The 72,089-nt window shown below is 38.0% G+C and overlaps 1 protein-coding gene and 1 long non-coding RNA gene across 2 annotated transcripts; both read left to right on the forward strand.

Moving 5' to 3' along the window:
- Positions 1-2,484: 2,484 nt before the first annotated feature.
- LOC116585167 lies at positions 2,485-29,784 on the forward strand. The gene is made up of 3 exons (XR_004283487.1): positions 2,485-2,520; positions 25,218-25,282; positions 29,625-29,784. It is a non-coding gene; the product is annotated as an uncharacterized LOC116585167 (long non-coding RNA).
- A 31,654-nt stretch (positions 29,785-61,438) lies between these two features.
- Positions 61,439-69,659, forward strand: MUC7 (mucin 7, secreted). The gene is made up of 3 exons (XM_032334496.1): positions 61,439-61,552; positions 62,910-62,978; positions 67,854-69,659. The coding sequence occupies exons 2-3, from the start codon at positions 62,925-62,927 to the stop codon at positions 68,562-68,564; spliced, it is 765 nt and encodes a 254-aa protein (XP_032190387.1). The 5' UTR covers positions 61,439-61,552; positions 62,910-62,924; the 3' UTR covers positions 68,565-69,659.
- The last annotated feature ends 2,430 nt before the right edge of the window (positions 69,660-72,089 follow it).

Below are 72,089 nucleotides of genomic sequence, written 5' to 3' on the forward strand. Positions count from 1 at the left end.
GCGAGATCCTGCTTTGACAGACCTCCTGAGCCTGGTGTTGTTCCTCTGCGCGTTCCGGGTTCGCGACACTCGCCATCCTGCTCAGCCCCTAGTGGGGGTCTCCGGCCGGCCCGGCGACGCGCCCCACACCAGAGATGGAAGCTGCAGCCAATGGACCCTGCTGACCGTGGACTAAAGCGAAGACTAAAAAAACTGAGTTTATTGTTGCTCCTATTGTTACCTGTTCATGTAAAGTATAGGTGAGAAACTAGATGAATGGAATTAGGAAAAATGGAAAAGGTATACAAAGTGGTGAATGGCTAACTCATCAGCCGACTGCGCACTACTGTTACTTTTTGGCCCCTGCATTATAAATGCCCTAATGTCATTTGTACCAAAGAAAATTAGAGTGATAAAAATGTTAGTCTTACATGCTCAATATAACCCCTTACAACAGGAAAACATACAACTGGCTGAAAAGTCAAGGATTTGACTAATTTCCAAGGAAAGGGGAGAAATGTGAGGGCCTGTACGAGAGCCTGGTTAGCCAGAGGAACTTACTTGCAAACCCTGGATATAGGGGCAGGCCAGGCCCGATGGAGACATCCAACCAGTGGGGTGCACATATATTTACTGTGGTGTGTTGCAATCTCATTGACCACCTGTGTGTGGCCAGCTCAACCACCTCTATAACGGTTAGTCTGTGAGGCTGGGGATGGGGGGGAGGAGGAGGAGGAATAGCCGTTGGGGTAGTAGTAGTGGTAGTCACTGGGTGACAGTCGTTGGGAGCAGCATCGTCAGGGTTGTCGTCCTTGTCATCACTGCCTCTTCGTCGTTGGGAGCAGCCTCATCCTGGGAGCGGCCTCGTCATGAGCAGCATCATGGGAGGCAGAGTATGTGTTGTTGGGGTTGTTGTCCTCATCGTCGTCGCCTCTTCGTTGTCGGGATCGGCCTCGTCCGGGGAGCGGCCTCCTTGGGGTCGTCATCGTCGCCTTTTCTTAAGAGACAGCCCCCACCTTCAGTTTGATTTTTGATGCTTGGTGAGAAATAAAGCTTTGCTTGACTTTCGCTTTGCATCAGTCTCGTTCCTTTGATCACGGACCCTAACAGACTGAAAGCATCAGGCCAATCAAAACTTCATGAAGTCACAGCCAAAAATAAAAGATCCAATCAAATAAAATCACAAGTTTCACAGCAAGCTAACCAGAGAAGCTTTTTAAATAATGCCCAAATAAAACACCCAGCCATCCAAAATCTAAGAACTCAGTGTTCAAAAGAATTGCAAGCAATTCAAACCACATTCAACTTAAACTGGTAGAAGAAGTAGACCAAACCAAATCAAGCCATTAAGCATTAGGTCAACATAAAACCTGTGGCCAAATTTCATTCAAAAATCCTAAAAAGTAGGGGCACCTGGAGGGCTCAGTTGGTTGAGTGTCAGACTCTTTTTTTAAACATTTTTTAATTTATTTTTAATTTCTTTTCCGTGTTCCAGAATTCATTGTTTGTGCACCACACCCAGTGCTCCATGCAATACGTGCCCTCCATAACCCACCACCAAGCTCACCCAACCTCCCACCTCCCACCCCTCCAAAACTCTCAGATTGTTTTTCAGAGTCCACAGTCTCTCATGGCTTGTCTCCCCCTTCAATTTCCCCCTCTTGATCTCAGCTTGGGGATCCATCTCAGAATCATGAGTTCAGGCCCTGCACTAGGCTGCTAGCTGGGTGTGGAGCCCACTTAAAAATCCTTATTTTAAAAGAATCATAAAGTAAAAACATAGTCACATAAAAACTGCCAAGAAATGAACTAGTCAAAGAAAACAGGTCAATCTGACCAAACACAAACAACCGAGATGCTCAAAACTGAAGCCAAATACATGGACCCAACAAAAAAACCAAGCCACCAAAACGTAATCACAGACCTCTCCCACCATGCTCTCGGCATTCCTATTCTGGGCAGCCAAAACCTCAGCCAAAGGTGCCTTCACTCTGACATCCTACTGGACAAAAAAAGAAGAAAGAAAGAAAAGAAAATTCTGTCCACTGTATATTTGTCCACAGAAACCTATGCAATGACCTGGTACACAAAAATATCATCAAAGCTGACCCAGTAAAAAATCCAAACCTCACCTAGACCTTGCTCACATCACTATTTCCATGCATAAGTGCCCCATCCACTTACTCACTTCAACCTAGGAAATTACCATTAAATCCAACAACTTTTAAACATGCTTTTCACCACTATGAAATCTGTGACAAATCCTCTGTTATCAAAACAGTGGTACTTCCTACCCAAGTCGTCCACTATCACTAAACCTAAGGGCCATCCCCACTTAAACGACCACCACTACACTCCTACCAACACTTACCAACAAGAACATGAGTGCTGCCATCAACTTCACTGCCATCATCAATCCACTGGCTGATGCCACCCAATCTGTCACCGTATCCACAAACGCCATTATGACCACAAAATGTGTCATCACCACCAAAACCTGGTGGATTGCAATCAGCACACCTGCTGCTTCTACCTTGGAAGGTATCACGTTTGAAGCTTCAATATTTAATGCTTTATCTAAATATGAACCTATTGGCCATATAGTGGATGGTACCACTTTATCAGCTGTCCTCACAACACATATGAAGACCGCTACCATTAGCATATATGAAACCAAATTTTATGCCACTACCACATTTATTACCACATCATTTGCCACTACATTAGGTGAAACTTCCAGTTCTTCAACTTCAGCTGCCTTTATTTCAGCAACATCTGAATCTGAAGGCACACCTGTTTCTACTATCACTACTGTAACTACCACCACACGTGATACAGCACTTCTTACCAGCATACACGCTGCCATATCCAACTTACTTACTGCAACAGTTGTTACTACTAACAATTTTTTTCACTTGGAAAAACTGAAGTCACTAATTCCACCTCTGCCACACTATAGTCACTGCCATTGACACACCACCACCTGGGACCACTATCAAATCTTCCAAAGCAGCTGAAACTCCCACCCTAACTGACTCAACCTCTCTAGATACTTTCACATCTGATACCATCAAACAGCTAACACCACGTCTGATGGCAAACTTACTTCAATGACTATACTTGATTCTATATCAATGGTCATTTTTTAACTTCTTATAATCACCATGATTTCCATCCCTATGTCTGATTCCTCTATAATAATCTTTGCTTCTATGACATCAGCTCACACGACTTTGCTTTTATACTTAATATGTAAATATAAATATATTTATATATATATCTGTATATTTATAAATATACTTAATATGTAAATATAAAATAATGATTTTGGATATATATATACACATTAAATATGTACAGATGTTACAGATGTATATATAGGTATATATAAATATTCATATAAATATTGAGTATATCTGCCCATATCATATACATATTCATATGTGTTGTGCATGTACCATTTTATAACTGAACAAGAGGGAAAAAAGCATGATATCTCTGAACTCAGCTTTCATATTCTTAGACTCACTATTAGCTGTCAAAGAAGGTCAGGTGGAAGCAGAGGAGGGGAGGACCTAGTGACTATTTACATGACTAGGTGATTAAAAACCAAAGATGGATGAAGATCTCAGCAAACACCTACATAAACAACTCAGAGGGTCATAAGTCTTCCCCAGTCTTCATCAGAAAAGAGGCACAACGTCTGAGAAAAGTACAAGAGAAAAAGTGTTAGTTGTGTTAAGTTTGTGCCACCATTCCTGTGGAATTGAATTATTTCAATAATAATAATATTACAAAACTGAGTATTTGTGTCCCCCCCCACAAAATCCATTTGTTGAAATCCTACCCCCAAAATGATGGTATCAGGAAGTAAGGCCTTTGGAGAGGTGATCAGGCCATGGGATTCATGAAAGAGAGTCCTAAGAGTTCCTTCACCCAACCTACCTTGTGAGGACACAGCGAGAAAACAGCCATCTATGAACCAGGAAGCAGGCCCTTGCCAGTAACCAAATCGCCAGTGCCTTGATCTTGGACTCCCCAACCTCCAGAACTGTAAGAAATAAACTTCTTTTGTTTATAAGTCACTCTGGCTATGGATTTTGTTACAGTAACCCAAACAGACTAAGAGAAACAAACAATAATAACTTTGTTGCTTATAAACTAGGAATATAAAATGAAATTTATGCTCAATGCACAAATGAAACCTCTAAAATTTAATACTTAGATTCTTCCTGAAAAAAATACTTAAAGATTTTCTCCATCCAAAAGAAAAATAAATAGAAAGATACAGGATACCAGAAACATGAGTGAACAAGAGAGTTAAATATAAGTTAATTCTAAATGATTAATAATTATTGATGTATAAGAATAACTCCTAACAATCCAGGAATAAAACCTCAATTTCCATCAAAACAGAATTTTCCATTAAAGGAAAGATCAAGTGAGAATCCAAAAAGGAAATCTTGTGTATCCATATGGAAAATATACTTGATGATAAACTCTATTATTTAATAGAAAATGTAAGCTTAAACATGCTTATTAAAAATGTAAGGTTAGTCAGCTAAAACTATAAATATAGCTTGTAATTTTACAAGTTCATGGAGGAAAAAGAATAAACCAAGAGACTATAACCAATACAACCAAATTAATGAGTTTTTAAAAATTAAGGTATATAAAAAACATAAAGTTTAAGTGTAAGTCATGTATAACTAATCACAACAAATATAAATGTATTCCATTTCCCTACTTAAAATAGATAATTTTATAGTTTTCAAAAATATTAATAAAAAGTTTATCCATGTATGTGTTCTTTCCAAGATTCACAATCCTAAACAAAGTAACACTGAAAGGATGAAAATTAGGGAATAGAAAATTCTTATGTGAGGCTGTTAGAGTGACTAAAAGAATTCTGAGAACAGAGAAAGACAAATACTATATATCACTAATTGTGGAAAGAAGAAAACTGAAGAGGGATGCCTGGGTGGCTCAGCTGGTGAAGCAACTGCCTTTGCCTCGGGTCATGACCCCAGGGCCCTGGGATTGAGTCCCGCATTGGGCTCCTTGCTTGGTGGGGGAGCCTGCTACTCTCTGACAAATAAATAAATAAAATCTTAAAAGAAAAAAAGAAAAGAAAAAAAACTGAACACAGAAACAACAGAATAATGATTACCATAGGCTGGGGGAAATGTGGATATGTTGGTCAGAGTACAAACTTCCAGTTAAAAGATAAATAACTTCTGGGGATCTAATGCATAGCACTGTAATTACAGTTAACAATAATGTATTATATACTAAAAATTGCTAAAAGAGTAGATCTTAAATGTTCTCACCAGGAAAAAGTAATTATGAAATGTGATGGAAGTGATAACCAACACTACAGTAGTACTCATACTGATACATAAATGTATCAAATCAACACATGGCGCACCTTAAATATATAATGTGGTTATATTATATCTCAATAAAGCTGGAAATAAAGTGTGTTTCCTTCACATAAAAAGAAAATTTTTTGAGAAAAGAGAACTCAAAGTTAAATTCATTCAATAAAACATAAAGGGTTATTTTATAATGATAAAACTCACATCTATCTAAAAATATATTAGCATGAACTTCTAAATACCTAACATAAATATAAAAAATTATACAAATAAAGAAATTAACCAATCCAGAGCTATGGAGAGTATTTAAGACAACTTAGAAATTATCAGATCAAGTAGACAAAAAGAGGAAAGGAAACAGGTTGAATACACTTGCAAAAAGTTTTAAATTATGGATTTGTACTTTGCAGACTACACTGAAAAAGCCTGAAAATCCCACTGAGCTATTTACTGCAAGATACAAATTATTTTTCTAACCCCCTGAGATCAACATTCTTACAGACACTGCAACTCTGACGATAACAACATTATGTATCATTAACTGTCCGAAAGTCCTGTTTAGAAAGATGAGTGCCCCAGTTACCCCACATAAAATATCTATCCAACTTCAAAAGCCAATTATAATTATAGTACATGCTCTCTCATTTACTTCATTTGTGTTTTGATTAACTGAGAAATATAACATATTTGAAACACTGAAAATAATAACTCCTTTGCTAACTATATATACTGCTATAAGCTGGGGTTGCAGGTACCAGAATATAATGCCTTCAAAACGTGGAGATTAATGCCTAGGTTTCTGAACCCAGCAGGGCCCCCTTAAAAAAATATATCATACACAGACCCTGTGCCTAAGTTTAAAAATCTATAGAAAGAGACAAAACACAGCAGGGAAACAAAAGAGAGGGAGAGAATATGACATCATGCAATCTTTAAGAGGCATATAAATAAGAAAGACCAATAAAAGGATATAATGACCATGACTGTCCTCAGGGGGACATGTGATTCAAGAGGCTTGATCTCAGAGGATGAAGTCACATATCTGGAAGACTGACACTAAAGGGTAAATTATCTCTAACAGTAAAACTATAAACGTAATTCAATTAGCATTTTATTTCAAGTTTAGCTTTAGATTCCGAAATTAAAATTAGCTATGATGAAAGAATGTAATCATTTCCTAAGCCTGAAATTATACATGTCTAAACCGCAACTCTTGATCTCCTCCTCCATCATATACACTCTCTCCCCTCCCGCTCTCTCTCGCGCTCCTTCATCTCCCTCCCTATCTCCTCTAAATTAAAAGTAATTTCATCCTTCTGATATATCAGATCAAAAGTCATGACTCCTCTCAAATGCTTTATCCAACCTATCAGCAAACTCTGTTGGATCTACCCTCAAATACCTCTAGAATTTAACCTCTCTTGCACTCCTGCATCCACCCTGTCCAAGTCAACAGCAGCTCTGCCCTGGTAATACGAATTACTGGTCTTCTTGCCTCCATCCTTGCCTCTCTCCTATGGTCCTCTCCTGTATTACAGCCACAGTCATCTTTTTTTTTTTTTTTAAGATTTTATTTTATTTTATTTGACAGAGATTACAAGTAGGCAGAGAGGCAGGCAGAGAAAGAGAGGAGGAAGCAGGCTCCCTGCTGAGCAAAGAGCCCGATGTGGGGCTCGATCCCAGGACCCTGGGATCATGACCTGAGCCGAAGGCAGAGGCTTTAACCCACTGAGCCACCCAGGCGCCCCCACAGTTACCTTTTTAAAGCTGGAGTCAAATCATATCTATGTTCCACTCAAAATTTTTAATGGCTCCTGTCTTACCCAGTAGAATGTAAGGCTCTACAGGATCTGGGCCCTGTTCCCTCTATGTCATCATCTCTTTTAATGACATAGAGGGAACAGGGCCCAGATCCTGTAGAGCCTTACATTCTACCATAAGTAAAAAGCCTTACTGGCCCTCTTGCTGCTCCTCAACTATGCCAGGCACATTTCTATCTCAGGGCTGCTTCATCTGCAGTTCTCTCTGCCAGAAATATTCTTCCAGAAACCACAGAATTCATTAACTCACCTTCACATTTTGATTACCTGGCATTTTCCTCAATGGGACAGTTAGAAGGTGGAGGAGGGAAAGTAAAGTGCCCTCCAGATTGAGAAGGCATTTTGGGATAGAAAAACAAAGCAAGCTCTCCATATTGCTCACACAAAGGTTTATTTAAGGTAACTTACTGTCAGGAAGGATCAGGTGGGTGACAATATAAGTGCTCTACGAAGTCCAAACCTTAATCGACAGCTTTTGTAGAGTGAGGAGCACTGCAGTGAGGTCAAAAGGTAGTTATCTAAAATGGTCCTATCTGTGCACCAGAGGAAAGATGAGAATACATCTTCCTGAATTCCGGCCAGGGTGTGCGGCAACCTACAAGGGGTCTGGAACATGTAGCCCTGAAGGAAGTCACTACATAGACATGAACAAGATGGAAAACCAAAGATGGAGTCTGTATTGTCAGCACTCTTACAGAGGATGGTCATCTGCTTAAATTACAATGTCCCCTCCACCAGCACTTGTGACCCCCCTCAAAGAAAATGCACTATACAAGGTAATACTACCCAACTGTGTTTTTTCTACACAAGTTATCACCTTTAATATATTACGTAAATTTAATGTCTGACACACAGAACCTTAAAGGAAATCTCTGTGAAGCAAGTTTTTCTTTTTAGTTAATTAAATTCAATTAGCCAACATATAGTACATTATTAGTTTAAGATGTAGAGTTCAATAATTCATCAGTTGCATATAACACCCAGTGCTCACCACATGGCCTCCTTAATTTCCATCACCCAAGAACCTCATTCCTCCACCCACCTTCCCTCCAGCAACCCTTTTGTTTCCTATAGTTAAAAATCTCTCATGGTTTGTCTTCCTCTCTGATTTCTTCCCATTCCATTTTCCCTCCCTTCCCCTATGATCCTCTGTGCTGTATCTTATATTCTACATATGAGTGAAACCATATGATAATTGTCTTTCTCTGACTGACTTACTTCACTCAGCATATGTAAATGGTAAGTATTCATCCCTTCTAACGCCTGAGTAATATGCCATTGCATACATATACTACATCTTCTTTATCCATTCATCTGTCAATGGCCATCTCGGCTCTTTCCACAGGTTAGCTATTATGGACATTGCTGCTATAAACCCTGGGGTGCAGGGGGATTGATCCAAGATGGCGGAGAAGTAGAAGTAGGAGACCTTAATTTCATCTGGTCCCAGGAAATCAGCTAGATATCTATCAAATCATTCTAAACACCTGCCAACTCAACCAGAGATCTAAGACCTCTACAGAGAGAAAAGCAACCACTTTCTGCGGGTAGGAGAAGCAGAGAAGTGAATCCGAGATGATTATGGGAAGATAAACCACAGGAGTAAGGAGCCTCTGTAAGCCAGCTACCGGCAAGTGATACAGCAGTGGAGCACAAAATCAGAACTTTTATTAGTCTGCTCCAGTGACAGATATCCTTTAGGTGGCGAAGGAGGGGCCAAAACCTACCTGGGACAGTGTGGTCTCAGAATCCTCAGGGTCACAGGAATATTGTGGGGTGTCTGAGTACCACAGAGCTCATAAGAATCAGACCAGGGAAGTGGGCTGCAAAGAGTGAGCCCAGGAGTGGACTCTCAGCTTGGGTTTGCCATAAACCATGATCAGCAGCACAGTGGGCTACTACTCTCCAAGCAGGGGCCCAGTGAGCAGCAGAACCAGTAAGATTCTCCTTCCTCTCCCAGGAGGAGCAGCAAAGGAGCACGCCTCAGGAGCCCACAGACTTTGGAGACTCAAAACAGGCCTTGTGTCTGAGATAGAAATGCTCAGTCACAGGCCAGGTGAGCATAGAGTGCTGATGGAGACAAGGGAGAGAGGGGTGATTTGCTGCTTTTCCCTGAGGGTACACTGAGGAGTGGAGTCCCAAGCTTTCAGTCCAAGGCTGGACACTGGGAGACCACCATAGGGGGCTAGATCCCAGGACCCCAAGATCATGACCTAAGCCAAAGGTAGCTACTTAACTGACTGAGTCACTCAGGTACATCTAAGTTTTTCTTTCTCTACAATTTTGAGATGTAGTCTCTTCTGACAAACTGACCAAAATACACTCAGGAAACTGTTCTGTTCAACTGTTTATATCCCTTCCTTTCTTTCCTTATTTTTTTCTCTTTTGTTTTTTCCATGCCTTAAATTTCTATTTTTACAGCTGCATTGTATCCTTTCATTGTATTTACTTTTATTTCTGTACATATTGAAGTTTTTTTTATTACAATTTTGGGATCTAGTTTTCTAAAAAACAGATAAAAATACACTCAGAATCCACAGTATTGCTCTATTCTGCTCATCTAATTATATATATATATATATTTTTTTTTCCAGTTTAAGGTGTCTTCTTATTTTTTAATGTATATTTCTCTGGGATCATTGCTGCCAATTAGTATTTTGTTCTCTCACTCATCTATTCTTCTCTGGACAGAATAACAAGATGGAAAAACTCACCTCAAGAAAGAGAACAAGAATCAGTGCTCTGACTCCCAGAAACCTAATCAGTATGGACAAAAGAAAGATGTCAGAGAGAGTTCAGAATAATAATTATAAAGATACTAGCTGGGCTTGAAGAAACCATAGAAGACACTAGAGAATCCCCTTCTGGAGAAATAAAAGAACTAAAATCTAACCAAGTCAAAATCAAAATGGCTATTAATGAGATGCAATAAAAAATGGTGGCTCTTGGGGAACCTTGTTGGCTGAGATGGTTAAGCATCTGCCTTTGGTTTGGGTCATGATCCCGTACATCCTGGGACTGAGCCCTGCATCTGGTTCCCTGCTCAGTGAGGAGACTGCTTCGCCCTCTCCCTTTCCCTCTCCTGTCCCTCCTGCTTGTGTTCTCTTGCTCTGTCAAATAAATAAAATCTTAAAAAAAAAAAAAAAAAGGAGGCTCTAACTGCTAGGATGAACAACGCAGAAGAGAGAATTAATGATATAGAGAACCAAATGATGGAGAATAAAGAAGGTGAGAAAAAGAGAGAGAAGCAACTACTGGATCATGAGGGGAGAATTCAAGAGATAAGTGATATCATAAGGCAAAACAATATTTGAGTAATTGGGATCCCAGAAAAAGAGGAAAGAGAGATAGGGACACAAGATATATTGCAGCAAATTATACTGGAGAACCTCCCTAATCTGGGGAAGGGAAACAGGCATCAAAATCCAGAAGGTACAGAGAACACCCCCTCAAAATCAATAAAAATAGGACAACACCCTGAAATATAATACGGAAATTTACAAATCTCAGAGACAAAGAGAAAATCATGAAAGCAGCTCAGGATAAGAGGTCTGTAACCTACAAGGACAGAAATATTAGATTGGCAGAAGACTTACCCACAGAGAGCTGGCAGGCCAGAAAAAAACTGGCACAAAATATTTAGGGTGCTAAATGAGAAAAGTATACAGCCAATGTCATTCAAAATAGAAGGAGTGATTTAAAAAAAAAAAAAAAAAAAAAAAAAACTTCCGAACAGAAACTAAAAGAATTTGTGATCACTAAACCAGGCCTACAATAAATAAAGGGATCCTCTAAGCAAAGACAGAGCCCAAAAGTAACACAGACCAGAAAGGAACAGCAAAAATATACGGTAACAGCCACTTTACCGGTAATACAATGTTAGTAATTTCTATCTTTCAATAGTTACTCTGAATGTAAATGGGCTAAATGTCCCAATCAAAAGACATAGAGTATCAGAATGGATAAAAAATGGGTAGAAAAACAAGACCCATTTATATGTTGTCTCTAAGAGACTCATTTTAGACCCAAAGATACCTCCAGATTTAAAGTGAAGGGGTGGGAAACCATTTATCATGCTCATGGAAATCAAAAGAAAGCTAAGGTGGCAATCCTTTACCAGGCAAATTAAATTTTAAACCAAAGACTATAATAAGAGATGAGGAAGGATACTATATCATAATTGAATGGTCTCTCCAACAAGAAGATCTAACAGTTGTAAATATTTATGCCCCTAACATGGGAGCAGCAAATTATATAAGCCAATTAATAACAAAATTAAAGAAATACACTGATAATAGTACAATAATAGTATGGGACTTTAACACCCCTCTCACTGCAACGGACAGATTATATAAGCAAAAGATCTACAAGCAAATAAGGACTTTGAATGGCATATTGGACTAGAAGGACTTCATATATATATTCTGAATGTTCTATCCTAAAGCAACAGATATACACACATTCTTCTCAAGTGCACACGGAACTTTCTCCAAAATAGATCTCATCCTGGGTCACAAATCAGGTCTCAATCAGTACCAAAAGACCAGTACCAAAAGATCTTTCTCTGCATATTTTCAGACCACAGCGCTTTGAAACTGGAACTCAATCACAAGAGGAAATTTGGAAAGAACTCAAATACATGGAGGTTAAAAAGAATCCTACTAAAGAATGAATGGGTCAACCAGGAAATTAAAGAAGAATTTAAGAGCATCTGGGTGATTCATTCAGTCAAGTGTCTGCCTTTGGCTCAGGTTACAATCCTGGGGTCCTGGGATTGAGCCTGTATCAGGCTCCCTGCTTAGTGGGGAGTCTGCTTCTCCCTCAGCCTCTCCCCCCACCTTGGCTCATGCTCACTCTCTCGCTCGCTCACTCTCTCAAATAAATGAAATCTAAAAATTAAAAAAAAATTTTAAAAGGAAGAATTTTAAGAATTCATGGAAACAAATGAAAATGAAAACACAACTATTCAAAATCTTTGGGATGCAGCAAAGGCAGTCCTAAAAGAGAAGTATATAGTGATACAAACCTTTCTCAGGAAACAAGAAAGGTCTCAAAATATACCAGCTAACCTCACACCTAAAGGAGCTGAAAAAAGAACAGCAAATAAAGCCTAAACCAACCAGAGAAGTGAAATGATAAAGATGAGAGCAGAAATCAATGAAATAGAAAACAAAAAGAATAGTAGAACAGATCAACAAAACTAGGAGTTGATTCTTTAAAAGAATTAATAAGATTAATACCCCTGGCTGGACTAATCAAAAATTAAAGAGAAAGAACCCAAATAAATAAAGTCATGAATGAAAGAGAAGAGATCACAACCAACACCAAAGAATACAAACAATTACAAGAACATATTATGAGCAACTATATACCAATAAATTAGGCAATCTGGAAGAAATGGATACATTCCTACAGACCTATAAACTACCAAAACTGAACCGAAAAGAAATAGAAAACCAGAACAGACCCAAGGAAATTGAAGCACTAATTTAAAATCTCCCAACAAACAAGAGCCAGGCCAGATGGCTTCTGATGGGATGCTACCAAATATTTAAAGAAATAATACCTACTCTTCTGAAGCTGTTTCAAAAAACAGAAATGGAAGGAAAACTTCGAAACTCTTTCTGTGAGGCCAGCATTACCTTGATACCAAAACCAGACAAAGACTTCAACAAAGAAGAGAATCAGACCACCTCAATACCAGCCAGAATGGCTAAAATTAGTAAGTAGGGAATGACAGATGTAGGTGAGGATGCAGAGAAAGGGGAACCCTGCTACACTGTTGGTAGAAATGCAGGCTGGTGCAGCCACTCTGGAAAGCAGTATGGAGATTCCTCAAAAGTTGAAAACAGAGCTACCATATGACCCAGAAATTGCACTACTGGATATTTACCCCAAAGATACAAATGTAATGATCCAAAGGGGCACCAGCACCCCAGTGTTCATGGAAGCAATGTCCACAATAGCCAAACTATGGAAAAAGACCAAATGTTGATCAACAGATGAACAGAAAAAGATGTGGTATATATATACAATGGAATTCTAGCAAACCATCCAAATGATGAAATCTTGCCATTTGCAGTTACATGGCTGGAACTACACGGAATTATGCAAAGCGAATTAAGTCAATCAGAGAAAGAATTACCACATGATCTCACTGATATGTAGAATTTAAGAAACAAGACAGAGGATCATATGGGAAGAGAGGGAAAAATAAAACAAGATGAAACCAGAGAGGAAGATAAACCTCAAAAGACTCTTAATCATAAGAAACAAACTGAGGGCTGCTGGAGGGGAGAGAGGTGAAAGGATGAGGTAACTGGGTGATGAACATTAAGGAAATGAGCACTGGGGCACTGGGTATTAAATAAGATTGGTGAATCACAGACCTTTACTTTTGAAACCAAATACACATCATATGTTTAAAACAAACAAACAAAAAAACCCCACATATTCATTACTACAGGTTTTGAAAATAAAAAGTCCTAAAAATTTTTAGAAAAAATAAACATTGGGGTGCACATGCCCCTTCAGATCACTACATTTGTATCTTTGAGGTAAATATTTAGTATTGCAGTTTCTGGGTTGTAGGGTAACTAAATTCTTGAGGAATCTCCATACTGTTTTCCAGAGTGGCTACAGCAGCTTCCATTCTCATCAACAGTGTAAGAGGGTTCCTCTCTCTCCATGTCCTCACCATTTGTTGTCTCCTGACTTGTTAATTTTAGGCATTCTGACTGATGTGAGGTGGTATCTCATTATGGTTTTGATTTGTATTTCCTTGATGCCCAGTGATGTTCAGCATTTTTTCATATGTCTGTGGTGAATTTTTTTTGTGGGATTTTTTGGTAAAGATTTTATTTATTTATTTGACAGAGATCACAAGTAGGCAGAGAGACAGGCAGAGAGAGAGGAGGAAGCTGAGCAAAAAGCCAGATCCCAGGGGCTCAATCCCAGGACCCTGGGATCAGGACCTGAGCCAAAGGCAGAGGCTTTAACCCACAGAGCCACCCAGGTGCCCAGGATTTTTTTTATCTTATTTGACTGATATAACCCAATGCTTAGAGTAGTGTCTGAAACACAGTGGACATTTCATAAATATGAGGGAATATTTTTCCATTACTTAAGTCTACAAAGTTTTGGTCTCATAAAATAAATTTTAATTCAGCAAATAGAGAAGACATTGATAGCTCTCCATCAAACAGTAACTATTTCCTCTTCTCCTTGGGCACACATAGACATCTCCCATTGTCCCCTGATATTAGCTGGTCATGTAATTGAGTCCCACAACATGGAATGTGAGCAGAAGTGAGGTAGTCATTTCCAGGCAAAAGCTCATAGAGGTCAGTCTACTGTTTCCTCCACCATTTCTCTTTAATTGCCTTCATAAAGATGTTGATGGGTCTTTAGCAGATGGTGGGACTACAAAATGAAAGGAATCAAGAGTTCCTGAATCACCACATGAAATAAATCTGCCCACTGATCCAGAACAGCAATATTAAATAATTCTCCCTTGTGAGCCATTATTTATACTGAATTCTATTTACAAAGTAATACCACTCCAACTAATATGTAGAACTTCTACACTGTACAATAAAGTTCTATCCAAAGTGCTACAGAACTACAGAGGATATAATGATTAGAAAGATACCAAATCTGCCACAAAACTAAGTAGTAAACAAATGTAAATTACTAAAACCAAACTGGGAGGAGGAAGCAAGACGGCAGAGGAGTAGGAGACTGAAATATCATTAGGTCCCAGGAGTTCAGCTAGATAGTTATCAAACCAATCCAAACACTTACAAATTCAACAGGAGACAGAAGATAAGAAAAGCAGAAATTCTATGAACAGAAAATCAACCACTTTCTGGAAGGAAAGACATGCAGAGAAGTGAATCCAAAGTGACAGGAAGATAGACCACTGAGGGAGGGGCCAGCTCCTGGCAAGCAGTGAAACCACAGAGCACAAAAACACAACTTTTAGAAGTCTGCTCCACAAGGGGCATTGCTCCAGGGGCTAAGAGAAGGTGGAGGCCTTGCGGGGACAGTGTGGTCTCATGACCCATAGGGTCACAGAAAGATCAGGGATGCCTGAGTGCAGGAGACTTGCCAGTATCGGAATGGGGAAGCCAGCTACAGAGATGGAGCTGAGCACTGGGGCACTGGGTATTAAATAAGATTGGATCAACCGTGATCCAAGGCACAGTCACGCCACTGCTCTTCAAGCAGGGACCCCACAAGTGGCAGATCCGGAGAGACCGTTTCCTTCCTCCTCCAGGAGGAGAGGCAGGGGAGCACTTGACAGGAATCTGCTGGGTTTAGAAACTTCAAACAGTGCTGTGTACCAGAGATAGAAACACTCAGTCACAGGCTAGGTGAGCTCGGAGTGCAGCTGGAGACCAGGGAAAGGGAGGGATTGACTGCTTTCATCTGAAGGAGCACTGAGGAGACTGGGAAGCCTCTATTTCATTCCATTCCTCTAAAGCTCTACAGAAAGCGTTCAGGGAACAAAAGGTACCAAGAGTGAACCCTAGCAGATTACTTAGCCTGGCCCCTGGCAAGGATGCTGCAATTCTGCCTAGGGCAAAGACATTTGAGAATCACTGCAACAGGTCCCTCCCCCACAAGATTAGCAATAACATCCAACCAAGACCAAGTTCCAGCAAGAACTGCAGAACTCCAGAGCTATAGGAAAGCAACACATAAAATTCATGGCTTTTTTTCCATGAATCTTTAATCTTGCAATGCTAAATTTTTTAAATTTTGTTTTGTTCTTATTCTATTTTTTTAACTTTTCCTCTTTTAACATTTTTTACCTATTTTACTTATAAATATCTTTTTTAAAAAAAATCTTTAAAAATTTTCATTGTTTATACCATATTTTATCCCTTAGTTGCATTTAACATTATTTTTTGTATACATATAGGTTTTTCTACTTAAAATTTTGGGATACAACTTCTTCTAATAGATCAAAATATACCCTAAATCTAGCACAGGGCTTCCAGGACAAACAAAAATTAAAAGAATTTACAAACACCAAACCAGTCCTACAGGAAATATTGAAAGGGGTTTCTAGGGGTGCCTGGGTGGTTCAGTCGTTAAGTGTCTGCCTTCAGCTCAGGTCATGATCCCAGAGTCGTGGGATCAAGCTCCGCATCTGCATCAGGCTCCCTGCTCAGTGGGGAGCCTGATTCTCCCTCTCCCACTGCTGCTCTCCCTGCTTGTGCTCTCTCTTTCTCTGTCAAATGAATAAATAAAATCTTAAAAAAAAAAAAGAGGGGGGGGGCGTCGCTAAGCAAAGAGAGAGGAGCCTAAAAGTAATAGACCAGAAAGAAACAGAGACAATATACAGTAACAGTCACCTTATAGGCACTAAATTCCTATCTTTCAATAGATACCCTGAATGTAAATGGACTAAATGACCCAATCAAAAGATACAGGCTATCAGAATGGATAAAAAAACAACACCCATCAATATTCTGTCTAAAAAAAACTCATTTTAGACCCAAAGACACCTCCAGATTTAAAGTGAGGGGGTGGAAAACAATTTACCATGCTAATGGACATCAAAAGAAAGCTGGGATGGCAATCCTTATATCAGACAAATTAGACTATAAGCCAAAGACCACTATAAGAGATAAGGAAGGACACTGTATCATACTCAAAGGGTCTGTTCAACAATAAGATCTAACAATTTTAAATATCTATGGCCCTAACATGGGAGCAGCCAACTATATAAACCAATTAATAACTAAATCAAAGAAACATATTAATAATAATACAATAATAGTAGGGACTTTAACACCCCCCCTCACTGAAGTGGACAGATCATCTAATCAAAGCAAAAGATCAACAAGGAAATAAAGGCCTAAAAGACACAGTGGACCAGATGGACATCACAGATATATTCAGAACATTCCATTCCAAAGCAAAAGAAAACACATTCTTCTCTGGCGCACGTGGAACTTTCTCCAGAATAAATCACATACTGGGTCACAAATCAGGTCTCAACCAGTACCAAAAGACTGGGATCATTCCCTACATATTTTTAGACCATGATGCTCTAATACTAGAACTCAATCACAAGAGGAAAGTTGGAAAGAACTCAAATACATGGAGGCTAAAGAGCATCCTACTAAAGGATGAATTGGCGAACCAGGAAATTTAAGAAGAATTGAAAAAATTTTTAGAAACAAATGATAGTGAAAACACAATTGTCCATAATCTTTCAGACACAGTAAAGGTGGTCCTGAGAGGAAAGTATATAGCAAAAAAAGCCTTTCTCAAGAAACAAGAAAGGTCTCAAGTACACAACCTACCCTGCACCTAAAGGATCTGGATAAAGAACAGCAAAGAAAGCCTAAACCCAGCAGGAGAAGAGAAATCATTAAGATCAGAGCAGAAATCAATGAAATAGAAACCAAAAGAACAGTACAACAAATCAACAAAACTAGGAGCTGGTTCTTTGAAAGAATTAATAAGATTGATAAACCCCTGGCCAGACTTACCAAAAAGAAAAGAGAAAGGACCCAAATTAATAATATCAGGAATGAAAGAGAAGAGATCACAACCAACAGCAGAGAAATACAAATAATTATAAGAACATATTATGAGCAACTACAGACCAGAAAATCTGACAATCTGGAAGAAATGGATGCATTCTTAGAGATGTATAAACTACCAAAACTGAACCAGGAAGAAACAGAAAACCTGAATAGACCCACAACCAGGAAGGAGATTGAAGACGTCATCAAAAATCTCCCAATAAACAAGAGCCCAGAGCCAGATGGCTTCCCAGGGGAAATGTACCAAACATTTAAAGAAGAATTAATACCTATTGTCCTGAAATGGTTTCAAAAAATAGAAATGGAAAGAAAACTTCCAAACTCATTTTATGAGGCCAGCACTACCTTGACCCCAAAACCAGACAAGGACCCCATTAAAAAGGAGAATTACAGACCAATATCCTTGATGGATATGGATACAAAAATTCTCACCAAAATACTAGCTAATAGGATCCAACAGTACATTAAAAGGATTATCCATCACAACCAAGTGGGATTTATTCCTGGGCTACAATGTTGGTTCAACATCCACAAACCAATCAATGTAATACAATACATTAATAAAAGAAAGAACAAGAACCATTATGATACTCACAATAGATGCTGAAAACAAACCTGACAAAGTACGACATCCTTTCCTGATCAAAACTCTTCAAAGTGTAGGGATGGAAGATACATACCACAATATCATCAAAGTCATCTATGAAAAACCCACAGCGAATATAATTCTCAATGGAAAAAAGCTGAGAGCTTTTCCCCTAAGGTCAGGAACATGGCAGGGATGTCCACTATCACCACTGCTATTCAACATAGTACTAAAGTCCTAGCTTCAACAATCAGACAACAAAAAGAAAAAGAAGGCATCTGAATGATAAAGAAATCCAACTCTCACTCTTTGCAGATGGTATGATAATTTATGTGGAAAACCCAAAAGACTCTACTCCAATACTGTTGGAACTCATACAGGAATTCAGCCAAGTGTTAGGATATAAAATCAATGCACAGAAATCAGTTGCATTTCTATACACCAACAACAAGACAGAAGAAAGAGAAATTAAGGAGTCAGTCCATTTACAACTGCATCCTAAAATACCTAGGAATAAACCTAACCAAAGAGGCAAAGAATAGGCACTCAGAAAACTATAAAGTACTCATGAAAGAAACTGAGGAAGACACTGAGAAATGAAAAAACATTTCACCCTCATGGACTAGAAGAACAAATATTGCTACCTAAAGCAATCTACACATTTAATGCAATCCCTACCAAAATACCATCAATTTTTTCAAAGAAATGGAACAAATAATCCTAAAATTTATATGGAACCAGAAAAAAACCCAAATAGCCAGAGGAATATTGGAAAAGAAAGCCAAAGTTGGTGGCATCACAATTTCAGACTTCAAGATCTATTACAAAGCTGTCACCATCAAGACGGTATCGTATTGGCACAAAAACAGACACATAGATCAATGGAACAGAATAGAGAGCCCAGAAATAGGCCCTAAAACTCTATGGTCAATTAATCTTCAACAAAGCAGGAAAGAAAGTCCAATGGAAAAAAGACACTCTCTTCAACAAATGGTATTGGGAAAATTGGACAGCCACATGCAGAAAAATGAAACTGGATCATTTCCTTACACCACACACAAAAATAGACTCAAAATGGATGAAAGACCTCAATGTAAGACAGGAATAAATCAAAATCCTAGAGGAGAACACAGGCAACAATCTCTTCGATCTCAGCTGCAGCAACTTCTTCCTAGAAACATCACCAATGGCAAGGAAAGCAAGGGCAAAAATGAACCACTGGGACTTCATCAAGATCGAAAGCTTTTGCACAGCAAAGGAAACAGTCAACAAAACCAAAAGACAACTGACAGAATGGGAGAAGATATCTGCAAATAACACATCAGATAAAGGCTAGTATTCAAAATCTATGAAGAACTTACCAAACTCAAAACCCAAAGAACAAATAACCCAATCAAGAAATGGGCAGAAGGGCATCTGGGTAGCTCAGTTGGTTAAGCAACTGCCTTCAGCTCTGGTCACGATCCCAGAGTCCCAGGCTCGAGTCCCACATCAGGCTCCCAGCTCCACTGGGAGCCTACTTCTCCCTCTGACCTTCTCCTTGCTCATGCTCACTCTCACTGTCTTTCTCTCAAATAAATAAATAAAATATTAAAAAAAAAAAAAAGAAAGAAAGAAAGAAAGAAAGTAAGAAATGGGCAGAAGACAGGAACAAACATTTCTGTAAAGAAGACATCCAGATGGCCAACAGACACATGAAAAAACACTCCACACCACTCAACATCAGGGAAATACAAATCAAAACCACAATGAGATATCACCTCACACCAGTCAAAATGGCTAAAATTAACAAGTCAGGAAATGACAGATGTTGGTGAGGATGTGGAGAAGGGAAACCCTCCTACACTGTTGGTGGGAATGCAAGCTGGTGCAGTCACACTGGGAAACAGCACAGAGGTTCCTCAAAAAGTTGAAAATAGAGCGATCCTATGGCCCAGCAATCGCACTACTGGGTATTTACTCTAAGCATAGTGGCTTAGTGAAATAAGTTAATCATTTGAAAGACAATTATCATATGATCTCTTTTATATGAGGAATTTGAGAGGCAGGGTAGAGAGTTCCTGGGGGTAAGGAAGGAAAAAATGAAATAGCATGGGTTTGGGAGGGAGACACACCATAGGAGACTCTTAATCTTACAAAACAAAATGAGAGTTGCTTGCGGGGGGGGGGGGGGGGGGGCATAGGGATAGGGTGGTTGGGTTATGGATACTGGGGAGGGTATGTGCTATGGTGAGTGCTGCAAAATGTGTAAGCCTGATGATTCACAGACCTGTGCCCCTGGGGCAAATAATACCTATATGTTAATAAAAATAATTTAAAAAAATAAAGTAAAATAAATAAAAATTTAAAATAAAGGAAAACTCATGAGTGTCATCAGTGGGCAGGCATATTTTTAAATAAAGGAGAGAATATTGTAAGAAGACAGATGAAGTTTAATTTTAAAAAGGGATTCTAGGAAAGTACTTAGATTACATACAAATGTCTAAAAGAGATAATATGCAAGATCCCTTCAACTATAAACTTTAAATCACAAGAGAGAAAACAAACTGAAAGAAATGCTATCAAATAGTATGCTAAGAGAAAATGTGACATATACCAAAGGTTAATGACCTATGAAAATGTCAGTAAGAGTTTACTGCATGAATAAGTTTTGTCACTCCACAAACTTTTGAGGATATAATGAAGCCAGATTTTCTGGTGTTAAATAATATCCTGGAGCAATTGGGCAATTCTGTAAGAAACTCTGGTTACACCACCAATGTCTCCATTTGAACGGAAGATAGGTTGAAGACACCTTCAAATATATACAAGTATTTGCACAGAAAATAAAAGCCTGATGCAAAACATAACTTGCATATTCCAGCCAATCCAACTCATTTAGTCACAATATAGATCTTCAGGAAGAAAAGATATACAAGAACAACTGCCAAGTTGCATCAGGAGAAACTGTCCTTTGTTTGAGCAAAATATCTCATTCCAGACATGACTTTCTCTCTGATATCCAAAATGAGAAAAGCCATAACAGCCACTAGAGTCTTCTCCCGGCCCCTCCCTGTCTCATTTTTCTGTTTTTCCTGGTCTTGCAAATGCCTAAGCACAGGAACTGACAAGACTCTCGGACAGCTCTGAGAGGAAAGATTCCACTTGGGTGGGCCCTTCAAAACCACAGAAAGTGGGCTTTGTATATAGATCCAGTTTCAAACTCTTAAACATATTATTTCCAACAGCTAATAAATACAGCAATATTGCTAAGGATTATTTACACATACACTCACATTAGTGAAGAGAAAAGCATCAAAGAAGTCATGGTGATATTATCTATTAAGAAATTCTATCTTCATTTGCATTAGTTTCCTAGGGCTGCCCTAAAAAAGTATTACACTCTCTGTGGCTTCAAATACAAAAATGTATTGCCTCAATTCTGGAGGTTAGAATTCCAAAATTAAGGTGTCAGGAGAGTCCTGCCTACTGCCTCTGAAACCTGCTCTTCTAGTTTCTGGTAGCTCCAAATATTCTTTAGCTTGTGGCAGCATAATTCAATGTCTACCTGGCCTCACATGGCATTCTCCCTGTGTCTTCACATGGACATCTTTCTATAAAGACACTAGTCATAATGGATTATAGGGGACTCATCCTACTCCAGTATGATCTCATCTTAACTGATTGTATCTGCAATGACCCAATTTCCAAAGAAAATCTCACTCTGAAATACTAAGTGATAGGACTGAATATATACTATGGGGGGCACAATTCAACATTTATTATTATTAGCATGTATCTCTTGTCATCTTTTCCCAAATATCTAATTCCAAATAACATTTAATGTGGATTACATATATTTACTACTTGTCCTAATGTAAGAGTTTGTATTTTAACTAATAACCTTAGATTAACACATGTTGACATTAGTAAAACAAGGCAAATCTGTACTCTAACAAATTTCATTAGCATAACATCAGAGTTCATAGACTTCAGAGCACAAGGATTCCCCAAATCAAAGCTATGGACCCATTTTTGGTAACTAGGACACTCTCATGAAAACAGAAGAGAAAATATCTCAAGATATCCTTCACTGACACTTTGACTACAAACCATGGACTACCAGATGCAAGAAAAAAACGTGAGAGAAGAGAGATACATAAGGAACTATGAAAGGGGACTAAATTGTGGGGGTACTAAACAATAATCAAAGCATGAAAAGATAAGAGAGCAAGAAAAGGTCTACACTGCTGGTAATCTCATCAAGGATGGTTCATAAAAACAATTTGAGAAGTCTCATTTTGATGGATATGTAGTCAAATATTATGTGAGAAGCAGGAGAAAAAAGAAAAGGGACAGAGCCCCAAAAGTAAAGTAAATGATAGGCGTAAAATCTATGAATAATTCCTATTTTAATTGTACATCTAATATTCCAAGTATTCCTCTACATATTTTTGAAATATAGGAGAGCAGAATGTGACCCAATGAATCCTGCCTGAAGTTATATTTTCCATTTCTAAAATAAATAGCATCATCTGTAGGATATAATAAAATCAGATTCAGCAAACAGATATTAAGTGCCTGATTTGAACAATATTCCATGCTACAAGCTATGGCCAATACAAAGGAGAGCAGAACATCAAACACGTCCCTACCCAAGCCAGACAGATGTATATATCATAGAATAAAAGCCATACCAAGGTAGCTGCAAAATAAAACAATGTCCTGGTATTTAAAGAACAAATAAAATAAGCTCCTATCATTAATATTTTATACCACTGTTATGCCTTCAATCCTTTTTATGTTCTTTTCCAGTCTGCATATTGTATCTTGGATAAAATGAGCATAAAAAGGCTTTTTTTTTTTTTTAAACTAAAACCATTAGGTCTTCTTAAGAATCATGGAAACCCGGGTTTTTTGCAAACCCCTCAGGCACATAGATCACCAAACCCACCCAAAAACCTAATTTGCACACTTGGAAAACCCTGACAGGGTGAACCACAGCACAACTGTTCATTAGGAAGGAAGAAAAAATACAACTGTCAAACACAGTAAATGACAACCATCTATTCTTTTAAGCAAAACCCTTCAATCCAGTTGTGACCTTCTCTTCCAGCAAAGTATTTCCTATCATTAAAAAGAATGGGATAGGGACGCCTGGGTGGCTCAGTGGGTTAAGCAGCTGCCTTCGGCTCAGGTCATGATCCCAGCGTCCTGGGATCAAGTCCCACATCGGGCTCCTTGCTCGGCAGGGAGCCTGCTTCTCCCTCTGCCTCTGCCTGCCTCTCTGTCTGCCTGTGCTCGCTCTCGCTCCCTCTCTCTCTGACAAATAAATAAATAAAATCTTTAAAAAAAAAAAAAAAGAATGGGATAGGAAAAACAACAGGTTATAAAAACCACATTGCCTCAATGGTTCTTATTTGATTCCTCAGTCTTCACTTATTCCTGGATCATGAAGATGTTCAGTCACTGACAAGAATCCATTACAAGTATTTTGACCACATCAGAAATTAAGGATACTGTAAGAGTAAGTACTAGTAATTTTGAATAGAGGCTTCCAAAAGACTTAGACTCAGTTCTTTTAACTTTGGATTTTTCAAGTTAATAAAAAATTTTCAGACACTCTGATAGGATGAATTTCTGATATGCTTTTAACGAAGTAATTAGTAATTAGTGATGCTGTTTTTATATATTTGGTATATGTGGTAGTATATGATAAAGAATTCATTTAGTCCTATTTAGAAGAGCCTCCTCTAATGGGTATTTCTAGAACTTTCTTCCAAACTTTTTGATGTTAAATAACATTCACTCACTTGACCATAGGTTTAAATTAATTGAATGTTTGTCTTAACATAATGGCTGAATACTGTCTTTCATATTATTTCTACTCAGAAATTTAACTATTATCTATTACAGAAAGAGTAAATTTTTTAAAATATTAACTTTGTAATTCTCTTACTCCATTATTCTTGTTTCACAGTTTAATTAATTTCCCAGAGAAGCACATAGAACTAACAAAAAATAAGACTATATTAGAGAAGAGATGTTCTTCCCACAAAAAAGTTTTCTCTTCTTTCTTGTGGAGCTTTTGGAGAAAAATATATTATTTTTAGATTGTCTGCAATAATGTAACAGATGCTTTGGAGTCAGAAAATCATGTTTTCAAATCCTAGCTTTGTCACTTACTGGCAAACAAGTTGCTTGAACTTTTTCTTAGTATCTCTATCTATAAATGAATATAATTTTGCCTACTTCCTAGAGTTGTTTTGAGAATTAAGTAACCAATGCAAATAAAACATGAGCCCATTTCTTAGAACAGCTCAGTAAATGGTGGACCTGTTTTCAAGACTGGAGACTGTGTTCTCAGGACATTCTACACTACTGGATCAAAATTCATCATCAGCTCTTAAACCCTTTAACTCTCACATCCCACTTCATAAAGTGAATTCTTAATACAATGAAATATCTGCTTTGAACATGCTAACTCTAATAGTATAAGAATTGACAGTAGTAGAGGTAGCGGTAACTCAGTAATACAAAATTAACCAAATCCAAATCCATATTTAATGCTGAAATGCAGTTTGATACACAACTTGAATAATGATGATATTCTGAAAATTCAAGATGGTTCCATATTTCTATTTTCTCTTCTGCATACTTAATCATTTTTTTAAATTTCAAATTCTAAAACAGCCTATTTTCCAGGGATGCAAATGTAGTATTCAATGTAACATGAATTAAAACTAAAATATTACGCCTTGGCATTAATATTTTGCCTCCTTAAAAGATTTCAAATGATTTCTTCATAACTCTTAAAAATTTCCTCTACAAGAAATAGTTGTGTTGATAATAATTTGTCAGGTATATAGTTGCAGTCTAGACAACTAAGAATGAATAATTCTTCTTTCAGGGAGCAGATAGGAAGGATGAAAGGGCTTGACTCTGGGCCTCTTGGCACTCACAACCTGCTTCTCAGTAAGTACCACTGAGTCCAGTCTGCTTTTATATATGATTTAAAGACATTAATATGCACTTTAAAGCTATTAATATGTGATCTGAATTTTTACATGTACTAAGCAGCTATATTTTTCCATTTGGAGGGTGAAATAAACCACGGTAAAAATCATTCATTCAATAATAAACAATTATTGAGCCTCTACCAAGTACTACATACTGTTCTAGACACTGGGAGATAGTAATAAGCAAAATAAACAATAAATAAATACATGATATGCTAGTGGTGATAAATGTTGAGAAAAAATTATTAGTATCAGTCGAAGTTTTTTATTAGATAGCCAGGGAACATCTCTGAAAAGATGACTGAAAACACGACTTTAAAGGATACAGCTGAGGGAACAAGTGAAAGTGTGCCTGGTGTTTTCAAAGAACAGGGAAGCCCATATGACTGGAGTTGAGTAAATGAGAGGAAATGTAGTGTGAGATGATTATTCAAAAAATAATGAAAGCTAGGTCACACAATACCTTAGAGATCATAGTAAAAAGTCTAACTTTTACTCAGTGAAATCAACAGACACTGGAGAATGTTAAGTGAAGTTGTGATATGATTTGGTTTATCTTTTAAACATACTGGATGTTGTGTTGAGAAGAACCTATCTTTTGTATTGATCTGACTTGTTTTAAGTACACTAGTTATTACGTTAAGAATTAACTGTAGGAAGATCTGACCAGAAGTGGGAAGACTAATTAGGCAGTTACTGCAGTGAAAGATGCTGATGGCTAAGAGCACAGTGGTAGCAGTAGAGATGATTAGAAGTCAACAAATCCTGGATATATTTTGAAGTAGAGCCATTGGATGGGAGACATGAGAGAAAAGCCAAGTTTGACTCCAAAGTCTTAAGCTAAACAACCAGAAAGTGGACGTTGTCATCAACTTAGATGGAGAAAGCTCCGCCCAGAAACTTCCAGAAGTTTTGGAGGTCAGAAGTTCAGTTTTGATGTAATAATTACGACACTGTTATGAAACAATTCAAGTAGAGGAGCCGCTGGGTGGTGCATGCAGTTGAGTGTCTGACTCTTGGTTTCTGCTCAGGTCATGATTTCAGGGTTGTAGGATCAAGGTCTGAGTCAGGCTCTGAGCTCATCAAGGTGTCTGCTGCAGTTTCTCTTTCCCTCTCATTCTATCCCTCCTCATGTTCACTTATGCATGCGCCTGAGTGAAAACACCAAGCACAGTTTCACTTGTTCTCTCAGCTGTATCCTTTAAAGTCGTGTCTTCAGTCACTCTCTCTCAAATAAATCTATTTTTAAAATAAATAAATAATAAATATTTCGAATAGAGATTTCAAGGAAACAGCTGGATAGATGATTCTGAGTTCAAGGGAAAAACCAGGAGGATGTTATAAATTTGCGTGGTATGAGGCGCGCCTGGGTGGCTCAGTGGGTTGAAGCCTCTGCCTTCGGCTCAGGTCATAATTCCAGGGTCCTGGAATGGAGCCCCACCCACGTCAGGCTTCCGGCTCAACGGGGAGCCCGCTTCCCCTTCTCTCTCTGCCTGCCTCTCTGCCAACTTGCGATCTCTTTCTGTAATATATAAATAAAATTAAATTAAAAAAAAAAAACACTTACAAAAACTATTCCAAAAATGAGTGACCAACTGTTTCAAATGTAATAACAGATCAAGTAAAATTAAGACTATGCATTGATCCTGGATTTAGCTACCTAGAAGTTACTAGTTATCTTGAAAACAATGACTTCTGTAAAGAGTAAGGATAAAAGATTGAAGGGAGTTTAAGAGAGAAGAGAAGTACATTTGGAGTAAGAATAATTAACTCGTTCCAGATGTTTTTCTGCAAAGGAATGTGTTATAGCTGGTGGGGAAAGTAAGTCAAAAAATATGTTTTTACTATAGGGGCGACTAGGTGGCTCAATCGTTTAAGCGTGTGCCTTCGGCTCAGGTCATGATCCGGGGTCCTGGGATTAAGCCCCACATCAGGCTCCCTGCTCTGCGGAAGGCCTGCTTCTCCCTCTCCCATTCCCCCTGCTTGTATTCCCTCTCTCACTGTTTCTCTCTCTCTCTCTCTCTCTCTCTCTAATAAATAAAATATTTTTTAAAAAAAAGATATATTAATTAGAGAGGGAGAGAGAGAGAGAGAGAGTGTGTGTGTGTGTGTGTGTGTGTTTACTACAGAGAACAAACTGATGATTATCAAAAGGGAGGTGGGTAGGGGGATGGGTGAAACAGGTAATGGGGATTAAACAGTACACTTGTCATGATAAGCACTAGGTGATGTATGGAAGTGTTGGAAGCACTATACTGTACACATGAAACTAATATAACATAGTATTTTAATATATTATAGGAATTAAGTTTTGTAAAAAAACCACAGGGGCACCTGGGTGGCTCAGTTGATCAAGCATCTGCCTTTGGCTCAGGTCCTGATCCCAGGGACGTGGGATGTATCCCAGTAGGCACTGGGTTCCCTGCTCAGTGGGGAGTCTGCTTCTCCCTCTCAATCTGCACCTCCCCCTCCTACTCGTGGTCTCACTCTCTCTCAAATAAATAAAATCTTTAAAAAATAAGTAAACAAAATTAAAATTTTTAAAAACATAATAAATAAATATTATTTTCCAAAAATAAAAGAAATATGTCTTATGCTGACAGAAACATTTTTGGAGGAGCAAAATACTGATGCAGAATAATACCAAGAGCAACATCTTTGAGAAGGATATAGGGAGTAGGATCTAGAGCACAAGTGGATTGGCTTTACATAGAGCGGATTTACCTATCGGGTGACAAATGGGAAGATGAGAGCAGATGGGTGCAAATGCTGGTAGGAGGGTAGATACTGCGGGAGTTAGAGAAGTCTTCCTCTGATTGTTCAGTTTTCTCAGGGAAGGAGGAAGCAAGGTTACCTATCCAGTAAGAGTAAGAATGGAAGATGTTTGGTAGATTCTTAGCAAAAAACAGGGTAAGAATTAACTCTACAGAAAGTAGAGGAGCGAGGGCATTAGGGATTTGTCATTATCCAGCAGAATAGAATGCTCACCTAGGGAATGCGTGTATATGGGAAAGAGGGGAGGTCCAAGATCATGTACACAAAGGTCCACCATGCACACAGGGAATGTTCAATTAGATTTAACTAGATTTAGCACCACTTTCTTTGTCCAATATAATCATAAGGCACAGAATTTTAGGATGAAACTCTTCTGTTAGCAAAGCATTGATTTCTGTTGTTAGTGGAAACAACAAAAGGAAAATTCACCATTGTTAAGGGAATCTGTCCTTTCTTTTATCATTTTCAGGCTACTTTTATTATTATCTCTTTGGTTTTTGATACAGTTTGGTTTCTTCTACAGTCTCACTATAATGTACAGGGAGAGATTTCATTTTGTGTATTTATTTGGTATCAGGCTTCTTAAATCTATGAGCTGGTATCTTCTGGCAGTTCTAGAAAATTCCCAGCTATTATCTCTTAAAATATTAACTCTATCATATTCCAAGAAAGTTATGTTAGCCTAGTCCTTGTCACTCCATCTTCCATTTTAATACTTTTTATATTGTCCATTTATTTGCTCTCTGGGTTGCATTCTGGATAACTTCATAGTCTCATTTCCTCCTGAGTTGTACCTAATCTGTAGTTAAATATGGATTCTTTTTAAAGATTTTATCTATTTATTTGACAGACGGAGATCACAACTAGGCAGAGAAGCAGGCAGAAAGAGAGGAGGAAGCAGGCTCCCTGCTGAGCAGAGAGCCCAATGTGGGGCTCCAGGCTCCCTGCTGAGGACCCAGGACCCTGGGATCATGACCTGAGCCTGAGGCTGAGGCTTTACCACTGAGCCACCCAGGCGCCCCAAATATGGATATATTTAAATGAGTTCTTTCGTTTAATTACTGGGCTTTTTTTTTTCCTTTCTAGAAGAAAATTTGCTTCTTTTAAAATTTACCTTGTTGTTTTCATGGTATTTTGCTCCCTTTATTTTGTTCAAGATATATCTTTAAATTTTTGTCTGATAATTCCATTATCTGAAGTCCCTTAAAGGTGTAATTCTTCTGTTATTATTTCAGCTGGTTATCATTGTTGTGCCTTGTTTCCATGTAATATCAGTTATTTTTGACTAAGAGCTTCTCATTTTTTGAAGCCTGGAATTTAAGATGAATTCCTCCAGAAAGGAAATCTACATTTTTTTGGAAAGCTACTACACAACAGAAGCTCTTTTTAGAAATATAAATATATACTATTTTACAAATACAAAAGGCATATTTCTACTTATATATTCTCCAGTAAGAGTATACTGAGCACCTAAAATATACAAGTCCCTTAACTTTAATGGCTCTGAATATAATTTGCCTTAGTCCCTCTAGGAACTGGAAGCACTGCAGTCTAATGGAAGACTCAAGAGTTTCACATTCTACTTCACAGCATCAGTCAGGGGTACAAGATGTGGTAGGTTCTGTGACTCCATGCTAGTAGCCACCATGTGATTTTTGGCGCACCCTCCTAATAAACCGAAGTTTTAATCCCAATACAGCAGTTATCTAAGAGAAAGAAGTTTTCCCTATCATCGAATAATAACTGAATTTTAGCAATGCATAAAGAAAACTTTGTCATTCAAAATTTTGAATCCATGAAATTTTAAACAAGGATTATTTATGCTAAATGCTTTCCTTCCCCCCCCCCCCATAGACAAGTACAACACAAGAGAGACAAAACAGGCTGAAAAATAGACAAGTGCATCCATCTGCACAAACATCATTTTCACCCCAGCAAGTCCTTTACTTGAGGAAAAGTGACAGGATTCCCACTCAGCTAAATCCATCTGCACAACAGAGATCTGGAGGCTCCCAAGCCCATTTAAATCCCACTGGTCCAAAGAGATCTCCAAAGATAAAATCTAGACAAAGCTCTGCTGTACAACAAAATAACCAAAAACCCTCATATAATCCAAATTTTCCAGTTAAACCAAGATCTAGAACTACGAAATCTGATGCAGGTAAACCTGCTCAAAAGTTAATTAAAAATAATATACCTCTCATGGATACTTACATTCAAAAGTAGATCAACCCAAATTTCCTTCATCCCAAAGAAATGTTAAGCCCAAAACTAAGCTAAACCTTTTAAGTAACCCAAGAATACCTAAACAACCAAAATTTCAGTCAAAACTATCTGAACAAAATCAAAATAAACACACAAAAGAACGGCATGTTACAAAGAGAAATTACCTAAATGGAATTAAAAACCATCAATTTAGCCAACGAAAAGCTAGTCAGAAATCTACACATCAAAAAAGCCACCAACTCCAAAATAACATGGATATTACAGCTCACAATAGATCTACCAATACCAAATCTTATCTACTCGAAACTCCTAAAGTATTACCAAGACAATCTAAATCTCCTTCCAGTGTAAATAACCAACAGAACTCAGATTTGATGAAGTTATCTGCAGCTTCAACTGGTAAAAAATATAGCCAACGTCAAACAAGGCAACACACATTAGGTCCACAGAAAACATCTGGTAAATCAAAATTTCCAAAAAATAAAGCCATGAAGCAACATGCCAGTACTCAAATAAGAACTACTTTACAAAAGCACACTAGCCAGAGACAATATAATTTCAAGAATTCCCAAACAAAACACACCCCATTATCAAAACCTAAGCCCAAACCTGATAGACAAAACAAACCTAAAGAGACAAAACAACAAACCAGTAAGCTGAGACCTAAGAAACCTAGGCCTAGAAACCATCAACTTGGTCAGTCAAAACCCTAATCAAGTATCTCTTTCACAAAAAAGGAGCCACCAACCACAAAATAATACAAAATTAACAGCTAACAAAAAATCTAGCAAATTTAAATCTCATACTGGCAAATCACCTAAAAAATTACCAAAGAAATCAAAATCTCCCATGAGGACTATTATTCAGCAGAACACAAGCCAAACCAAAGTATCTTCATTTTTACATGATCATCAACAAGCAAAGCCACAGATATCAGGCCAGCAAAAAATATCCAGTCAACCAAATCATCAGAAGAATACAGTTATTAAACATCATCAAGTAAGAAATTCTACAAAAAAGCAAAATGACCAGAGGAAAGGCCATTTTAATACTACCGAAATAAGAAAGACCAGACATTCTAAGCCAAAAACAAAAGCAAATGGACAAAAAAGGCTAGTGATAACCACACCTGGACCTCATTCTTATGGTCAACCGAATTCTCATCAAAAATCTCCTGTACCACAAAGTAGCCAACAAATGCAACAAAGCCCCAGGAATTCAACAGCTCACCAAAAATTTAAAAGAACCAAATCTGACCAAAATAAAAAAAACTGCTAAAAAATTAGCAAAGAGATTCCAATCTCATTCTATTACCAATGTCCAACAAAACTCAAAACAGTCTAAATCATCTACATCTTCAACTGGTAAGAGAACTGGTCAATGCCAACCTAAACTACAAAAAATAGCTGATCAATCAAAACTTCATAAAAATGTAACTATCAAGCTCCAATCCAGTCAAACAAAAACTCCAGTACAAAAGCAAACCAACCAGAGAAAACATCATTTCATTATTTCTGAAATCAAACAAACTCCAATCTCAAAACCTAAGGCTAGAGCAAACAGAAACAACAGAAGTAAGAAGGTAAAGCAGAAAACTGGTCAACATAAACCTGACCTAACTGGACCCCAACATCACCAACCTGGTCAACCCAAACCTGGTAAAAGAAATTACATACAAAATGTCAACTCTCTCCCAAACCACATGAATTCAACAGCTCTCCCAAAAGTTAGTAAAACCCAATCTCTGCAAAGAAAAAGTTAAAAAATTTCCAAGAAAACCTAAACCTCACTTTATAACCAAAGTTCAGCAAAATCCAAAAAGATCTAATTCACCTGCAGTTTTAGTTGGTAAAGGAGATAGCCAGCACCAAACTAAACCACAAGCACTAGGTTCACAGAAAATATATATTCTATCAAAGCCTCATAATAATACAAACAAGGAACAACAAATTAGTCCAAAAAAGACTCCTATACAAAAGAAAATTAACCAAAGGAAATGTCATCTAAGTGCTGCTAAACAATCTAGAAAGCTGAAACCTGTTGAAAAAAGACCAAAAAGAACCAAAAAGGTAAAAAAGCAACCTGGCCAACAGAGACCTGTGTATAGACACTGTCCATCTGGCCAATCAAGACCTCTTCAAAAATCTCCTGTGCTACAAAATAGCTACGAACAACTCTCAAATCATAGGAACTCATCAGCTCTTAAAAAGCCTAGAATTAGCAAATATCAGCCAGGCAAAACTACTAAAAAGTTATCAAAGAAACCTAAACTTTCCTGTAGGAACAAATTTCAACAAAAGCCAAAAGTACCCTAAAACTACCTTCAATTCTGAATGGCCCAAGAAAAGGTCATAGTCAAACCAAACTACAACCATTAAGTCCCAAGAAAACATCCAGCCAAAAAAACTTCATAAAAATCCAATCATAAAGCAACAAATAAGCCAAGTAAAAACTAGCCCAAATATTCCCAAACATCATCAGACTGGGCCCTCGAGGCATCATTTGAGTAAACCAATAAGAAAACAATCTAGCCAAAAAAAACCTAAGGCAAAAACAACCAAGCGAAAGAAAAAAAGCAGCAAGGCAAAGAATCCACCTTGTTATTTAAGACCTCCCCAACGAGGTCCTCAGCTTCATCTCCCTGGTCAACCAATACCTAGACCAAATGTGCCTTCACTCCAGCATCCTGCTATACAAAAACAATATCCTAACCCACTTTATCTTCATCTACATAAACCCATCCAACATCCTGACTCACACAAACATTGTGGAAAGCAACCAGGTAAAAAGCCCCAACTTCGCCCATGCAGATCTGGTCAAAAGCCAGCACTGAAACCTAAACCTGGACTTCAGCAGCATCACCCAGGGGTACTTCATACCACACAGCCTGGAAAGTTGCCAACAAACCTTAACCCAACAACCTCTAAAACTGTATCCTCAGGACTGTTTTTAGTGACCACCAAAGCTTCTGCAGCCGTTCCACCTGCATCAACGAGCAGAAAGTCCACCATAAACTCACTGGCCTCTATCACCAAATCTTCCTCAACTTCTAATCCAACAGCTAGAGCCACAAAATCTACTATTTCCACCAAACCTGTGACTAATACTCCCAAATCCTCCACAACTGCCAAGTCAGCAGCCCCTACCACCAAATCTTCCAGCACTCATAAACCTTCTACACCAATCACAGCTATTACCACAACCGAAGTTATCTCCTCCACCAAATCCATCACCAGCTCTAAGCCTGCTGCCTTCATAACCAAATCCACAACTTTAAAACTTGTGATTTCTACTATAAAACCGACCACCTCTACTGAGCCCCAAGCACCCACCAGCAAACTTACTACCACTATTAATACTGTAGCTGACACCAGTTCCTCTGCCGCTATATCACTCAAACCGACCGAAATTCCAAGTTTCTCTCCACCAGCCCTTCTACTATAAATCTGCCCAAATGACCAAATCCGTAGTGAAAACTACTAAATCCCTTCGTACTATCACGAAGGTCATCAAGCCTACCAGCTCAATAACAAGTCCTGCTTCGAATTTCTCAACAACTGTGACAAAAACTACATCCCCTCTCACAAAATCAGTTTCCCAGTCTATAGTAACCACCACTATACCTGCTACTACCACTGCTTCAACTGCCAGCACAGCCACACTGTTTTCGGTCACCACGACCGCTCTGGCCGGAAGCACCTTAAAAGAGCTGCAGATCCTACACAGAGGCCAGCCACAAACACAGCTTCTCTCCCTACAGCATCACCAAGACACACATCTGCTGCCACTAAAGCTGCCCCCACCACACCTGCCCCCAAAGTCACTTCACCCCCTCTTCCCACAAAGATGCTCCCAGCAAAGCAGGTCTCTCTGCCACATCTGCTGTTTTTAACACTCTTGCTCCTTCTACCTCTTCTTCAGCGGCTTCTACCTCCACTACCAAATCTTCTCTCTCCCGCACGTCTGCTGCCACCAATCCCACATCCACCGCTGAGGACACTGCAACTCCTATGGCCCCAGCACAGGTTTTCACCAGCACGCCTGCTGCTGTTAGAACAATAGCCACAGTGGTCATCCCTGACACAACCATGGATCTTACTTCCACCACTATCACTGTCCCTGATACCCTGCCTGTGACTACCAGAACAGATGCCACAGCTTCATTCACGGACACAACCCTGGTCACTGCACAGGTTACATCAACATCGGACACCAGCACACCTGCTGACACTACATTTGATTATCAACCTGACCCAAGTGACTTCACCTCTGCTACTTCCTATACCTCACCTGCCACCACACAGTCCTCCAGCTCCAAAGATGTGCCCCTGGCCACACCCGCTGCCACTACAACTGTTTCTACTGCTCTTCCTACAACCACCTCTACCACTATCATGGATCTTGTAAGCACCCTGCCTGCTGCCTCAGATACCTCCACTCCTTCCAGCACCATTCAAGCTGCCACCTCCACAGCTGTGCTTCCAACCACAGCCGCTGCCTCCACTATCTCTGGTGTCACTAGTCGATCGGCTTCATCTACCTCACTTGGAGCAGCAGCATCCACAAGTATCACTTCTGCTGCCACTAATAAGCTTGCCATGACCACAGAGGCTCCTACCACAGCTTCTTCCACAGCCATTCCCTCCTCTGCTGCTTCTGTCACCACCCAAGCTGCCACAAATGTGTCTGCTCCTCTTAGCACCACACAGGTGACCACAGCTACAGCCCTCCTCCCCGTCTGCCCCACTGAAGCCACCAGTACCAACCTTGCCAACACCACCACTGCATTTTTTGACACTTCCCCCCAGGCTGCTGCAATCACTTCTCCAACCCCCATTCCTGCTCCTTCCATCCCGGTTGTCTCCACCCCTGCTGCCACCAGAACTTTATCAGCTGCTTCCACATCTTCTAGCACGTGGCCAGCTTCCATCACATTTCTTGCCCTCAGTTCATCAACATCCACTGCAACCACAGGTGAAATCACTGTGAATCCTATTTCCACTACTTCATCTGACTCCTCTGCTCTTCACTCTACTACCAAAGAAGACACCACAACTTCTCATACTGATACTGTACCAAGTACCCTGCTCACCACAGATGATATGGCAACACTGAGCTCTAGCACAGTCGATGGCACTACTACCGACTATGACCTTGACACTACCACTGTTGCCTCTGTCACCACTCTTTCTGCCACAACCTCTTCAGTTCCTTCTACCGCCTCAGAGCCCAGAACCACCACTGATGAGCGCTCCAGCTCACCTGCTGCCACAACCATTTCTTTTCCCTCTTCCACTACACAGTCTGTCACTACTAGTTCTGCCATCACCACAGCCGCCACAGCCATGTTTGCTCCTGCAACAACCACTGCATCTCTGACCACAACAGTACCTGAGGCCACTAATATTTTGGTTTCTTCCACCACAATTGAAGCACCTCTAGCAACATCCACAAGTACCACATCTGCGGCCACCAACAATCCCGTCATGACTACAAAGGATGCTGACACCACTGCTTCCACACTGATTTCTACCACAGACGCATGTGTTCCCTTTACATCAGCCTCCACCTCTACTTACCCTGCCACCTCCAACACCACTCCTTCTAACATAACCACTTCTGTCCCATCTTCCACAGCCAGGATATTATCCTCTACTTCTACCAGCACATTATTCACAACCACAACAACTTCTGCTCCTTCTTCCACCACTCAGGCTGACACCACCACTTCTGCCACCACCACACCTGCCCCTACCTCTCTCCCCATAGCCACCTCCAGCCTGACTACTATGGAGCCTATCATCTCCACAGTGTTCTCCTCCTCATCACCTGCTACCATCACCACAAGTACTCCTGGCCTTGCCAGCACCTCACAAAGTGCCACTACCATGGCTCCTCCTGCCAACTCATCCACGGCAGCCACCAGCAGGCTCCGGCCCGCTCAACGCCGTCTTCTTCATCATCCACTACACCGTCTGTCTCTACCAGTTCTGCTCTCACATCTGTCCCTACCACACCTACTACCACAACCACCACTGTCACAAATGTTGCCACCTCCACAGCTGAAGGCAATTCCTCACTGCTGCCACTGTCACACCCATTAAAACAAGCACACCTGCCCCTTCTACTTCCGCACAGTCAGCCATCAACACAGCTGTGCTTTCTATCTCCTCTGCTATGAGCTCCATTCCTGCCACTACAACCATTTCCCCTTCAACCACCACTCAGGCTGACACCACAACTTCTGCCACTACAACACTTGCCTCTACCTCTCTCCCCATAGCCACCTCCAGGCTGACTACCATGGAGCCCATCATCTCCACTATGGTCTCGTCCTCATCACCTGCTACCATCACCAGAAGTATTTCTGCCCTTCCTAGCACCCTACAAAGTGCCACTAGCACAGTTCCTTCCACCAGCTTACCTGCTGCAGCCACCTCCACAGCCATCCTGACCATTCTGACCACACCTTCTTCCTCAACCACACAGAATGTCTCTACTACTTCTGGTGCCACATCTGTCCCTACCACATCTGCTCCCACAACCACCACTGTCACCAGAGAGACAAGCACCACACCCAGTCTCTTTTCAACATCAGCTGCCACTATATTTTCTAAGACATCTTCTCCTACCACTGGGGAATCTACCCCAGCATCTACAAACACTATACACGCTGCCACTCACAGCACCATCGTTACTTCAACTAATCCCATCACACCAGCTTCTACAACCACTCCTGTCACTTCTACAAGCAGACAGGCTGCCACTGCCACACCTGGTCTCACCACCAGGTCTGCTGTTATGAGCACCACAGCTACAGCCACAATGACTTCAGTTCTTCTAACCACCACCTCTGGTGCCTCAACCACTCCTTCCTTCAGTATCTCACCAGCCCCCACCATGCCTGTTGCCACTACAGCAGCAACCACAGCAGCACCCTACATCACTTCAGCTGAGGCATCCAACACACCTGTTTCCACCAAAGAGAACATTCCTGACACCCCCCAAACTCCTTTCCATATTACTACAGCTGCTTCCTCCACGCTTGATGACACTGACCCTCCTGATATACCAACTCCAAATATTATGACAACCAATACTATCATCATAGCCGATGACACTTCAACACTTATCCCCAGCACATTTTATGAAACCACACTTGACGGTAAAGATGGTACCACTGAGAATAACACAATTGAACCCACCTCAGATGATTTTTACAGAAAGTGAGACTCAAACTTAATCATCTTCTATAGTCCCCACTACTTAGACCATGATTTACATGGGTTAAATTTCTGAACCAAATTTAACCTCAGACAAAAATCTTAGACCTACTACTCTTTCAAACACACTAAATTTTCTTCTAGTTAAAAATATTTTCATTCTATTCTTAATATAAAGGAAACTTATTCAGTACACAATCATTTCTATTACCTATGAAATTAAGACTTATCTTTAAATAGTACAAATTATGATGACTTTTTCCTAAAATCTACACCCAAAAGAAAGACTTAAAGAAATTACACCTAAACATTAATGGTGCTTGTTTTGGTGGATGAATTATAGATGCCTCAGGACTGGGACAGAATGCAATCATATTTGACCAAAGAAATCCCTTTAGACAAACATCTTATCCAACATCTCTTCCTAAACTTACCCAATTCTCTGTATCACCCAGTGAACTCTATAAATGTGCTCTGGACTTGATAAATACCCACACATCCACACAAGTAAATCTTTAAGAAATATAAACAACCCTAAAGTAATCAAACTGCCAGCAAGATAATTTATGAAGAAAAGTTAGTAAGTAACTACTTACCAGTTATTAGTACCACAAAGACATCCTAAATAAAAGTCTTTATCCATTAAAGGAGCAATAACAATGTGTAAACGAATCAAAAGGATCTAACATCATTGTCTGAAAATCAATACAGGAAGTGCAGAATGCAAGCAATCTGAGGTCCCATTCACATGAGACTGGGCATAAACATGCACATGGCTACTGTTTACCCTGTGTTCATTTGAGTGATGAGATTAAAATGTTGTCCAGAAAGAATAAGCTAGAAGCAGTAAAAATTTAATAAAAATTAAAACTAATGTGAGAAAATTGAAAATACATTATTAATGAGATTTTAATTTTATTTCCAACAGTATCTGGACTCTGATAATTTTAAAAATTAATTTATAGTTTTGAGGAATACCAGGCACAGATTAGTCATTCATTCAAAATTATGAAATGGATAAAGGTAACCTTTTACAAGGTGATGATATAATGCTAAAATGAATTAAATGATTTATACGTAAGAAAATTTGACATAGAGTATATTATTCTTTACCCTACAAATGTGTTTCTATGAAGTCTTACGAAAGTTAATTATTTGTAGTAAAAGCATACTAAAGGCACTAAAAATGCCTAGTATATAGCATATTTTAAATTATAATAATTACTTAATAATATGAAAAATCACTTTTTTTAATCTGCTGGGCAGCCTTGAATTTTTACTCATGGCATTTGCTTAAAGAGTTATCAAGGCAAGTATCAAATAAGTAATCATAAATTCACTCCCTAAGACTATGATTGTGTATCTTTCAGAGAGCATACATAACAGCAACAAGCACTAAAAATTTAATTCAAAGCCCTTTATTTAAGCATGAAGTACCATAAAGGTCTTTTTTAATAAACAATGTATATTAGCACCACCAAAGAGAAGTAAATGCATGCCAGTGATGGGAAAACCTTTTTTTTTCCTTTCTCTAACTAATAAATGTTTGAAATGAGTTTCTTTCTATTTGTTGTACATAAAAGAACTGAAGAGCCCCTCCATTTCAATTAAAAGGATATGTATGATAAATGTATGATTAGATCTAGCCACACATAAAGAAACAACTCAGATGCACTTCCAATACTTCTTTTTATGCTTACCACTCCTCAGTCTGGACAGATAATTTGACTAGAATATATGCCTGCATATAGAAATTGAATGTAAGACACTTCCCACATTTTCCAGGTGAGAGGACACCCAAAAACCTTCTGAAGTTATAAACTAAAATAAATAAACTTCTAAAGATGTAAATGAAATTATCATATCCTACTCATAATATTTAGTTAGTTATATGTTTAAAATCATGTATTATATGGAAAAAGATTAATTTTTAAATAACACTCCTTTCTGTTCTCACATTTCATACAGTAATTTTCTTCAAACTCTTCAGTTTCACCTTTGATGCACCATGAAATAAATACATCTTATATCATACACATGCTATTTTTATTATTTAATGCTAGTCACTCACCACTAACATGCCACAACACACGGTTTGAAAAATACTGCCTTAAGAGTTACATTTGAGCTACACTAATGAATTATCCAATGAGCATGGGTCACAAGCTACAAGAGCCATTACCAAGGTGTTGGGAATTTAGTTTTCTCAAAATGACTTTCCCCTTTTAATCACCTCTCCCTTTGAGTCTAGTTTCTAATCTTTGAGTCTGAATTGGCAGACTTGTCCTCCTTTCCTTGCTATCTGTCTCCAGATCTTGGCTAGGCAAACCTGACTCCATTTTTCTCTGGAACAGGCCTAGCACTATAATCATCAAATCCATTTTGACCTAGATTCCCATTTCAACATTTTCAGTGAAGAATTTTCAACTACTCTTCTGATCCTAACAGTTCTTTGTCTCACAATTAGTTGTCTTTGGTTGTAAATGATGCCTAGACGCCAATAAACTGCAGAAGCCAAGAGCCTCTTCCCATGTCAAGCCAGGGCAAGTAAACCAATAGAGAAACAGAGTTCAGGGAAAAAAATATGAACTATTAGAAATGAATAAATACTATTTTAAATAACCCCTGGGGAAAAAATCTAAACAAAATTAATTACAAATTATCTAGAAAGTTAGGAAGAGTTGACTGTTCCAAAAACAAAGCTGTTTATCAAAGAAAAATCTAGTCTTAAATGTTCTGTTATTAGCAAAAATGAGTAAGACTAGGTCAAACTAAAAAGCTTCTACACAGCAAAAGAAACAATCACAAAATAAAAAGGCAACCTACAGATGGGAAAAAATATTTGAAAATCATATATTTAATAAGACATTAATACCCAAAATATACAAGGAATTCATACAATTCAGCAGCAAAAAAAAAAAAAAAAAATTAAAAAATAGGTAGAAGAACTGAACATTTTTCCAAAGAAGATACACTAATGGTCAACAGGTACATGAAAAGATGCCTGACATCACTAATCATCCAGGAAATGCAAATCAAAACCAGAATGAGGTACCACCTTATTCCTATTAGGTTATCATCAAAAAGACAAAAGATAACAAGTGTTGGCAAAGGATATGGAGAAAAGGAAACCCTAGTGCACTGTTGGTGGGAATGTAAATTAGTGCAGCCCCTATGGAAAACAGTGTGGAGTTTACTCAAGATATTAAAAATACAACTACTATATGATCTAGCAATCACACTTCCAGGTACATAACTAAAAGGATCAAAAACCATTATTGTGCACTCCCATGTTTGCTGCAGCATTATTCACAATAGCTAAGTTATAGAAACAACCTAAATGCCTCCTGTTGTAAGAATGAATCAAGAAATGTAGGGTGTGTGGGTGTGTGTGTGTGTGTGTGTGTATAACAGAATATTAGCCAATAAAAAAAAGGAAATCCTTTCACTTGTGACAACATAGATGAATTAGGAGAACATTATGCTAAGTGAAATAAGCCGGAGAAAGACAAATACATGTGGAATCTAAAAAAAAAAAACAGTCAAACTCAGAAACTGAGGGCAGAAAAGTAACTGCCAGGGCTCAATGGGGGAAACAAATGAGTAAAAGAATATAAACTTTCAGTTACAAGAATAATAAAGTCTAAGGTCTAAGGATCTAAGGCATAATAACAGTGATTCAGTTGATAACACTATATTGTATAGTTAAAATTTGCTAAAAGAGTAGATCTTAAATGACTGTACCAAAAACAAAAAGATAAATATATGAGGAGATACATGTATTAATTAACTTCCTGAGGGAAATCCTTTCAATATGTATAGTTGCATCAAGTCCCCATGATGTACACGTTAACTTTCTTACAATTATATATGTGAATTTTATCTCAATAGAGCTAAAATTAAAACAAAAACAAACAAACAAACAAAAAACTCTAGCTCTTCTCTAAGTGTGGGTTCCCAAGACTCAGCCTAGAGTGGGCAAAGCTACAGCTTACCCAGTTTACTGACAAGATAATGGCTGCTCACCTGCTGCCTGCCAGGAGCTTTGCTAGGTGCTAAAGACACAGAGACTAATCAGAAAGATACAGTCCTGCCCCTTGGAGCTGTGATCCAGTCAGGAAGCAAAGAATTATACAAGGCTTTAATTACATTGTGATAGTCTATGGAAGCATGGCACAGTAGATTTAACCTAGTCTGGAGCTTTCAGAGAAGGCTTCACTAAAGAAGTGATATTTCGGCTAAACACTGAACTGGGCAGGAGGAGCTAGATCAAACTGAGGGGAAAACAGCCTTACATGTATATTGTCCACCTGTCCACCAATTTGAAGGCTTTCTACACATAGATAAAATACCAGTGAAGCTCCCAGAGCCACCTGGGAAATCTCCCCATGTCACACTGGTATCAATAAAAAAAAAAAAAAATACATACAGAGGAGCCTCTTCTTCCCTCTGGGGTCACAAAACTATGAGACAATGAAGAATCCCAGAAACACTCACTCTTTCCAAAGTCTACTGTACAGAACAGAGAGCTTAACCAGCTTTTTTTCCATTGCAAACTTAGGCACAGGTAACAGTATAAATGCAGTGCCAAAGCGCCAAACTCTATGACTGAAAGCTAAATTAAACAGTGGTTTTCAAACAAGGAAGGAACTCTGGACACAGAGGAAATTAAACATCAGCTTTGGGAGATTGCTCTAACTGATGGGATTACTTTAACAACTGTGGTTTTGAACACTATTTTCTACTAGTGGCTGTGGTTTTGAAGATTAGTTAGTCTCCAGGCTAGAAATCATCCTTCTTGAAGTAAAGATAAATCATTAGTTCAAAATCAATAAATAAATAAAACTGGCCACTGTTCTTAAGAAAACATATTAAGCCTTGCTCATAGCTACTTAAAGCATTAAACTTGAATAGTATTATAAGTACTAAATAGCAATTATCAGCCAATAGTAGTTGTTGGCTTTATTCTTATCATAATGGTTAAATGTGAATTAATGAGAGAAACAGAAACAAAAGGAATAAAGCAAAATCTTCAGAGAACGCTTAAACTTAATTCTCCAATCAAACCTTTTAATTTGCTTGTTATTTTCCTTTTTTCTTTTTATCATAGCAATTTAAAAGGTGGCAGGATGAGAGAGTAAATAACATAGTAAAATGAGAATCAGTGTATCAGGGTTCTAATCTAGTTTTGGCCACTTATTAAATTTATTCTGTAATTTTTGTATTTTAAATAATTTCTTCATAAGTAAAACTAGGTAATTAACTAGGTAATTTCTAAGTTTTTCTGCTGTTCAAGGGTTCTAAGCTAATCAAATAGGAATTGACTTCCTCTTCACATCATCTCTAATCATTAATTAGCTTATGTAGGATTTCTATTCCCAAAAATATAGCTGATAAGATAGTCAAACAGAAGTGGCTTTTCTAACAGGAACTCCGAGAGGCAAACAGTGAAGATGATTTGGCCCAAAGGGAATTTTGCAAACCTAGAAAACCTGAATGTCAATCTTCAAAGTCTTTTAGATTTGAGGGAGTAAGGTTGTAGAAAAGAACATACTCTAGTAGCTTGTTATCCTACAACTCAAAATAAGATAAACCAGTAATACCCTATTTCATCCACCATCACTACCAGTAGACTGCAAGAAAGTAGACATTGGCTGAAGCAAGCAGAGGGAAGAAAAAAATGACCCCAGAGTAACTATAAGCCATCCCTGCCCAGATTAGCAACCTAAACTTGTTGTACAGTTTATGCAATCAAAAAAATTCATCCCAGACTACACTATATCAACTTGACCTAATGGACCTTTATAGAACACTTCATCAAACAACAGAACACATTCTTTTCAAAGGACTGTGGAGCAGTCACCAATGTAGACAACGATTGATTGATTGACTGATTTTAGAGAGAAAGAATAAGGCAGGTAGAGTCAGGGAGAGAGAGAATCCCAAGCAGGCTCTATGCCTAGTGTAAGAGGCCTGATGCAGGGCTTAATCTCACAACCCCAAGGCCTAATCTGAGCTGAAATCAAGAGTCAGACACTCAAACAACTGAGCCTCTGATGTCCCAGGTCCACTCACAGGACAAGAGATCACATCCTCGCCATTACTTCCAACAACACTCCGGCCCTCCTGACCTGCTGTTATGATCTTCCACAGCCCCCTCTTCCACACTGTGCCCAAAGCAGTCAGTAAGGGATTTTATTAGCATGGAGGTAGGTAGTGTGGTGGCTCCTTGGCTACACTGAAGGCAGGAAGACACCACAGCAACAATACATGCGAGATAAAACACAGGTTAAGATAATGATTCCCAATAATAAGTAACAATTTTTTCTACCAAGATCCCCATGATCCAAACCACTGACTTAATAAGTTCCTCAATTCGGGTGTCTGATTCACTCAGGGCATTCACTGGTGCCATAAGATTTAATGAAGACGATACATCAGCAGACTCATTCATCAGGTATGAATACACGATGTTCTGTTTAAATAAGATCATAGGTATCTTCCTATGAGACAGTAATAATGTCTAAGTACATTCTGTTTTGGAGGACAGCTTTTCTCCTTAGAGACATTTGTGTTCAATAATGATAGACCTTGTCACCTAACATTTAAGCCTTAGTAGATGAATTTAGCAAGGGATTCAACATCCTCTAGGTCACAGGAGAAGAAAGCAGCCAAATTATCACACCACTGGAAAAGAAAATGTACCCACCTAGCCTTGAGAAAAGGGAAGTTGGCAGATTTAGAAATTTATAAGGCAGCACTATCAAGCATGAGGAGATGAACTGGGAACAGGTTGTACCAGATTAGGGCCTCCCTCTTCTCCCCTTTCTCAGTGGTACATACCCTATTATGGGTACAACATATTTCAACAAGTACAGTTTTACAATAGGACAGTGGGATCCCAGTGAAGACTGAGTAATTCCCCTTCACCTAAACCTAAAAAGTAACTCACCCATTTCAGGAGGACAGCCTATTCCAAATTCTAGTAGATACCACCTTTCCCAGGCATGATGGAGTCTGGCATTCTCAGCAACACAGCTCACTGATCCAGACTAAGAGTCAGGCCAATGGCTATCTCTAGCACCTTCCAAACCTTTGTGATGTTGGGTATCTTGGAAAGGGTCCCCAGCTTTGCATATGAAGCGAAAGGCATACTGGTTTATCATTCAAATGTACTGAAACCCCAGAGAGTACTTTAGTCCACCTGGCCAAGGTGGTTTTACTGCTAATAATTTAGTTTGCTTCTCTAATATTCCACTTTTCCTTTCTACCAGCCATGCTATTTATGAGTTATAGGGGAGATGGGAATTCCAATCAATGTCATATTCTTTTGCCCAGTCTTATACAACATGAACTTTGAAATGTTCTATTCGACAAGGGTATCCAAAAATGGTATTCAGCTTCTCTAATCCCCTAATCATGACAGCTTGATTTGCAAAGTAACAGGGGAAAGTTTGGGTTAGGGCAGACACAGTGTCTACACAAACAAAGGCACATTTAGAATATATACTCATACCTCCACCAACAAATACTTAATAATGAAAGCCTAAATGCTTACCCTTAAAATCAAGAAAAAAGCATAGAGGGCTGTTCTCACCACCTTTATGTAAGATTGTGCTGAGATTCTAATAATGTAATAAGACAAGAAACAAAATACAACTGGAAAAGGAAAAAAAATTCTCTACATAGAAATCCCAAGGAATCTGCAAAACGAAAAGCTTTTAGAGTTAGTAAGTGAGACTGGCAAGGTTACAGCATACATGATATCCTGGTATCTTACAGGACCATTGTTTCTATATACTATGAATAAACAACTAAAATCTAAAAATTAAAAAATACTGACAGAGTGGAAAGGAAAATGGTGAGGGAATGGGAGGACCTTAGGCTCATCTGTTCCCAAGAATACCATTAGGTAACTACCAAATCATCCTAAATACCCCAGAAATATACCTGAACACTGTCAGAAAAACTCCACAATGAAAGGAAGAGAAGAAGCCACATCGAAGGTAGGAAATGCAGAGGCATAGTTTATGAAAGAAACAATCACGGGTACTATGGAAGAGAGGAAGCTGTGATCGTGGATGAGGGCAAGAGAGATAGGAGCATACAGAGAGCCCTGCACTAGGCTCTCTGCTCTGTGGGGAGCCTGCTTCTTCCTTTATTTTCTGCCTGACTTTCTGCCCACTTGTGATCTCTGTCAAATAAATAAATAAAATTTTAAAATAAATAAATAAAGAGTGCCCGAGGCAGAGAGTGGGTAGATTATTCCTTCTTCCAGGAGCATGTCCCTCAGAAGCAGAATTCACAAAGATGTCCCTCCAGAAACAAATGAACTGGATGGCACCATTTCCCTACCCCACCCCTCAGCATATGCACAGAGCCACCTGCAGGAAGCAGCACAGCATGAACACTGGCTGCCTAACTTGCTTACACTAAGCCCCACCCCCCAAACCTTGCACTCTAGTGAAACTCCCCTTCTCAATCACACTTGCCTCAATTCCAGTACAGCAAGGCCCTCTTCCAGAAGACCAGTACAAATCTCTGACAACACCACATATCCCAACCAGAGAGTTCTGCAGGCCTCAGTTATGGTGGAAGTGATGTCAGGACTCATTTCACAAGAAGACTAGAGCACACTTAGTTAACACTCACCAAATTCAGGCCAGGGTCCAAACAATGCCTACAGCAGACATGAAAGCCTCTGCAGACAAATGGCCAAAAGGACAGAGGTGCCAAAACACAACAGCAGCATAAACCAGAAACACTCCCTTAAGTACCAGGCCCTGGGTCCTCCATGATCACTTCTTCATGAGGCCATTACTTTCAGGAGCAGGAGACACAACTTTTCTAACACAGAGAAGAAGGTAGAGACTTCAACAAAATGCTAAGTCAGAGGAATTTCTTCCAAATGAAAGAACAAGATAATGTCACAGAGATCTAAGTAAAACAGATATAACGTGCCTATTGGAGAATTTAAAGTAATGATCACAGGATACTCACTGGGCTTGAGAAAAGAACAGAAGACATCAATGAAAACAACATCATAGAGAAAAAAGAGCTAAAAAAAGAAATAATCAGAGATGAATGTAAGGGCCTATTTAGCCAGAGCGATTCCTTCTTGGACTAAATAGTCATTTTGTTGTTTATGCAGGAAAACTTAAACTGTCCCTGACCCCCTTCCCCCCAAGGGACTTACTTAAAAACATGCCTAGGAAACCAGCCCCAGGTAACGAAGCCCAAATACAAGAGTGGGCCCCGCCTCTTGGGCACCAATTTTGACCAAGGTGATACGCTAGTTCAGATGTATACTGTAGGGTAAATTGTAATTCAATTGGTCACTTATGTGTGACCTAGCATGACTGTGTAGCTTTCTCTGTGTGTTACAATCTCATTGGCCACCTGTGCATCGCCAGGCCCAACCACATGGCCTTCGCCCTTAAAGGCTAGTCTGTGGGATAGAGAGGGGTCGCCCTCTCTGTAAGAGGCGCAGCCCCAAACATTCGGTTTGAGTCTCGATGCTTGGCACAAAATAAAGCTTTGCTTGACCTTCACTTTGTATCAGTCTTGCTCCTTTAATCACGGACCCATTACTGGGGGAACCTTTCAATGAAGAGTGCAATAAATGAGATTAGAAAGAGACTTCCAATGAACAGCAGGCTGGAAGAAACAGAGGCATGAATTAATGACCTACAAGACAAAGTAATGGAAAGTAATGAGGTTGAAAAAAAGAAAAATTATGCAACCTGAGAACGGATTTAGGAAACTCAGTGATACCATCAAAGTAACACTCATATCACAGGAATCCCAAAAGAAGAATAGATAAAAAAGAAGGCAGATTACTTATATGAAGAATTAATAACTGAAAACTTCCCTAAACTAGGGAAGGAAAGAGACATTCAGATCCACGAGGCACAGGAGAGCTAGTACCAAAATCAACAAAATCAGGCCAACACCAGGACATACTGTAATTAAATTTGCAAAGTATAGGGCTAAATAAAATAGCTTACAAGCAAAAAGCCTTATTTAAAAAAAAAAAGGCAACAAGACCAAAGAGGTAACTCACAAGGGAAAACCCATAAAGCTAGCTAGCAGCAAGTTTTTCAACATAGGAGAGTGGCATGATATATTCAAAGTACTGAATAAGAATCTGAATCTGAATCTGAAGCCAAGAATATTCTATCCAGCAAGACTATCATTCAGAATAGAAGAAGAGAGAGTTTCCAAGACAAAGAAAAATTAAAGGAGTTTGTGGCCACTAAAAGAGCCCTATAAAAAATATTAAAGGGGACTCTTTCAGTCGAAAGTAGAGGACAGAGTGACAAAGTCAAGAAAGATCAGAGAAAATCTCCAGAAGCAATGACAAAACAAGTAATAAACTGGCAATAAATACATATCTTTCAATAATTACTTTGAATGTAAATGGACTAAATGCTCCAATCAAAAGACATAGGGGGCCAGAATGGATAAAACAAAGTAAGACCCACCTACATGCTACATACAAGAGACTCATTTTAGATCTAAATACAGATTCAACAACTGCAGATTGAAAGTGGAGAGAGAGAAACATATATCATGCAAATGGATGTGAAAGGAAAGCCAGAACAGAAATACTGATATCAGAAAAACTAGACGTTACAACAAAAACTGTTAACAAGAGACAGTGAAGGGCACTATATAATCATAAAGGGGACAATCCAACAAGAAGCTATAACGGTTTTAAATATTTATGCACCAACATGGAAGCACCCAAATATATTTTTAAAAAATTAATAAGAGATACAGGAAGGAGCTAAGATGGTGGAGTAGGAGGAGGACTCTAGGCTTGTCTACTCCTTCAAACACAGCTAGATAAATATCAAAGCACTGTGAATAACCCAGGAAATCAACCCAAGGACTGACAGAACAAACTACACAAGTAGAGGGAGAGAAGAGGCCAATTATGGGAAGGCAGGCAAGCAAACTGGACACAGTGTGAAAACAGCCTTCTGAAAAATGCTCAGGATGTGTGAGGGGAAACTATTCACTCTACTGGGAAGGCTTCCCTGAGAACAGCAAATACGAATGCCCCTCTCCAGAGACAAAGGAGATGCCTGGTGCCATTTCCCTTCCCCAACTCTCAACATAAACCAACTGCACTCAACAGCAGAGAGCCAACACTAGCTGCAAAACCTGCTTACACCAAGTCCTGCCCCCACTGCACTCTGCTGGTGCTACTTTTCTCAGGAAAGTGTGCCTAAGAACCAGTGCAGTGAGCCCCTCCCCCAGAAGACCTGCACAGTCCCCCACACAAACCATGTCTACTGACCATAGGGGTCCCCAAAGTTTCAATTCTAACAGAAATAGCATTAGGTCTCTTTTAACAAGCAGACCTGAGCATACCTAGTTAAAATCTGCCATACTCTGGCCAAGATCCAAACACTCCCCATTGCAGGCAAGAAGAAATTCTGCAGAGGACTGATTTCAGAGGAACAGAGCAGCCACAACATAGCAACAGAGTGCGTGCAGCACACACCAGAGACACTTCCTGATATACCAGGCCCTGGGCATTATATACTCTCTTCTTTTTAAAGCCATTACTCTCAGGAGCAAAAAACATAACAGGATTTCCTAACACACAGAAGAAGACAGAGACCTAGACAAAATGACAAGACAGAGGAAGTCAATCCCAAAAGAAAGAACAAGAAAAGGGCACGGTGAGGGTCTAATTGAAACAGATATAAGTAATATGCCTGATTCAGAATTTAAAGTAACAATCAAAAAGATATTAGCTGGGCTTGAGAAAAGCATAGAAGACATGAGTGATAACCTTACCACAAAGATAATAGAACTTGAAACCAATAAGGCTGAAATGCAAAATTCAGTAACCAAGATTGGAAGCCAAATGAATATAATGACTACAAGGATGGAAAAAGTATAGGAATGAATACGTGACACCAAGACAGAATTATGGAAAATAATGAAGCTAAACAGAAAAAGGGAAGAAGAATCTTGGATCATGAAAATAGACTTAGAGAACTGAGTGACTCCATCAACAGTAATATTTGTATCACCTGGGGGCGCCTGTGTGGCTCAGCCAATTGGGCGTCTGCCTTCTGCACAGGTCATTATCCCAGGGATCTGGGATCGAAGCCTGCATCGGGCTCTGGGTTCCTTGGGAAGCCTGCTTCTCCCTCTCCCTCTCCCACTGCTTATGTTCCCTCTCTCGCTCTGTCTCTGTCAAATAAATAAAATCTTTTTAAAAAAAGTATTTGTATCATCTGGAGGCCCGGAAGACGACAGAGAAAAGGGGTCAAAAGTGTATTTGAGGAAATTATAGCTGAAAACTTACCTAATTTGGTGAAGGAAACAGACAACCAAACAAATATGGAGGCACAAGAACTCCCATCAAAATCAACAAAAGCAGGCCAACACCAAGACATATTGTAATTAAATTTGTAAAATACAGAGAGAAGAAAATCTTAAAAGCAGCAAGATAAAAGAAATCCTTAACTTGCACAGGGAAGACCAGTAAGTTTAACAGTAGTTCTATCCACAGAAACTTGGCTAGCCAGCAGAAGGTGGCATGATATATTCAAAGTGCTGAATGAGAAAAATCGGAAGCCAAGAATATTCTATCTAGCAAGGCTATCATTCAAGACAGAATTTCCCAGACAGACAAAATAACTAAATTAACTAAAGGAGTTAATAACCACTAAACCAGCCATGTAAGAAATATTAAAGGGGACTATGAGTGGGGAAAAAAGACCAAAAGTGACAATGACCAAAAAGGAACAGAGAAAATCTCCAGAAACAATGATAAAACAAGTAATAAAATGACAATAAATTCATACCTATCAATAACTATTCTGAATATAAATGGACTAAGTGCTCCAATTAAAAGACACAGGGTGTCAGAATGGATAAAACAAAATAAAACCCATCTACATGCTGCCTGCAAGAGATTCATTTTAGACCCAACGACATCTGTAGACTGAAAGTGAACAAATGGAGAAATACTTACCATGCAAATGGATGTCAAAAGAAAACCAGAATAGCAATACTTATATAAGTCAAACTATATTTTATTTTTTTAGATTTTATTTTTTATTTATTTCAGAGAGAGAGAGAGAACGCGCGCACGCGCACAAGTAGCGGGGAGAGGTAGAGGGAGAAGCAAGCTCCATGCCGAGCAGGAAGCCCTATGCGGAACTCAATCTCAGGCCCCTAAGATCATGACCTGAACTGAAGGCAGACGTTTTAACTGACTGAGCCTCCCAGGCACCCCCAGCCAAACTAGATTTTAAACCAAAAACTGTAACCAAATATGAAGAAAGGCGCTGTATCATTATAAAAAGGTCTAGGGGCACCTGGGTGGCTCAGTGGATTAAAGCCTCTGCCTTCAGCTCTGGTCATGATCCCAGGATCCTGGGATCGAGCCCCGCATCAGGCCCTCTGCTCAGGAGGGAGCCTGCTTCCTTCTCTCTCTGCCTGCCTCTCTGCCTACTTGTGATTTCTGTCAAATAAATAAATAAAATCTTTAAAAAAAAAAAAAAAAGGTCTAACCAACAAGAAGATCTAACAATTATATACCTCTTTCACTGCAACTTGGGAGCACCCAAATTTATAAAACAATCAATAACAAACAAAAGGGAACTCACTGATGATAATAAAATAATAGAGGACTTTAACACCCACTTTTATCAAGGGACTAATCATCTAAGCAGAAAATCAATAAGGCATTAAAGCTTTGAATGACACACTGGACCAGACAGACTTGACAAATATATTCAGAACAGTTTATCATAAAGCAGCAGAATACACATTCTTTTCAAGTGCACATAGATCCTTCTCCAGAACAGATAACATACTAGGTCACAAATCAGGCATCAACAAGTACAAAAAGACTGAGATCATACCATGCATATTTTCTGAGCACAACACAGAAACTTGGAAGTCCACCATAAAAAAAAGAAAAAAAAATTTTAGAAAGACCACAAATTCACAGAGGTTAAAGAACATCCTACAAAAGAATGAATGGGTCCACCAGGAAATTAAAGAAGAGATTAAAAAAAAAAAAAAAAACCCACATGGAAACAAACAAAAATGGAAACATAACAGTCCAAAACATTAAAGATGCAACAAAAGGGATCATAAAAGGGAAATTTATAGCAATACAGGCCTACCTCAAAAAGCAAGAAAACCTCAAATAAGCAACCTAATCTTTCACCTAAAGGAGCTAGAAAGAAAAACAAACAAAGCCTAAAGCAAGCAGAAGGAAAATAATAAAGACTTGAGCAGAAATAAATGGTTAAAAGAAAAAAACCTATAGAACAGACCAATAAAACCAGGAGTTGTTTCTTTGAAAAAATTAATAAAATAATAAACCACTAGTCTTACCAAAAAGAAAAGAGAAAGGACCCAAATAAATAAAACCACAAATGAGAGAGGAGATATAACAACCAACACCATAGAAATAAAAAACTATAAAAGAATATTATGAAAAAGCTATATATACCAACAAATTGGGCAATCTAGAATAAATGGATAAATTCCTAGAAACGTATAAACTAGGAAAACTAAAATTGGAAAAACAAAACTTGAAAAGACCCACAACTAGCAAAGAAATTGAACTGGTAATCAAAAATCTCCCAACAAACAAAAGTGCGGGACCAGATGGCTTCACAAGTGAATTTCTTCTCAAACTATTACCAAAAAAATTGAAATGGAAGGAAAACTTCCAAACTGATTCTATGAGCCAAGCATTACAATGGTTCCAAAACCAAAAAGAGAACTACAGGCAAATATCTCCGATGAACATGGATGCAAAAATTCTCAACAAAATGCTAGTATATTGAAAGAATCATTCACCACAATCAAGTGGGATTTATTCCTGGGTTGCCAAGGGTGGGTGGTTCAATATTCTCAAAATCAGTGAACAAGATCCATCACATGAGTAAAAGGAAGGTTAGCAACCATACAATCCTCTCAATAGATGCAGAAAAAGCATTTCACAAAGTACAACGTCCATTCTTTGATAAAAACCCATAACAGTAAGGATAGAGAGAGGGGGTACACCCCAACATAACAAAGGTCATACATGAAAAACCCACAGCTAATATTGGGTCAATTTAAGTTTTACTGCATAAGCAACAAAATGGCTGTTCAACCGAGGTGGGGCCGCTCTGGCTAAATAGGCCCTTGCAATATCATCCTCAATGGGAAAAACTGAGAGTTTTTCCTCTAAGGTCAGAAACAAGACAGGGATAGCCACGTTCACCAATGTTACTTAACAAAGTACTGGAAGTCCTAGCCACAGCAATCAGACAACAAAAAGAAATACAGGCATCTAAATCAGCAAGGAAGAAGTAAAACTTACTATTTTCAGATGACATGACACTCTATATACAACATGTGAAACACTCCACCAAATGCTAGAACTGATACACAAAATCAGTAATGTCTCAGGCTACAATGTACAGAAATCTAACTCTGAATGCATTATTTCCATTCATTTAGCACAAATAAATTACGTGGTTTCAATTGGGAAAAAAAATAAATCTAATGCATTTCTACATATCAACAGTGATGCAGCAGCAGGAGAAATCAAGGTATTTTTCCCTTTTACAACTGCAGCAAAAACCACAAAATACTTAGGAATAAACCTAAACAAAGAGGTAAAAGAAACTCTGAAAACTATAAATGACTTATGAAAGAAATTCAAAAGGACACAAAGAAACAGAAAGATGTTTCATTCTGATTAATTAGAGGAACAAATATTGTTAAAATGCGTATACTGTCCAGAGCAATCTACATATATAATTCAATCCCTATCAAAACACCACCAGCATTTTCCACAGGGCTAGAACAAATAATCCTAAAAATTGTAGAGAAATACGAAAGACCCCAAATAGCCAGCACAATCTTGAAAAAGTAAAGCAGAACTGGAGACATCACAATTCTGGACTTCAAGTTATATTACAAAGCTGTAGTCACCAAGACAGTATAGTACTAGCACAAAAACAGACATATAGATCAAGGGAACAGAACAGAAAACGCAGAAATGTACTCACAACTCTAAGGTCAACTAATCTTCAACAAATCAGGAAAGAATATTCAATGGAATAAAAGTATCTTCAGGGCGTCTGGGTGGCTCAGTGGGTTAAGCCGCTGCCTTCGGCTTAGGTCATGATCTCGGGGTCCTGGGATCGAGTCCCACATCGGGCTCTCTGCTCGGCAGGGAGCCTGCTTCCTCCTCTCTCTCTGCCTGCCTCTCTGCCTACTTGTGATCTCTCTCTGTCAAATAAATAAATAAAATCTTTAAAAAAAAAAAAAAGTGTCTTCAACACATGGTGTTGGGAAAAACTGGGGAGCAACATGCAAAAGAATGAATGAAACTGGACCACTTCCTTACACCATACAAAAAATAAATTCAAAATAGATGAAAGACCTAAATGTGAGACCAGAAAACATAAAAATCCTAGAAGAGAACATGGGCAGTAACTTCTCTGACATAGGCCATAGCAACTACATCTCTTGAGGAAAGGGAAACAAAAGCAAAAATAAACTACAAGGACTTCATCAAAATAACATGCTTCTGCATAGCAAAGGAAATAATCATCAACACTAAAAGGTAACCTTCAGAAAAGGACCAGAAATTTGCAGATGACATATCTGATAAAGGATTAGTATCCAAAATATATAAAGAACTTATACAACTGAACACCCAAAAAACAAATAACCCAGGTAAAAAATGGGCAGCAGATATGAATAAACATTTTTCCAAAGAAGACATATAGATGGCTAACAGACATAAAAAGTTGCTCAACATCACTCATCATCAGGAAAATGTGAATCAAAACTACAGTGAACTATCCTCCCACACCCATCAGAATGGCTAAAATCAACAACACATGAAACAAGTATTAGCAAGGATGTGGAGAAAGGGAAACCCTCTTGCACTGTTGGTGGGAATGCAAGCTGGTGCAGCCACTGTGGAAAACAGTCTGGAGTTTTCTCAAAAATTTAAAAATAGAATTACCCTATTATCCAGCAATCCCACTACTAGGTATTTACCCAAAGAATACAAAATTACTAATTCAAAGGATATGTGTGCCCTGATGTATACAGAAGCATGATCTACAATAGCCAATTATAGAACTAGTTCAAGTGTCCACCAACTGAAGAATGGATAAAAATACACACATACACACACACACACACACAATGGACTATTACTCAGTCAGAAAAAAGAATGAAATCTTGCCATTTGCAAAACACAGATAGAACCAGAGAGTATCATGCTAAGTGAAGTAAGTCAGTCAGAGAAAGACAAATACCGTATGATTTCACTCATACGTAGAATTTAAGAAAACAAATGAGCAAAGGGAAAAAGAACAAAACCAAGAGACAGACTCTGAACTATAGAGAACAAACTGATGATTACCAGAATGGAAGTGGGTGAGGGGGATGGATGAAATAGGTGATGGAAATTAAAGAGTACACTTGTTATGATGAGCACTGGGTATTAGGTGGAAGTGTTGAATCACTATATTATATACCCAAAACTAATACTGTATGTTCACTAGCTGAAATTTAAATAAAAACTTAAATAATAAATAAATAAATTTATATTTATTTATAAATATATTATATTTATATAGAATATATATTATATATTTACTTATAAATAAATAAATACAAAGTAGACACAGATACTATGCTTAGGAATTGTTAAGACTTATTGTAGTTAAGAGTCAGTTCTCTCCAAACTGGTCTAGAGACCAAATGCAATCTCAATCAAACTCTCAATATATTTTTTTTTGTAGAAATTGACAAGCTGATTCTAAAGTGTACATTAGAAGTCAAGGAATTAGAATAGTCATAACAAATGTGTAAAGTAAGAAAAAGTTGAAGTTCTTATACTTCCTAATACAAGACAATATAAATCCAATCAACACAATGTGGTATTGCTCTTAAGACAGACATAAAGTTCAACGGAATAGAAGACACACTCCAGTAAGAATCCATATATACAGTCAACTCATCTTCTATAAAGCACTTGCCCTGAAAACTCATGACTCATAAATCTAGGCCTTTAGACTGCATACCAGTTAAGATCTCTGTTGCTGCCTTCCTGTTGGCCTCCATTTCCAAATATTACCTATTCTCTTCTAGATTTTGTCTTGCCATCCCTTAACTGTCAGGAGACTCCCCGCAGACTGTAACCCCTGGTGCCAACTGCTTAACTATTTTACATTTATTGTCTTTTGTCTTTGAATGCTGTTTTCTATCTGCTACACTGAGCTACTTCCGAGAAACCGCAGCTGGCTCCACCCCCAAAAAGCCTGTCTCAGTGAATGTATTAGATCCAAACTCCTGCTCCTCATGACCACCACTCCATCAAGCCATCTAAGTGAACCATGCCTAGACATGCCCAAAAATATATTGCAACATAAATGATCTCTCGATCATGTTCTCTGAAATTGGGTTTACCATACTGGTAAAGTCCATGAAAGATATTTAAGTTGCTATCATTTAGAAAGTTCTGCCTTTAACTCTGGGCTAGTTATATTCTCCAATGAATTATACATAGTTCTCTTATTCTAACACCCCTAATATAATTTAGCCTGTCACATTTTGCATCTAACAAGCACAGAGACAAGTTTCTCTTTGTAACCCTGTTATTCTGGTCTCAAGGCAATCCAGGGTAAAATGTGACTTTTCTTCATTTTCTACTTATACAGTAGTTCAAAATTCACTTTATTGGGTATAAGTGAAACAGGTTAGTTTCTTTGGCGAGTTCTGTAAAATATCTGTAATTTTGTTTTATTCAGCCTGAAAATAGCTCTTGTTTGTTTTGTAGGGCTTTTTGGTACTGTGTTTCTGCATATGTATCCCTAATTTCAACCTTGTGCCAAAGTCTCTAGCCAGCTTAAAGTATTTTCTTCACACCTGTGGCAATATTCTAAGTTAATTTCACAAATTCAAGTGGGAAGAGAAATATTGAATGGGTTCCAAACTGAATACACATTTCCCCATTGGGAAGAAACAAGGATGTCATGAAAACTCTACCTGTATAGCACTGTAAGTCTCTTTCCTTGTTGCAGTAATTCTGGAATGCGGTTGCCTGGGTGGCTCAGTTGGTTAAGCAGCTGCCGTGGACTCAGGTCATGATCTCAGGGTCCTGGCATCCAGTCCTACATCCAGTTTCCTGACATATCTGGTTCCCTGTCCCTTCCTCTTCCTCTGCCACTCACTCTGCTTGTGGTCCCTCACTCTCTCTGTGTCAAATAAATAAATAAATTTTTTAAATAATAATAATAATAATAATTCTGGAATGCTTGCATCTAACAGTTTCACAGTAAATAGCAGCTAACATGTATTAGGCATTTCTTTCAAGTTGAATACTGCTGAGCAAGTAAATGCATTATCCCATTTAATATTCACAAAAATCCCAGATGCAAATCCCATAATCACATACTTACAACGTTAATGAAGAAACTAAATCTCAGAAGAACTGATTAACTTACATAAAGTCACGTAGCTAGTAAGTCAGATGGCAGAGCCCAGACAATTGTATATATAGCCCAACAGTAGATGGCTCTGCAGAAATACATCAACTTTTCCAGAAAATATTCCTGGTTCTTTTTTTTTTTTTTCTTCAAAGGACTTTTAAAACTAGGCAAAGCCAAACATTACATGGTGATATTAATTTCCTTTTTAAAGTTCCTCTAGGTAAAGCAGAGATAAGCAAACTTTTTCTATAAAAGAGCCAGATAGTAAGTGTTTTAGGTTCTGTAAGTGTTTTCTGCTGTTTGTTTTTACAGTCCTTTAAAAATGCAAAAATCTGTTTTCATTTGCTGGTACAAAACCAAGCCACAGGACAAATAAGGCTTGAATGCTCTGGTTTACTAAATCCTGCTCTAGTAGCAACCTGCTTATCATTTTCACTAAACCTAAATTATAATACATATTTCATTCTATAATTTTTTCATAGACTTATTTAGACCTCTGCTTATTATTCATTCTCTTAGAACATAATTCCTTCCTGGGACATCTTATGATTTACCTTATTATCCATCTTATCATGAGTACAGGAAAACCTTCAAAATCACTACAAATTTGCCTTTGCAGTATCTTTCCTTTTTGAATGTGTTCAGCTAATCACAAAAAAAGATTTCTGCACATTCAAAGCTCTTCCTTTGCTTCCTTTCCTATTGTTAAAAAATTAAAGAAATATTATGGATTTCCAGTATTTCCATGCAACCTGCCCACTGACCATTACTTTAACAAACTGTCTCCATTTTGCTTTGTTTTTGTTTTCATTGGAAAGCAGTTCAGAGAGTCTCTCTTTCATGTTTACCTAATCTGTCTTTTATATCAGGAAGAATTTAAACACAATCTTTTTCTCAGCAACTGCTTAAACAAAGGATGATTCAAGAATGTATTAGAAAAGTCATTTCTTCCTCAACTATTGTTTTATTACATATCTGCATTAAAATGGTATGTTAATACAAATGTTGCTAATCTACTTCACAACTGAATCTGAGAAATTTTCTTATGGGGAGGCCTAATCATGGAGAGATACCAAGAATCACCTTCTCCATTTTTGCTATAAAATGTCCACTGACCTGCCCTCCACTACAGAATGACATGTTTCCTTTCCTGCACTTTAAGTCCAAGACCTTCTTATCCTGTACCTCTGTCTTCTATTCCAATACAAAATGCCATATTTCAAGCAGACTTAACATCTCAGAAGCAGGCAAGGCAATTTAAAAAAATAACTGTAATTTCTCTCAATGAGAAGAGTCTTAGTGGAATGATTTAGCTTAGGTTTTGCTGAATCCAAACAAAAAAGAAATAATCAAAATGAAATCCTGGAATCAATAAAGTACTGAAAAAAATATCTCCAGGGTCAGTTTTAGAAAACTGAATCCAGAAGTACATACCTGATACAAAAGGTATAGCCAAGACAAAGACAAACTGACAAGCTAATTTAAGTGGGAGAAATGGAAAATACCAAATGAGGTTAACTGGAAAGTTACCTAACCTTCCTGTAACAGACATAGAGAAAGCAGTATTAAGAAGATTTAAATGTCACCATTATCCATTGTTGGTCCACTGGCTCTGTAATGTTAAGTAAAATGAGTGCCCCTGCTTCTAATATTTCCAATAATTGTTCTAGAACACTGACAGTTACGAAGTATATAGAATTACTTTGAAAACAAAAAGGACACATTAAAGATATTAGGAATCATAATATAGATAAAATAGATCATAGTAGGAAAACAGAAACTGAAGAGGATGTAAATAATGCTTTCTTTTTGTCTTGCATATATAGACATAGATTACAGAGTCCCTGCCAAGACTAGACCAAACTGAGACATTGCTCCCTACCACTTTTCCAGGCCAATCTTCCATGGTGTCACTAACAAGTTCACTTGCTTTTTATTTCCGATTATTTCTGTAAACTTGGAAGTGGATTCTACAGTCCCTTCCATCCTGTACAACTTCCTCAAAACTCTAAAAGGAAGTCAACTCTCAACTTTAGTAAAAACAGAAAATATAATTCAAACTACAAAAACAAATCCCAAGGTAACACTGATACAATAAAAGCTGTCTTAATCCACTGATTGAAATAACTGAAGTTCTCCATATCCTAATTATGTCTGCAAAGTGTTACAAAGCATAAAATAACCTGAAAAAATCAATAAGGTTGGTTTAAGGGAAGAAAGAAGGTTGGTAAAACCCTTGTACTGTGAATTCTACTTTAATGGACTTTTCTATTAACTAACATATGATCCTGAGACTCTTTTTTTTTTTTCCTGACTATGAAACATTTTAGTGCAGAGGTAAGAGTGTAATGAGGAGTAGAATTTCTGGCTACAGTTTTGCTCTCCAGAAGAGCAGAACTCAATGGCCAGTAGGCTGTAAGGTTACCAGTTGTGCCCCATGTCACAATACCCAGTGCTAATTTAAAATATGCCATAATGCTGATTTATAGCCTAAATGTTGGTAATTTCCATAAATTATTTCTAAGAATTATATCATTGATACATATAACTGCTATGGTATGATTATGAGTTCCTAAAATGTCCAGTGGCTCCCATACTGTAAGAACAATCAAAGAATAAATTATACCCATTATTTATTTAAAAAGAAAAGTAAACAGCACTAGATAATTATGCTTTTCCAATATTTAAAGAAAACTAAATTTTCAGGTGTGTATCAAGGCTGGAAATAAATATTTCTGGAAATCATCAATTTTTCAGGTCACTACAAATCATCATTTAAATGAGTAAGAACTTAAGGTAGGTTGAGAATTGTTCTAATGAAGCTATAGACTCGAAAAACCCTGTTTCACATCAATAAAAATTCCATTCCACAGTCAATCTTGACTGCAACAAGCATACAGTAAATACATTAACACTGGTTAATAGCAAGAAGGAGGGTAAGAAACTGATATTATAATCTATATCCACTATTCAATGCCATGTCAAAAGCTACCACTTCCCACCAACGGCAATTCAACAGCTGAGGGTTTACAATTTTAAAACACTATGTGAGAACTTTTAAATTATCTAATGTTTTTCTCATAACAATTTTGTAAGATAGATGTCACTCCTATTTTGTAGATAGGAAAATGAGGTTTAGAGAAATTAGATAATCTGCAAAATACTGTATTTTTATTATGTGGAAAAGCAAGGAATCAATTCAGGAAATTTACTTCTGAACCTGCCCTTACCCTGGGATCAGTTATGGAAAAAAAACAAAAAACAAACAAACAAACAAACAAAAACTGATTACCTAGAAGTGCAATCATAGCTTCAAAATTGTATTCTAGTTTGATGATTTTATATAGTAGAAGTATCTAACTCTGAAATCTTTATAAAAATGGTTCCTAAAGTTCTTTCTAAAAGTATTTACTTGAAAGACAACTGGTCTAATCATTCAAGAGATCATATCATGGGAGAAAAGAGAGGAGAATGTTTTAGAATAAAAGAAATTACAGATAAAAGAAGTAAATGTAGCATAGTCTTTATCTGAGTACTGGTTAGAACAAAACAACTAAAAATACTTTCGGCAAAATTCAAGAAATTCACATATGGACTGAGTCTTAGGTTACCTGTGAATTACCAAAGTTGTCAGATGTTATGGTTGTTGTGCTATAAGAGAAAGGTTTTTCTGGAGTTAACTATTTAAAGAAATATTATTAATGAAATACTTATAGAGATTAGCTCTCATGGGTTCTGTAATTTACCTGAAAATTATAGTCAGTTACAGTAGAACAATCAATTTAGCATCTATAGCAAAAGGTTAAAAACAATTCTAAGGAAGAAGTGTATGGTTGTACATTTTACTACTGTCCTCACTTTCCTGTATATTTGAAGTTTTCTCAAAATAAAAAGACAAAATTTCAAAACTGCTCACATGAAAGAAGTCAATGTTTATCTCTCAGCTCTGAAACAATTGTTCTTTACCGGTATTTAGCATCTTGCTATTCTCTCTAATCCTCTGACCTTAGCTAAATCATACTTTTTGACAGAGGGAAAGGGGTGCTCCATTACATGAAACTGTCAGAAGGCACTCAAGCTTACTTTGAGAAGCCAACAGGAAAATGTGTAAGAGCTGTTCCGGCTGGAAAGACCTGGGCCAAAGCTGTCCAAGTCTTCTTAAGTGTCATCATTCAGTATCGTAATTCTCATCAATCAAGTAAATTATTCACTGAGCTCTTATTGTTACCATATTGATCAGGAAGAACTGATACACAAAGGACTGCTGTTAACCCCGCAAATTACAACTATCCTCTCTTTGTCTCTGAAATCAAATTCCTTGACAGAAGTGACCTTATCTCAAATCCAATAAATTTCCTATTTCGAAAAAAACTCAACTGAAGAGCTATAAAACCTGAAAATTCTCTTGTGCTTTCTCCTCCTTTGCTTCCAGTTACCATCCTAAAAAGATCAGCTGAAGGCCACCAGTTGGATCGAACATCCTAAGAAGAAAGACTCACACCAGGCCAGGTATATGAATATTTTAGATATATCGGGGATCAACATATCAAGCAGCTTTCAGGTTATATGCATATATTGACTAATGGCACCAGGTGCTGTAATAATTATTCTCTTCTTGTGAACTGCTAAACTATGTGATAACAGACTCAACTCATATGTTATCAGAAGAAAATATAATCAGTGAATATTTTTTTAATCTTGAAAAGAAACTGACAGGATATTACGAATCTGTTAATGTAATATTAACATTCCTTTCTCTAACTGGGCCAGATGGTTTTCTTCTTGGTATACTCGTACTATAGTAATTACCACCACTAAGCCTTTATCATGGACCAATGTGCCCAGGACAATCTGTAATATATATTATTCCAGTCAATCTTCAGTACGACCTTAAAATGAAGGTTTGCAACTCACTCAAAGTCACGTAGTAAGTGGCAGAGCTGCGATTTCAACCAAGAATGACTGACTGTGACACCAGTGTGATAAATGGTAGGGCTCTATTGTGAGATGTGTCTGATCTGACAGGACACTACATTGATGTGTGCACACAAATTTACTTGCCGTAACAGTACGCATTCTAAATAATGATTTTACCTCTGTTTTCTGAAATCAAACTGATATGTACATATGGTATACAGGACCAAAATAAGAAAAATAGAAGGCCATGTCCTTCCCTTACTCTCCGCTCCCATAGCCTAAAGCCAAGAATAGTTATTTTTGGAAGCATTTTAATTGATTAAATCTGTACTCTGTATGGACTGTGATGATATAAAAATGAGTAAAACATAATTCCACCCTTTAGAATGGGTATAAAATAGCAAAATCTTCAGTGGAAGGTAGTTTGGGAAAGAGTCCCTTTGGTATGGTCCTTGGTCCCCAGTAACAGCCTTGTAACACAGAGATAAGGAACACTTCCCTTGCTTAAAAGAACATCATAGAACATTCACAAGATCATGAACATTTGCTGCTCAATAAATATCAGATAATTTGTAAAATGGTTCTTCAAACAGGGAAGTTTCTAGAATTAGAATTGAAATAGGAAGGAAACTATTTCTTTCTCCTGTTAAACTTCCTAAGATCCTGCCCTTCCCAGGCAATCTTCACTATCAGTGAAAAATGTCCATACTACAAACTAGTCGTAACAGTAATTCTTGACTCTCCTCCATTGTTTTCTCTTAAAGAATGTGTTTTAGTTTGAAGTAATTTTGCCTTACCACTATGGAGTGAAAAATATACACATAATTGTCAGAAACCATTGCCGTCTTTTAAACTGTACTTTCTAACAAAGCTAAGTCATTAATCAAAATGCATCCCACCTCTCACAATATCGTAACTAACAGTGAGCAACTTTTCTGCTTTTCCCAAGAATCAACAGAAAAAGATGAAGCCTCTGACACTGCTGGTGTGCATCTGCACACTGAGTGCTTACTTCTCAGTAAGTATCCACCCAAATAACTGTTATTCTTACATATCAATAACATTTAGGATATATACTTGAGACTTGAAAAGTATGTGCAATTCCTATTTCCAAGACACTTAATATATTCTGTTTTCTGTGAAACATAAGAAAACAGCTAATTAAAGCACAAGGAAACGATTCATTCCATTCATGTTAGTATTTCCACAGCACTCACTTCACCATGGGTGTGATGAGATAAGACAGAAATGCAAAAAATGGATCACATAAGGTCTCACTGGTGTAGAACATGGATTTCATTCTCAGTATATCCGGAAGCCTCAGGATGACTAGACCGTCCACGGGGGAAGGACTGGCCTCTGGGTCCTGGGGAGAAAACAAACTCCAGGTTACAAAAACTAAGAGAAACCAGGCAAGAAGCTAAGGCAGTGGTCCAGATAAAAGATGATAGTATCTTGCACTAAATATGAGCAATTAAAACAAAATATTAGGGTGGACTTAAGATGTAGTTTGGTGATTAAATCTACCATAACTTATGCTGCTTAGGTGTATAGTGAAAAAGGGAATGAACTTTAGAGTTCTGTTTTAGACAAGTTAAATGTGAAATGGCTCTTAGACTTCTACAACGAGATGTCAAGAGACAAGTGAAGTTCAAAAAGAACTTTTTGAACTGAAGTTCAAAAAGAAGTTTAAGAGTGAAGTTTATATTTTAAAGCTACTGAAGCCATGGAACCTTATAGGATCACCTGGAGAAAAAATGTAGGTAGTTTGGATATGGATAGGGAAAATGAAGGAAGCACAAAAGGGGACAGGAAAGTCCAGTTTCCAAAACCAGGAAAAGATTACAAAAATGGACCCTACCTTTAAAATACTTAGGGTCTGGGACACCTGCGTGGCTCAGTCCTTAAGCATCTGCCTCCCGCTCAGGTCATGATCGCAGGGTCCTGGGACTGAGACCGGCAGCGCACTTCCTGCTCAGTGGGGAGCCTGCTTCTCCCTCCCCCTGCCCCTCTCCCACTCCTGTGCTCTCTGTCTCAAATAAATAAATAAGATTTTTTAAAAAAAAAAACTTTCAGGGTCTACTGGGGAGGTAAAATTAAAATTAGCAGTGACTCAAGAGGATACATGATGTAATAAAGAACCATATTTATATCTAAGGCTATATACCTATATGTACATGTTCACTTTTATTTTGACAAATTTGAAGGGAGGGTTAAGAAGTGACATGTAGATTTATTAAGTGAGACTGAATAGCCTCAGAATACTATGACTATAAAAAGTAGAGAAGGCAGGAGAACTGCTAAAGTAGACAGAATTACTCTTGGGTAATCTCCTATTCCCCACTTACCATATAATATCCATACCCCCACCAAAATATCTATCTATCTACCTATCTATCTATCTATCTATCTATCTCTATCTATCTATCTTAGGCTTTGCTATGTATCTATCTATCTATCTATCTATCTATCTATCTATCTTGGGCTTTGCCCAGAGCCTAGCACTGATTTCCATGGTTATAGCAAAAAGTGCACTCTAATGGTGCTCAGAAAATGTCGGCTTATGCTCATCATCTGAACATCCAGATAAATCTTGAACTATAATTTATCTACAGGGCCCCAATAGGGAAAAAGTAGTAACGGTAAATGCCTCACAAAGCTGCTGAAGAATAATAAGCACCATGTGTATTTATAAACTATAAAACTGAGTACAGATGTAAAAATCATGACTATAAAATTGTTATATATTTATAACATAAATATATAATTTAGGAGACTAAATTGTTATAAATTTTATAATTGTTATAAATTGTCATATTCTCCTATAATTGTTATATATTCTCCTAAAATCTCCTAAAATTCCCCTAAAATTGTTATATATTCTCCTAAAATTTAATCTCCTTGGGATTCAGTTCTTTCATCTTTATAATGAGGATAATAATAGTACTGACCTTCTGGTGTTGCTAAGGAATTAAGAAAACTTGTATTTGTAAACCACTTAAAATAGGGCCTGACACAAAGTAAGTGCACAAAAAAGTATAAGGACTTTTTTACAAAGATAAATGACAGATGTGAACAAGCAAATGAGGATATATTAAATATGCTCTTCCTGGCTTACCTATATTTATTATAACTACTTCCATCCTTCAATCTAAGCTCAAACTCTCAGAGGCATTTCCAACACCACCCCCTCTCAAACTTCCTTAATCCCAATTCTAATCAAAAAGTTCTGTCAGAGCTATCCATAACTGCCAATCATAATTATTAGCCAATATATTTTAAGCAAACTAGTCAAACTGGCCATTTAATACATGTTGTCTGCTAAGCTAACATTAAAGCTAGTAAGATTTTAACTGATTTGTCTTCATCAAGAGATCACAGATATATTTTGGTCATCTAAATTAAAAGAGCCGACACTTTTTCACATAACAAACACTTATAAATGTTAAGATTTTATTTGATGAGAAATTTGGCTTTTTTATTATCAATTCTATGAATTTGTTCATTCAGTAAATATCTAGTGGGTGCCTATTATGAGCCAGACATAATTTTAGGTATTAGGCATACAGAGATTAACAAAACAAAACCCCCACCCTCATGAAGCCAATCATCTGATTAAGGGAATGAACAGGAGTTAATTATTGGAAATAGTTTGAAAGCAAAGAAGTCATAGAATTAGACTTCAGATATGCAATTTAATTTAATCTGAATCACTTCAGGAATGAGTACACTGAGATCTAGTGAAATTAGGTGATTTGCCAAAAGTCACTCAGTATTAATGCCAGATACAGGACAGACCCAAACCTCTCCTGATGGTCTGCGGCAGTGTGTTTCAAACATCCTCCTGTAAGATCTGGGAGTTCTTCACATCATCCTCAAATGCCACACAAAAAAGTAGACACTGAGCTGGTGGAATTCAAGGCCCCAATCCTGCTTCAATCAAAGCAATTATGTGATTATTTGAATCTTGAGGAAAAATTCGCTTAACAAGGTGACCGACTTATTTTATATTGAAAAAATATTGCCCTATAATAGATGTTTCTGATCAGAGAAGCATCCTGGGTTCAGAGCTGTAGACTCTGGAATTCTATGCCCATTTATAAGACAGCTATGCAAAAATACCGGTTATGTGGATCATAAGCCAATATTTTAATACATGAACATTCACAGTTATGAACTGAAATGTCCTGGATAATGTAATTTTTTTAAAGGATTATTCTTTCCAAAGTTATTTTTTTTAATTTTTTATTTTTTATAAACATATATTTTTATCCCCAGGGGGACAGGTCTGTGAATCACCAGGTTTACACACTTCACAGCACTCACCATCCAAAGTTATTTTTAAGGCTGTGTATATTAGTCTCTAAGGAAGTTATCTTAGCTGGACAACTGCCAGTCTCTCAGAGGTTGTCACCTTTGCCTATGCCAAGCCTTAGTGGGGGACTGGAATGATTTATCTATTAGGTGGTCTCAAAAGGGTTTATATGGAAGTTATCAGAAGGTAAAAAATAACCCATACTTGCTTGGAACTCCGAGTGTGCCCCCTTATCCTTATGCTATATTTCTTTTCTCTAATTTAAATTAATATAACTGATCATTTAAAATTCAGTATGAGATGAAATGCAGGAAAAAAGAATATAGATAAATTACAGTATGTTTAGAGATAAGATATTGAAACAGTTATGGTACTCTAAGTCAAATAATGTCAAGAAGTAAGAATGCTAATGTTGCAGAATGTAAGACCCAAATGATATGGTAAATATTCTCAAATTTTGAACATCTCCAGGATCTTCTATGTGCTGCCAAAATACAAAATTTGGACCAAGTATGAATACCTAAAAAAAATAAATCTCAGTTCTGTTAATAATGGACCCCCGCCCCCCAGAAAAAAGAAATCCATTTAGTATCAAGAAGAACTATGAGGCAACCTGTGAGATAGGTAGAGAATACCTGATTAGTAGAAGTTGTCAAGCATAGGCCGGAAAGCCATCCAGGTGTACTGGAAAAAAAAGAGTATTTGTTGGGGAAATGGAGTAAATCAGTGCTATTTTCAGATGTAAGTATCTTTGAGAAATCATGAAAGCTAGAGGTCTCCTCCAGACAAAATGCATAAACATGCAATATTTTCCTATAATATCATAGGATTAATTGATGCATCTGTTTCTGTAATTATAATTTTTATAATGATACAATTAAAAGGTAGTGGCCAGGACGCCCGGCTGGCTCAGTTGGTAAAGCTTGTGACTCAGGAACTTGGGGTTCTGAGTTCAAGCCCCAAGTTGGGTGTAGAGCCTATTTTAAATAAATAAACTAAATATGAATAACCAAAGTTCTTTTTCCAATTTAAAAAAGCTAAAAACTAAATTTTCTTCAATGTGGAGGATATAAAGGTGAAGTGGGGTATTTGATAAGTTGTTTGTTTAGGATTTTGTTTGTTTTCCTTTTTTTTAATGATGGCGATGTGAAAGGTGTGATTCAGAAAAGACTCCTTGATCTCAGCTGAATGTCTCTGACAGAAGTTTCATGAGTCTAGAGTGCAGCAAACAGGGTACCCTTTTTGCTCAGTCCTCAGGCAATAACCTGATTGTTTTCTACAGTGGAAGAAGAGAGAAACTATAAACACAAAGGGCAGATCTGGCTAATCCTCCAAGCTTGAACCAACAGGAATACATCCACTGTAGCTAGCTCAGAAATAAATGCTTAACAAAATGAAACTCTTCAATAGCAATTTGCTCTTGAGATTTGGCAAAATTAGAATAATCAATCAACCCACTGCAATCCGATTTCCATTCCCAAAACTCCACAAATACTGCCCACCCAACATTCCACAATAATCTCCTAGTTGATAAATCAATGGATGTTTTCAGCTCTTGCATTTTCTTTCTTTCCACAGCTCAGTGAAGGTCAAAAGCAGCCACGGAAAATACATCACAAAAAGAATGATGTCCAACAACTTATATTAGACCGCCAACTACTACTGCATCCAAAATTTCCACCTAACTGGAATATATTAATTAAAAGGCATTTAATTTCTGGTCCATACAAATTCCCAAAGCCTTCACATACAAAAAGGAGAAAGCCAAAGCCAAAACGTCCCCTGCCATTTAAGTGTCCAGTGAAAAGTAGCACTGTGGACAGTAACTCCTCAGAGGCTACCACCTCAGCGGCTACCACTCAAACCCCATCTTTCAGTCCCACATCTCCAGGTGTGACTCCATTTATTGCTACAACCACATCTGCAGGACAAGGTAACACGAGCTCCCCTGCAGCTACCCCATCACCACAACCTTCCCCAGCTTTGCCAGACACCACAGCTGCCCCCCCTACATCTTCCCTACCTACACCAGCACCAGAACCTTCCTCAACTCCACTGGGCACCACAGCTGCCCAAGATACCACATCTAATCCTTCCCCAACCAGTTCTACACCTGAAATTAACCAAACTACAGCTGCACCCACAATCGAAATTACCACTCCAGCCACTACTCAAAATACTACTGTTGAACAAACAACCTCACCTTCCATCCCAAATGCAAATTCTCAATTCTGGCAATATCTTTATGAGATAATAAAGTACCTTTCAGGTGTTTCACCAAAGAAATAGTACATGGTACATTATGAAGTGTTCTGTTGTCAGATATGATTTATGAGTGCAGAACTACCACCTTTACTTTTACCACCAATCTCAAAGTGAAATTACAATATTCCTCAAATTTAAAGCACTATCACTAATCTTTGAATCGATTTACCTCACATGACTTATTAACATGAAAAACAACCTCTACCGCATAAAACAGGCGCATAACCGTAATTTAAGATCACTTTGTGGAACCTACAGAGACAGCCCCCTGAGGGGAGGGAAGAGAATAGCTAAACAGCAAAAATTATATGGATTGAGAACTATTTATTTTTCCCTAAATGTTGCAAACCTTAAGGTCACTCCTCTGTACCTGAAGTGAGAACCCACCTGAATTGTCTAATCCCACAAATATAAAGGGATAAAATTAGGTCTCTCAAGTAAACAAAAACATGTAAATCTAGATAGACCTATCATGGTGTTACTAGAGACAAAGTCCTTTAAACAATCATCTTAAAACTTGAAATCCAATTCTATTCCACAAATTGTGAACCGAGGAGGAGGAAAGTTGATGTGAAGTGAAGATCTGAAGTGAGCGAACACAAAATCTGGCAGCCAAACACAAATCAGGTCTCTGGCGCTACATATCTGAGAGCATATAATTGTTTAGGCTTTGTGGTTGATATTTATTGTATTTGTAAGTTAATTTGGATCCAATGTACTTCATTCTAGCCTCTGTAAATCACAAGAAGACTTTTTGTGTAGGTTCACATAGCTGTTGTCATATTTTCGTATGAATTCAATTAATATTATCTTACTAATTCAATTAATTCACATTAATTCAATGTATTCAGCAGAATATTTTCTAAAACTTTTAACCATCTATTTAAATGTGTTTTAAAGCAAACCAAACTACTGCCCTGATGTCACATGTGCAAAATTGTCTCTGAAATTAAACCCTGACTTTAGTCAACAGAAGAATAAAAACTACCTACTTGGTATAGAGAGATAATGTTAATTTGGAATGTAGAGGTATCTTTACTTTGTGTTACTACTACTGAGAACTCTGATGATTTTATTCAGATTTTTTGTCAACTAATAAAGACTTCAAATGGCAATCTATTTTCATTGTGCGTATCTGGAAAACCCTTACCACTGAAGATTCCGAGAAGGGTGAAAATAAACATCTGCATTCTTGTCAACCCTGCCGCTAATTAGCCAATGACCTGGGTAGGATACTCAGTATCTCTGAACACTGGGGGTTTTTTTAATCTTTTAAACAAAGTGACTGATTTACTTAGATTAATTTAATCTTTACTTAAGTCTTAACTTAAAAATACATTCCAATCCAAATGCTGTTTGCCTGATGCTTCCCAGACTGACAATAAAAGACCCCCAGTTTTCTCACTTAATTTGTTCCTTCAGTCTCATCTCAGACTAGTAGAGACTAGCTCTACTAGTCTACATCTCAGAACTACCAGAAAGAGAAATTAAGAAAGCAATTCAATTTACAATTGCATCAGAAATAATAAAGTACCTAGGAACAAATTTAACAAGGAGGTAAAATAATGATGCACTGAAAATTGTAAGACACTGATAAAAGAAACTGAAGGAGGCACAAATAATTGAAAAGATATGTCCTGCTCATGGGTTGGGAAAATTTATATTGTTAAGATGTCTATCCTACCCAAAGCAATCTGCAGACTCAATGCAATCTTTGTCAAAATTCCAGTAGCATTTTTCACAGAAATAGAAAAAACAATGCTAAAATCTGTATGGAACCAAAAAAGACTCTGAAGATCCAACCAACCTTGAGAAAGAAAAACAAAGCTAGAGGCATCACACTTTCTGATTTCAAACTGTATTACAAAGTTATACTAATCAACACAACACAGTAGTGGCACAAAAACAGACACAAAAATCAACAAAAGAGAGAACCCAGAAATAAACACGCACAAATATGGTCAATTAACTTAGGACAAAGGAGCCAAGAATATACAATAGGGTAAGGGTATTCTTTTCAATAAATAGCGTTGGAAGAACAAATTCTTTTATACGCAAAAGAATGAAACTGGAGCACTATCTTACCGCACACACAAAAATCAACTAGGAATGGATTAAAGACGAACCAAGACCTGAGACCATAAAGCTCCTGGAAGAAAACATAGGCAGTAAGCTCTCTGCCACTGCTCCTGGCAAGAATTTTTTTGGATTTGATATCAAAAGCAAAACTAAACAAGTGATACTACATCAAATTAAAAAGCTGCAGAGGAAATGAAACCATCAATAAGTGAAAAGGTAACCTATGGCTGACAGAAAATATTTACAAATCATGTATCTGGTAAGGGGTTAATATCCAAAACACATAAAGAATTTATACAACTTAATGGAGAAAAAAACAATCTGATTTAAAAATGGGCAGAGGAACTGAAAAGACATTTTTCTGAAAAAGACATAAAAATGATCAATGGGGGCACCTGGGTGGCTCAGTGGGTTAAAGCCTCTGCCTTCGGCTCAGGTCATGATCCTGGGGTCCTGGGATCGAGCCCCACATCAGGCTCTCTGCAAAGCAGGGAGCCTGCTTCCCTTCCTCTCTCTCTGCCTGCCTCTCTGCCTACTTGTGATCTCTGTCAAATAAATAAATAAAATCTTTTTTTTTTTAAATGATCAATGGGTACATAAAACTTGCTCAACACAACTGATCATGAGGAAATGCAAATCAAAACCACAAATGAGATATCACTTCACAACCGTTTGAATGGCTATTATCAAAAGACAAAAAATAACAAGTGTTGGAGGGGGTATAAAGAAAAGGGAACATTTGTGTACTGTTAGAAGGAGTGTAAATTGGTGCAGCCACTAGGAAAACAGTATGGAGGGTTCTCAAAAAATTTAAAACAGAGGGATGCCTGGATGGCCCAGTGGTTAAGTGTCAAATTCTTGATCTCAGCTCAGGTCTTGATCTTGGGATCATAAGTTCATGCCCACACTGGGCTCCACACAAAGCATAGAGACTGCTTTAAAAAATATTAAAAACAAAAATACCATATGATCCGGTAATTCCACTGCTAGATACTTATCCAAGGAAAACAAAATCATTACCTTGGAAAATATCTGGTTAAATATTACAGTAGTATTGTTTTCCCCACTGACTTGAGTAACTCTAATGTTTAGAATTTTTAAAACTTTGATGTTTCTCTGAAGTGTCTGTGTTGGGAGTCAATTATTACCATAAAACTTTTCAACATAAATTTGAAGCTTCTCCTCATTTTAAAAAAGATATGGTTACTAGCCATTGATTAGAACAACAAAAAATTACCTAATGAGGCCCTTTGATTTGTGTCAGTGTGGAAGAAGTAAAATTTCCAAGGTCTGCATTCTTCCTGGGGAGAAGTTAGAGTGTAAGTAGAGTTGGTTGTGTCTTAGGTGCCAGGGTGATATATATCCCATCTGAAGAGCCCAAAAAACTACAGGAGTGAACACAAGCCACAGTCTTATATAGGAACACAAAGGTGTGAAGATGGGGAAACCAAGATCATTCAAAAGCACAAA

This window comes from Mustela erminea, chromosome 2 (genome assembly GCF_009829155.1).
Source record: "Mustela erminea isolate mMusErm1 chromosome 2, mMusErm1.Pri, whole genome shotgun sequence".
NCBI lineage: Eukaryota > Metazoa > Chordata > Mammalia > Carnivora > Mustelidae > Mustela > Mustela erminea.

Coding starts and splice junctions, on each gene's coding strand:
- MUC7 (XM_032334496.1), top strand. CDS start 62,925: ATGAAGCCTCTGACACTGCTGGTGTGCATCTGCACACTGAGTGCTTAC. Junction 62,979..67,853: donor CACTGAGTGCTTACTTCTCA/GTAAGTATCCAC, acceptor TTCTTTCCACAG/CTCAGTGAAGGTCAAAAGCA.